The sequence below is a fragment of the Gopherus flavomarginatus genome, chromosome 11 (assembly GCF_025201925.1).
Source record: "Gopherus flavomarginatus isolate rGopFla2 chromosome 11, rGopFla2.mat.asm, whole genome shotgun sequence".
Taxonomy (NCBI): Eukaryota; Metazoa; Chordata; order Testudines; family Testudinidae; genus Gopherus; species Gopherus flavomarginatus.
In genome coordinates this window covers 36680729-36752817 of record NC_066627.1, presented here as the reverse complement: position 1 = coordinate 36752817, position 72089 = coordinate 36680729, and the positions used below count along the sequence as shown (strand labels likewise).

Below are 72089 nucleotides of genomic sequence, written 5' to 3'. Positions count from 1 at the left end.
AGTACAAATAATAAAGACGGGTGGGCATTATTAGTTCTGTTTAAATGGGAAAACTAAGGCCAAGAGGGCTTAAACTGACTCATCCCGGATCAGGCAGGCAATTAGCAACTGAGGAGTGGGGAATTGAACCAAAGTCTCCTGGACCCTGTCCTGTGTGTTAACCACTGGAGTTCAACATTGCCCCTCCTTGTCTTCTGCAATCTCAGAAATGAAAGTGTCAGTGCAAGTGAAATTAAAGTGTTAGTTAGAAATGAAAGTGAAATGACAGTGTCTGTCTGTCAGGCCAGGGCAGCAAGACCGATAAGTGCCCTGTCCCCCCAAATGCTTCAGTAAAGAAGTAAAAGGATTCAGGTGGTACAAATCTCTGCAATAGGGTCTATCCCTCTACCTGCCCCCTCCCCCTACTGAAGGACAATTAAATCCTTGTAATTTCTAATAGGGATTTGAAGGACCCTGAAGCCCAATCCCCCATGAGGACAGAATAGGTGGGTTAGGCTGCAGTAACAATGTAGCTATGCAGGTGTAACTATGTAGCCATGCAGAAAGAGATAAAATGCTCTACAAAATGAGGTCTGGCGCTGGTGGTTCCTGCAGCACTCAATGACCCATTTCTCTCACCCTAATTACAGCACAGTCTCTCTGTGGGCTGGATTGTGACAGGCCCTTATGCAGGAGATGGTGGGGATAGCAGAAGGATCCTCTCCAGCCTTGTACTTTCCACATGAAAGCCTCCCAGAACTGCAGTCCCTATGCTAGGGTTACACAGGGAATGCACTCTGGGCTCAGAGGACTTCTGTGTAGATAGGAATTCAAGTGTTGATACCCTGGGTTGGCTGGATGTCAGGAAAGCAGGGCCGGCTCCAGGCCCCAGTACAGCAAGTGCGTGCTTGGGGCGGCATGCCGAGGGGGGCGCTCTTCTGGTTGCTGGGAGGGTGGCAAGCGGCTCTGGTGGACCTCCTGCAGGCGTGTCTGCGGAGGGTCCACTGGTCCTGTGGCTCCGGTGGAGCATCCGCAGGCACACCTGTGGGAGGTCCACTGGAGCTGCAGGACCAGCCGACCCTCCGCAGCCACGTCTGTGGGAGATCCACCGGAGCCGCGGGACCGGAGAGCGGCAGACCGCCCCCCACAGCGTGCCGCCGTGCTTGGGGCGGTGAAATGGCTAGAGCCAGCCCTGCAGGAAAGTTGACACTGTGTTGTCAATTCTTGCCAGATATTTTGTTTTTCATGAAGCCCCAGCTCCTGGAGTCATTGTGATTACAAGAATCATTTTCTTTTAGAGTCACTAGCCCTCATGGTTGCAGAGAAAAGCTTGAAAATGTGAACCCTAAAGGCTCAAACCCAGCTGGAGATGAACTGAGTACAAAGTTTCTAGGCTGTGGATCAAAAAGTTTGTCCCAAGTGGGTACAGAATAATTTAAATTCCAAATTTTTCAAACAGCTTTTGTGTTGAGTTACTTAGTCCCCCACACATAAGGAATAATCAGATATCAGAAGTGGCTCACTTATTTCCTGCTTTCAGGATCCATGCTCGGCCAGTGAGATTTGATTCTGCAATGCTTCTCTTGCTTTTCTCATTAGCTGAATATGTTGTCACTCAGTATGCTGCTGGGGAGCTGTATGGCCAGATGTCTTGGACACAAAAGATTGAGCCTGCTCCTTTAGTTTGAATTCAGTTTGGATGAATTATTAATGAAAGCAGATGTTTGATTCTTTTTCCTTAACCGTACTCCAGACTCTGTTTTGTTCACTCCAAACAGCAGGAGGGCTGCCTGGTCCAGCCACAAAATTGTGGCCTGGATTTTTCCTGAGGTTCAGGGCTTCTCCGATCCAAGGGTGGGTCTTGTTTTATGCAGAGAGGGAGTCACAAGAGTAAGATATGAATCTGGGTTTCGATTCTAGCTCCCACAAAACTTCTTGGGAATTCATAGCTGGGGTCTTGTTTCAGGCCAACCTCCACTCTTAGCACAAGACTAGAATTCTGGTCTGAAATGATCATTAGTCAGGCAAGAAGTCTGAGGAGTCCTGGGATTGGGGAAGGAAACCAGGGGCTGAGAATAGGAGTAATAATGAGGAGAGGGAAGGAAGCTAGAGGATGAGGTACAGAATCAGCAATAAGAACAGGAGTACTTGTGGCACTTTAGAGACTAAAAAATTTATTTCAGCATTCTGCACGCCGTTCTCACCAGCTCTCCTCTCCAGTCAACGTAGGTCACTGTTTTTATTTTTAACTGTGTCATTGATTCATTGAAAAGGCATGATTATGAAATGTTGGAATCTTCCACCAGGAAGTGGAACCTCCTGCAGTGAGTGACTGTCTGAAATCCTAGACAGGGAAGGGGTTAATGCTTGTGCAGCTTACAGCTGGGAATTGCCAGTAACCAGGAAACAACACAGAATGTAGAAACCATGGGACCAGCTGGAGCCTGCTGGAATTCCATTCATTTGGGCAAAAGTGCCTGTGGTCTCTGGCTCTGACGTCACTCCTTTGTGCATCACAGAGGAATGCCTCAGCCTTGTCTCTTTTTCTATTTTTTTTTCCTTTCTCCTTTCAGTCAGCTCAGTGACGAACTCAGTGCTGTGAGCGCTGAAAAGCGGTGAGCAGTGTTTCCTGTGCCACATGCTCTGTGATAACATGAGAGGACACTATGTTTCTAAAGCTAAACTCTCTCTTTATTAAGAACTATTTACAAGGGTGCAGCACCTGCAGCTAGCATTCTAGCCATGTGCACACAGACTGCCTTTCTGGTGCTTTTTCCAAACTCTTGGCAACCTATGCTGCTCTCTTTGAGTTCCATGCAAATCGCTACAAGCTGGGGCAGTTTGCACACACACACAGGGCTTGGTGCACTTCTCCATTGCATCGGCGTCAATGGTAAGGAAATCCACTGAAGCTGATTGCGTTACACCAGTCTAAGACTTTCAGTATGAGGGGATACCCAAGACCAGGAAGTGAAATATTTCTGTTGTTGCCCTGAAGTAGCACAAGGTACCTCTGAAGAGGTAACCCACTGTGCTGAACTCACATGAGGAAGCATGGTCCTGGGGTTAACATACTGGATTGTGATTCTGAAGAGCTGGATTCAATGCCCAGCCCGGTCACAAGCTTCCTGTGTTATCTACTTACCTCTGTTGTCTCTTTTGCTCTTTACACAACAGAACAATGAGAAGAAACCACATGGGCACAGTTGGTCCTAAATAATGTTGGTCACTAAATATGTACAACATGCAAGGTCTGGCTACATACATATTATGGCTCTGACTGGTTTCTGGCAGCTTCTAAAACACAGGGACAGCAGTAGAGGTCTCACAAGCTATTTACAGTGATACTACCCTATTCCTATATCCTACATTCTGTCCATCCGTTTTCTCCTGCTGTAAAATGGGGATAATAATACTTACATTCTTCTGCCTTTAGTCTGTCTTGTCTGTTTATATAATAAGAAATACTGCCTCTTGCTCTATGTGTATGTGTACAGTACCTAGCACATTAGGCCCTGACCTCAACAGAAGTCTCTAGGTGCAACTATGACACAAAAAAATAATGAAAATGGCTATTTCCCCCTGTTTTTGGTACATCTACAGAGTTCCCCAGTTAAGTCTTAAGCATACTTTTAATTGAATGAGGAACAGTGTGACAATTTGAGGACTCTTTTTGTACAGTGTATGAATTCTGGTTGATATGAAGTTGTCATGAAAATTGTTGAATAGGAGAATGCTCTGTGTGTATGTGGAATCCACCATTTGTTGACATAGGTAAGAGCACCTTGTCTCTTCCAGACTAGATACAAAGGAGAGTCATTAACCTTAATGACTATGTCCTGGATGGAACAATTGCTATGCTAAGGACTTGGAGGTTGTGTGGAGCTGCGAGAAGCTTGTCTTCAAGGGGTTGGTGAAATGTAGAATGAAAAAATGCCAGCAAGGGAATAAAAGAATCAAGTGTTGACAGGGTGAAATGTATACTTGAGAGACTCATAGGAAGAGAATGCTTTGGGGATGAGAGAGCAAGAGATGGACAGACTTTCATAGGGGAGAGTGTGATTTAACTGCAGGACCAATCCAGGTCAGAGAAGGCTAGCTGGGTTAGAGAAGGCTCCATGTTTCAGAAAAGAAGTCTTGGGCTGCAAGAGATGGATCCAGGGCACCCTGGAGGATTCTGTCTATGCCCAAAGAACTCTCCAGGGTGGTGAGGAAACTAGATCTGTGTATCTCTTGTGCTTCTAAGTAAAAAACAAATGATGTTTTACAGTCCTGCACTGAATCTGTTTGCGTGTCTGTTGGCTTTCACTATTGCATGCCCCTGAAGAGGTGAACTGTAAACCAGAAGGCTCACACTTTCAGTGGGTTTCTGGGGAACGTGAAGAGTGGCTGGTGAGGCTTGGTGGAGATAGCACTAGTTTCAGGGCTGAAGCCGTTGGATGCGGGGTGCGTCTCCCCTGCCAAGAGGGGTGTTGGATACAAGGTCTGCACCTGGACTGCACGCCTACAGGCCCAAAGCCAGGCACAGTGCCTAAACTTTTCCCAGCCCAGCCCAACAAGAAGAATACGAGGAATTCAGCTATTTGATCCCTCACATCAGTCTGGTGAGTGAGCTCAACTATAGCTAGGACAATCGGTGCCTAATCTGATGTAACTGAAAACTTCTATAATTTCTTGTTCTAAATGGGTTGTGTGTGTGGGTTTTTTTTTTTTTTTTTTTAAATTCTCTCCATAAGTTTCATGGGATATGCACAGCCGCCAAGAGTAGAGTTGCCACCTTTCTAATGGCTGGTAACCAGATCCCCAAGGCCCCACCCCTGCTCTGCCTCCTTCTCCACTCCACCCTCCTGAGATTACAAAAAAAATTACATCTGGGCTTGTCAAATGGCACAGAGACGCACAAGCCGAAAACTGGATGGGTGGCAACCCTAGCCAAGAGTCCCCCCAATCCCACCTCCAAACTAATGGGGTAATGCATTGTTATTAGTATTCACTGGTTATTAACTGATTCTCAGATACATGGGCATGAGGTATGGTTGAGTAAACTGTGTCTCTAACCCCAGTCAGTCATGGTAAAATGCTGCTGTGCGGATGGAACCATCACGGGAAGCAGCTGTAGCCTGCAACAGTGTCAGAAATGAATGAATGGAAAATGGCTTTTGCAGAATTTTGCATTGCCTGTCACTGAGCTAATTTGGGAATAGCCAGAATATTAGATGTCTGCAGTAGTACTCTGCCTTGATATGCAAATGTTAGCCAGAGACGTAATCTATAAGGTGGTTTTTATGCAGATTTTTCTATAATTATTTAATCTCAATTTTTCAGAGTGCCTTTCTAATTAGTTCAAAGATTCTCCCTTTCTTTATTTATGTATACACATGCATATACACCCACACACAAGCTTTATCTATATAGAAATAAACCATGCATATGCCCATAGCCTCATTAGCAGACCCTAGGAAGGTTTCCATGCCTATGAAATCCCCAGTAGTGTGTGCACATAGAAATGTGGATACGTCTAGCCATGTGATAGTGAAAATCAGAGTGTTATGGCTGGGTGACCTGACAGCAAATGTGAAAAACTGAGACAGGGGGTGGGGGGTAATAGGAGCCTATATAAGAAAAAGACCCAAAAATCGGGACTGTCCCTATAAAATCGGGACATCCTACCTTGATCACTCTACCTTACGGACACCTACAGAGCTGCTGGGACAGCACAGTAATAGTCTGTGAAATGTGTAGTTGATCTATTCCATGTTTGCCCCTTCAATATGGTTTAATGTGGTACAACCAGCAGATCACAAAGCCTACTGAGGACAGCAGGAAAGGGAAGGCAAATACCAGCACAGCTTGGAATGTATAACAATGCTATCATGAATACTGTGGCACATAGGCCGGATTTTCAGCAAAGCCCAGCTCAGCACTCAGCATATATTCAACGTGCTGAGCTCTTGTGAAACTCTGTCCTTTAGTGGCAAAGTCCTAAGCAAGCTAACAGTGTTAAACTAATAAAACCATTAGACACCTTAGAACAACGGGATTAAGAAACAACATTTTTCAACCTAAGTGCTTAAGATCCTAAAGAAGTGGCCTGATTTTTAGGGATTTGAAGCACTCACATCCGTCATTGAGTTGACTGGGAGCTGCTGGGTGATTGGCCACTTATTTAGGTACCTGCCATTAAGTACACAGAGCCTGAAGATGTTGGTCTTGGTTTTTAAGGTTTGTAAGCGAGTGGCTCCTCATTTCGCTGGGCCTCTTTCTGGAGCAGGAGGAGGTGGGTTTTGTCCCTGCTGATATCCTGAAATTCCAAATGGCCTTGGGGGTGCAGCCCAAGGACAGCAGTGACGTTCCTAAATGGCCATGAACTTCAGTCAGGAGGCAGTTGGTAGACTTTGTCTTTGCAAATCGCTTTGGGATCCTCATTGGCTGCCCCAGACCTTAGACCACAGCTCAACGGGTGCAAATTGGCAGAACTCCATTTGTGTCAATGGCATGGTACCAATTTACACCAGCTGAGGTTCTGGTCCTTGTTTTTGGGTGTCTGGCGTGAGAGGAAAAAATGAAAGCAACAGAAGAAAAGGGACCAAGTGCAGAAGGGACGGCAGCTGTCTGTGTTTGTACAGCACCTGCCACATTGGGGTCCTGGTCTGTGACTAGGGCTCCTAGGTGCTACTGCCAATAGAAATAATAAATAGTGCTGGGTTTGCCTCCCTAGTCACAGATTTTGCCATCTTGCATTGGACAGGGGTGTGCTACCCAAGGGAGAAGCATTGTCATCATAGGAGCTAGAACTGGGGAAAAGACTCATTACCTGTGCAACTTCAGGAACTGGGTCTCAGGCATAAGTACATCGTTTAGAAATCCAGAACATCTTCACAGCTGGTGTATGTTCTCAAATAGGCTATTTAAGGTGGATGGAACAGACACCTCCTACCTCTGCTGTCAGTTTAGCTTTAAAAAAAAAAAGTCTTCACGTTTATACACTGTTCCCTTCTGCCCTCTCCTTGGTGTGGTATGAAGGAAGCCACAGCCACTGAAGAATGTCTTTAACGTCAAGCAGGGGCGGATCAAAAGGCATCTCCACCCTCCTTCTCATGGTTTGGATGTGTCATCTGGACAATAAATATTGGCCACAACTAGTCCATGGGATTTTTTTTATTAACATTAGTTAAAGGCTGATTTGTCCTTTTCTCCCTTCAAGACCTTTCCCTGTTTATCTCTCTGTTCATAATCCACTCATACAGGAAAAGTGAGGATTATTCCAGCCCCTCAAGTCATCCAGAGTTCTGATGCTTTCCTGCCTTCTCTCCCATCCTCTCTCTCTCTCTCTTCTCCCCTCTTCTGTCAAAACTTTCCCCTATGACAAACGGCTTTCACAGCTACAGTCTTGATGTTCTGTTTTAAATTCCAGCACTAACTTAGACCAAAATTTTCCCCAGGGGCTACAGCTTACAGCTACTAAGTCATGTATGGCTAGCTCTGTGTATGAGATTTAGCATTTAAGGAATGTTTGTGGATATCCTCAAGAGTGCAGATGGCAAATGATTGAATGCATATTAATTCTGTGGAGCAACAGAACAAACTACTTACCGATTAGGGGTCGGTCCAGCAATCATTACGTGCACAGGACTCCCATCAAAGTCAATGGGAAGCCTGTAGGATCACGTGTTAACCTTTGTTTATTTTCAAACACAAACCTGTTGAGTTATTGCACCTGTTGTTAACACCCCAATCTGGTGTGGCAACAGAATATCCAATAAACCATTGGCTATAAATGTTCAAACTTGAGCGCCCAAAATTAAGCATCTAAATAAAAGTAGCTTAATTTTACAGTCAAGGAGGTGCTATAAGAACTCAGTTTGTGTTTGAAAATGAGTTGTGTTATACAAGTAAAAGCTTCTAGCAGTTCCCTCAACTGCTAGGAGAGGGCCTCATCCTCCCTGATTGAACTAACCTTGTTATCTCTAGACTGATTCTTGCCTGTATATTTATACCTGCCTCTGGAAATTTCCACCACGTGTGTCTGATGAAGTGGGTATTCACCCACGAAAGCTTATGCTCCAATACTTCCGTTAGTCTATAAGGTACCACAGGACTCTTTGTCGCTTTTAACCTCCTTGTCAGCTTCATCCCACTCTTCTATCTCACTTTCATGAAGTTTGTTGACTGGGTGTGAAGAAGGAAGTCCTTCACCATTTCAAGAATTTGTGGTAATGTTTTTTTTTCTAACTCTTACTTTAAAGCCCTCAAATTCATCTTCATCAGAAGACATTTCTGCAAACTTAGCACTAGGCCACAGTTTTATCCAAGCTCTCCTTCATGTTTCACTTTTAACAGAATTCCAGGCACAAGCCACTTTAAAAATTGCATCTTTTATGTTATAACGAGAATGAAAATTCTGTTCTGTGCTTTCATGTTTGATCAGTTTTCTCAGGGAATCTCTTTTGTAATAACATTTCATATTCTGGATGATGCCCTGGTCCACAGGTTGAATCAATGAAGTAATGTTGGCAGGCAGGAAGATGGTAAAAATATTACCAGACACTAACTCTGGTTCATGAGGGTGAGCTCTACAATTGCCTAGTAATAGAATAGCTTTTCTATCTTCAAGGAAGTCTGTTTGTCTAAAATGTTCTTTCACTGCAGGTAGAAAAACATGATGAAACCAATCATAATTTTTTTCTGTCCATCCGTGAATTACCTTGCACTTTGTGAACAACAGGTAAATGTGCAACACCTTTGAAAGCTCTAGGACGATTATATTTTCCAATCACCAAAAATTTTATTTTATGCGAGTCTGCAGCATTAGCACATGTAAGAACAGTTAGTCTGCCTTTATTCTGCTTCAAACCAGCAGCCCTAGATTCACTTGCAGCTGCTAGGGTAAAATTTGGCAAGCATGGCCAAAATAGACCAGTTTCATCAACATTATAAATTTGTTCAGGGGATAGATCATGTTCAGCCATTAAATTTCTAAAAAATTCACAATATATTTCTGCAGCTTCTTGGGGTCAGCTGATTTTTGTTCACCAGATGCATCTAGCTTTCTAATGCCATGACGAAGTTTAAAACACAAAAGCCATCCATCAATCAATTGCATTTGCTTATAAAAAATCTTTTTGCCTTTTCAATGAGCATTGGGCCAGAGATAGGGGCATCTTCTGATTGTTTCAATGAAAACTATTCATATAAAACACCATCTAGCTGCTCTGATTTAGGCATATGCAGAGTACGGCATTGTTCAACACTTTTATTTGACTCACAACTATCAAAAAATGTGAGCAATTGTCCTTTCTGAGCCTTGATGTCATATATCGTGAACGAGCCAACATTGTACTCTTGTGTCAAAACATTTCTATCCTCGCTCTTTTCAAGACATGTACAGATATCTATTTTCTGTTTTAATGTCAACACAACTCTCTTACATTTCTCTCCTTTGCTGTTCGCAGGTATTTTGGATATCATGACGGTAGGGTGGTGTTGATATTTTACGATAAACACAGGACAATACACTGAGTAATAAACCGACTGATCACAATGGTGGATACAAACAGAAAGAACAGCCTACTTGACCATAGTCCAACTGCTCTCCAAAATACTCGGGTCCTGAATAGCTTTGGCATGGATTCTGGTTAGCTTCAGCATCGGTCCCGGTTACTAGATTGACGATTTGTATTGGGAGATATCAGAAATGCTAGTTTCTAGAGCTTTCTGGTTGGCAAAGTGCCGAATAACACAGTTTTTACTGTATTATCACTTCAGATATCTGTGTACAGTTTGCATATTGCTCCTTTGCCTCATCTTGTCCATTCAGTAGGAAGTGCTTGTCACCTTGCCTCGTTATTTAATAATATTAATAATTTGTCTTACAGTAGGAGCTAGAGGCCCTGACCAAGATCAGAGTGGAAACAGAGGCACAGAGAAATGATGTGTTTAGCCCAAGGTCACCCAGCAGGTCAGGAGGGAGGCTTTTAAAATCCAAATCAATGAATATCTATCATATTATTCCTGACATCAGAATAATGTTAAAAAAAATCCTAACACAAACACTTACCATGACATTTCAGACAAGGCTACAAAGGCTATATGCAGGAGCTACTGGTGGTAATTGTGTGACCACGCATTTTGAAGTAAGTCCTAGAGGAATATAATGTAGCTGAATGATGACAGAAAACTCTGGCATATCACAGCTTCCCATCTACCTTCTCAAAGTCAAGAATGAATGGCCTGTTGTGATCATGCAGTCACACTGGGTTAGGGTTGTTCCCTGCATTTGCTCCAATTGTTTCTCCTTTGTTGTTTCTTAGGAGACTCTTAAAACGTTAAAACACAATAAGAAATAATAATAGTGAAAAAGAAAAACCAACCCTTTGTGTTATGTGGGAAATAACAGATCCACACAATGATCAGAGAGTATCCTGGGGAATAACATTTACAAATCTACAGCCCCTGAGTCCTATGGAGCAATCTGAGGTCTGGTCCACACTTAAAAATTTTGCTTTCATAGCTGTGTAGGTTTGGAGTCTGACAAATCCAAGCCCTCACTGACTTAGCCATTTTGGCAAAAGCTCTAGTGTAGATGCAGTTTATACTAGAAAAAAAGTGCTTTTGTAGAGCTTATTTAGTTCAGGGAACTGGTATAAGCTATACTTTACTGGTACATGTTGTGTCTCTACTAGGAGGGTTTGCTTGTGTAGCTATACTTTTAGTTGTACTGGCAAACCCTTTCTAGTGTAGACAAGGCCTGATCATGTTTGCAGCAATAGCTGTAACATGCACTGGTAAGAGCTGCTGTTGCTATTGCAAGTAATTTCTGAAAGAGTGTTTATATGCACGGGACACTGGGCAAGGTGTTATGATAGCTTCTTAACAGGGGCCGTTATAGTCCAGTAGTATGCTCATGTATAGGGTAATATCTAGGAACATAGACACTGCTACTTTCAGGAAATGCTTGATGGGAGAGGACAATATATATATGGAGGAAGGAATAAAGCCTGAATGTTGCACGGTCTTGGCTCTCCATTGAATACGAGGGTTTAAAGCTGTGTTGTTAAACGTTAGCTAACATGTTTTAAACGTTTAGTTTAGACAAGATATACAGCGTTTAGCATGTGCTAAGCCGGTCACATTAGGCCACGTCTACACTAAGAAAAAGGGTATTTTTTTAACATGGGTTAGCTGGCCAAGTAAGCCCTAAGAAGAGCTTAGAATTTAACCAGCTACATTTGTTAAAACTACAGTTTACCTTGTCTACACTAGGATTTTAACATGTTAGCCAACACCAGTTAAAAATGCACCTTTTTTTCCCTAGTAAAGACAAGACCTTAAAGGGGGGAGCCTAGGTTTTAATTTGACCAGTTTTGCATATATTGAAGCCTACATTACTGTGTTTCCACTGTTTTTTTTAAGACTTTGTGTACACTTGTGGCAGCATGTAGGGTACATGTAGCTACATGTGACAGTGGCAGTGAAAGGCAGGCTACATCCACACTTGCTGCGATGTGTAGCTACACGTGGCAGAGAAAGGCTCCAGCTGTGGGGAGACTACGCTACTGAAAATAGCAGTGTAAATGTGGCCTTGTAGGATATAGACCTAGGATTCAGGTGTGTAAGGCACTATACTCTATTTGCCTAAGCAGTGCCTCACTGCTTACACTGCTATTTATACCTGTGTTAACTGGGCATGCAGTGTCTGTGCCCTCCAAGACCCCTTAAATGTAGACTTATCCTAAATATGTTAGCTAATATGTGCTAACTCCACACCTTTAAATCCTAGCCTAGACGAAGCCTGGGAAGAAAAACAAGTTTCCAAATCTGCAAACAGGAGTAGTCCCACTGAAGTCTGTGGGAAAAGGGCTTGATTCTGTAAAGTGCTGCTGGCCTCCAATGCACTGGTTGATGAGGGCACTCGGCACGTTATCAGCCTAAATCCTGAAGCCACACTGGATTCTATTCAGTCCGTTCTTTGGGAAAACTCCCTTTGGCTTTATTGGGAGTTTTACCTGAGTAAAAACAGTAAGGGCTTCAGGATTTCATAGAATATATGGGTTGGAAGAGACCTCAGGAGGTCATCTAGTTCAACTCCCTGTTCAAAGCAGGACTAATCCCAGGATAGATTTTCACCCCAGTTTCCTAAATGGCCCCCTCAAGGACTGAACTCACAACTCTAGGTTTAACAGGCCAATACTCAAAGCTCTGAGCTATCCCTCCCCAGTCAGAGCCTCTCCTAGACCAAATGGTGCCCCAGGTGAGGGGCATCTTCAGCATCCCCCACCTCCATTTTTTTCACTTTTGATTTCCTTATTTTTATTGCATTTGTAGCCCATTTCTCAACTTTGATGCCTGAGTTGCATGCGTGATTTGAAGGGGACGCATTCAAAGAAAAGCAAAGTCTTAAGGCTCTGTTCATGTAGTGGACTTAACCTTAAGGGTGAAACCACCAAATCTGTCCCTGTGTGTGTTCTAAAATGAGTTGGAACCCCAGCCTCCAGATACCAGGGTATCATGTCTGTGTTATTGTAACCACACTCATTCTCTGATTTCTAAATCCCAGTCTGAGCATTGTTATTATTACTGGCCATTTCATTTATTTTTTAATTTTCTCTAGTTTTGCTTTTAATTCCCCCTTGAATTTATGTGGCTCTAATGAACTTTGGAAGCCTGTTGGCTTGGGCCTGGGAGAGCCAAGAGTACTTGGATAGAAGTCTTCCTTGTGGAGCTGAGATGACAGACAGACTGTGCTATTCATGAGAGCCTCAAAGCGGGAAAACAATAGTTAAACATTGTGCTTGCTGTTTGATTGCTGGCTTCAAGCCCACAAGGTGGGGACACTGCACTGACTGTTGTGATTTCACTTATTTTTACATGCATGGAATTTAAGAGACAAAATAAAATGTGAAGATCTTCTCTAGATGTGTTTTGTGTTTACCACGGATATCCAGAAATACCACGGATGTGTCTGTGCCCACATCTACAGGTATTTCACATTTATTAATTTTCAGATATCGGAAAGTGTCAAAAATAGTTTATTGGCAAACAAAGCCTTCACTACTCCTCTTTTTAATCTGTGCCAGCTGGCTGTTTGCCACTAACTCTTTCCAAGTGCTCTGTGCCAAAGTCATCAGAGCCCAAGGAAAATGAGATACTTAAAGGAGAAAGCCAAACTCAGCATTCGGCTTGGAAATTATTTTTAGCTAAATATTACTTTATTTAGGTTATACCAAGATGATACAACCCCCCCATACACATCCACATCCTACAATAGTCCTTGCACACACCCTGATCCAGTGCATGCACAGTACAAGATATACCAGATACATAGCCAAAAACACACATTGTCCACAACACACACACACATACATACGTACGTACACAAGCATGTGGACACATGGTATTAGGGGTAGAGGAAATTTTCCAGGGCCCCATCACTCCCACAGAGCTCATTTCCTTATTTGCCTTGCTACCCAGCCTGCCTTCCTTGCTCTTTGGGGGGCATATGTGCAGGAATAGAGAGGCAGCATCAGAAAACAACTGTAGCAGGTGGATCTGAGCACTTCCTTCGGCCCACCCTGGTGTAACTCAATTAGATTTTCCTGAATTGAGGGGAACAATCTTTATTTGTTCAGTCTGAAGTTTCAATAGCAGCCTGTGTCTGAGGTACTGATATTATTGATATCTGTATGTATGTGTGAGAGAGCGCTTTGGTGTTCACGGTGTGACTATACTTGCTTAGCAAGAGGAATTCAAAGAAGAGTGACAAAATGGCAACATTTTAAAATGGTTTCTCTGCAAAAAGTGAGCAAATGCTTTACTGAAAAAAAAATGCCATAGAACATTGACTTGCCCCTTCAAGAGTTTCAAAGCTCTATTGTGTAAATCAGAGAGATTTTGGGCTTTCAATTATGGAGCCCCGATTGACAACCCACTTGTAAAGATTGTGCTTTGCTTTCCTCTGAAAGCAGAACCGAAATCCTTCTGCTCTTTGCTTTCATGACTGAGTTTAATTTGCAGACTTGGCGTGCAATGAAATGGTGAGCCCGTGCTCGCACGCGCACACACACATGCTCAGGGTTACTGAGAAGGATGGGTGAACCTCTCAGAGTTAAAAGATTTGCTGGCCTCTTCAATTCCTTGTATATTAACTAGCTTGGAAACCCTACGCCATATCTTTTTGCCCTCTGTGATTTAAATCCTTCTTTTCCCTGAGGGTGATTCAGTTTAAACATATGCACACGCACCAAATAAACAAACATATTACTGGAGCTAAGAGAAAGCATGTGTTATGGATTAGGGAGAGAAGCACACTTTGAAAGCTCAGCTGGCCCTGTACATGGTAACTATTCTGAGTTAATTTTTCCATGAGATTGCCATTGTTTTCATCTCTGCTATTTTCTCAAGTTGGTCTGTCTCTCTTTTTCTCTCTGCGTCACTCTTTGTTCCATTTTTCATTCTCTTTGTCATTAGATGTTTTTCTCCTAGGTGCCAGCTCCATGGCTGCTCCAGGGTGCTCAGCACCTGCAGTGCTGGATTATTCTTTTGTGGACCCCTGCCCCTGAACCATGGCCCCACCCCCACTCTGCTCTCGCTCTGCCCTGAGGCCCCACCCACCGCTTGCACGGCAGGGGGGAAGGGGGTGGAGAGGAGCCCCCACCAGCAAAGCCAAAAGTCAGCTCTTGTGGTATTTCTCCCTCCTAAGCCTTGTGTAGACTAGGGTTTGGAACTTAATATGTGTTAACACCCTAGAGTACATCTATATTTTGAGCTGGAGGTGTAAATCTCCACTACCTCGATCAGAGCTAGTTCGCTAATAATAGAAGTGTAGCTGTGGCAATGCGAGTGGTGGGAGGGGCTTGCTGCCCCAAGCATGTGCCTGGTGTCTTAGACAGGTACATACTATGGGTGTGTCCCCCGTTCTGCTGCCTGTGCTCTCTCACCCATACTCTGTTTTTAGCCTGATCAGAGCCAACGCAGGTATGTCTCCTCAAGCTGGAATTTACACCTCAAGGGCAAAGTGTAGACAAGGCAGTGGGCCTTTAACACATGTTGAACTGGTTGCATTAAAGCCAAGGGCTTGTCTACATTGCCCCACTGTTCTGATGATGGGGGTGTGAATAGCAGTACCAATGTGCTGCTTGATATACACCATGTGGATGCTACAGGCATGAATGAAAAGGTTCTTACTTCGCATTGATGTAGTCCTGTTTCAAGTCACGTTACCAAGAATGTGGAACCTTTGAGTTCACACTCGCAGCATCCATATGGGGGAGTTACAGCACAGCACTGCAATGCAAGCTGCCATTCAGACCCTCAGAGTCCATATTGAGGGGCAGTGTAGACATAGCCTGGGAAACACCTTCCAAGTCCCTAGATAAGCCTGTCGTTTCTCATACGTGGAATATTTACCGCACTCCATTTGACCTAAGCTCTCCTCTTCTATATAGGTTCTTATACCACCCCTATTACCACAGCACTTATGCACCTTTCAGTAGTACATTGAGAGATGTGACTAATATCTGTTGTGTGGTTCATTCTGTCTCTCTAATCCTCTTCCCAGGGAGAGAATTGGGTGTGCAATGTAGTGTTTTGGTCGCAGTTTTTTAGGTTTTCTTAAATGTACCCTCTGCTGTATGTTTACGATAGAGAAGGCAGGTTCAAGAAGCATGTGGCAGTGAGGTTTGTGATGGTCTTAACGTTCCTGTAGGAGTTCATTGCGCCGTCTCGGCCCAGCACCAGAGATAGCTCTGTCTCCTGCACAGATGAGTTTTACCTGAACTGGATATTTGAACCCATGATGTTTGGCTTGTTTAGTCTAACAATAAGAAGTTTGAGGGGAGATATGATCGCTCTCTATAAATACATCAGCGGGACAAATATCAGGGAGGGAGAGGCGTTATTTAAGTTAAGTGCCAGTGTGGACACAAGAACGAATGAATGTAAATTGGCCATCGACACGTTTAGGCTCGAAATTAGGCAAAGGTTTCTAACCATCAGAAGAGCGAAGTTCTGGAACAGCCTCCCAAGGGGAGCAATGGGGGCAAAAAACCTAACTGACTTTAAGACCGAGCTTGATAAGTTTATGGAGGAGATGGTATGATGGTATGTGGCCCATTAGCGATTGCCAGTAGCAAAAATCCCCAGCGGCTGGAGATGGGACACTAAATGGGGAGGGCTCTGAGTTACTACAGTGAATTATTTCCCCTGTGTGTCTGCCTGGTGGGTCTTGCCCATGTGTTCAGGGTCTAACTCTTCACAATATTTGGAGTTGGGAAGGAATTTTTCCCCTGGGGCAGATTGGCGGAGACCCTGGGGGTTTATCAACTTCCTCTGCAGCATGTGGCATAGGTCACTTGCAGGTTTGAACTAGTGTAAATGGTGAATCTCTGTAACTCAAAGTCTTTAAACCATGATTTGAGAACTTCAGAAACTCAGCCAGAAGTTGTGGGTCTATTACAGGAGTGGGTGGGTGAGGTTCTGTGGCCTGCAATGTGCAGGAGGTCAGACTAAATGATCACAATGGTCCCTTCTCGCCTTAAAGTCTATGACACTGGGGGGAAAAGAATTTACCCTTCCCTAGTGTGAATACCCTGGAGAGGACAGAGAGAGGTGGGCAAAGAGAAGCTGGGGGTGGGAATGAAGGAGAGCAAGAAGGTCATTGATTGATTTTATTTACCCTTTTCCGCATCCCAGGAGCTACGTTTTCTTTCCTCCTCCCCCGATCCCCAGCATGTTATAACTCTAGTGAAATCAAAGTGATTAGAAAAGCAAGGAATTGAATAGGGGCTAAATTCTGTGTGTGTGTGTGTGTGTGTGTGTGTGTGTGTGTGTGTGCTTACATACATCTACAATTCCTTCTGGGACTAACAGGAGATATGCATGTGTAACAAAGGGCAGAATTTGGCCCTTGGAGTGTAGCAACTGTTTGAATCAATTCAGCAGTCATTCTGGTATAATTGGCAGTAGCTCACACGCAGCCATACCCAGCGGAACCTGGTTAATTGCATGAGGAACGTTCCGCTGGACACAGGGTTACCCTTGACTTAAAAAAAAAAGAAGAAAAAAGCATCATGGAAATTTTTAATTTCCACTAAGAGTATCCCCAGAGCCAGGCAGGTGCAGTCTGTGGTGATTCTGAGTGGGGGCAGGATGTACCTGAAACCAGCTCCAGCTTTGCCCCCTTTAGAAGCTGGGACTCAACTTCCCTTCAAAATTCCGTGGCTGTGTTCAGCTATCCTGAGAAGAGGTGACTGAATAGGAGTGTGCTAGGGGGAGGCGAGAGGGCTGGGGGAGTGGCAGGGAAGAAGCCAGAGACACTCAGTAAGTGCTGAAACAGGCCAGAGGGGGAGAAGAAGAGTTGGAGAGGCCTCCAGGTTAAAATCCAAAGATTTCCAGTCAAAAGCCAGGAAGGCTATACACATAAATGTGTGGGTGGATAGAGCAGAGCAGCCCTGTGTTCAGAGGTCCTCCAATTCACTGCCCCATGTTAATACTGAACTTGTGCTTTTTAATCCACAGCTGGCTAGCAAGGGAGGTTTTCAGTGTAAACAACAGTGGGATCTGAATCTAGAAGCTGGAATGGAACCTCAAGCCACATGTCGGTACTGTACTTGTTCTCACCGAACGTCAGCTAGAGGCAGACCTTTTTGATCATGTTCTGCGCACTGTACTGTATTCTGATGATTCACTTCCTGCCTTTGCCCTTTTTGCTTGCTGCTGCTTCACGGAAGCACTGCTCCAAGACTGGATCCTGCAGCCCCAGCTGAAATGTTTATGTGCGCTGTGCTCTGTCCTGGCGCCTGCTTTAACGTGAAGGGCGGCTGCTGTGTGTCTAAACTGCTGTGTCATATTCAGTTATTAATGACCAAAGAGCCACATGATACAAAGTTCTGGGAAACTCAGGGCAGATTCCAGGAAAGGGGTCAACAAGTTCAGTAAACAGATTTTGTTAGAACTTGAACGGAGACCAAAAAAAAAGCTTCACTGGGATTCTTTTACTCTGTGAGCGTTACTGAGTCTCAAAAGGTCTATGAATGGCAGAAAGAGCGAAGCATTTCTCCCAGAGGATCATCTTTCCCCCCCCCATTGAATTTTATGTCATTGCTCATTTTCAAGGCTGTGCTTAATAATACTCCCCAGGAACTTTATTCATTTGTATTCTTCAGTTAGTTTTGCTGTTTGCTGCTGAGCAGCTGCAGTGTTCTATCCCAGAAGTGGCTGCATTTCAGTTGTGGTTCAGTGTATGGAGGGTCAAATTCTGCATTCAGTTACGTTGGTGTAAATTCAGAATGCTGGATTTACAGCGGTGTGTATTACACAATGCTGAGCACATTGTTGGCGTTTCACACATCATCATTAGTAACCTAATGTAGTGATAGAATCTGGCCCATATTTTGTATCTGAGCTTGCTTAATTTATAAAAGCCCTTGGGGATGTTTCAGAATACAAGATGCTATATACATTCAGGATGTTACTGTTAGAATAGATTGGAAATTCTGTGTGTATCGGTGCAGAAGAATCAGCGGGTTTTGTTACCAGCTGAGGGCCGTTTTGGTGTTCTGTATGAAAGGAGCTGGTTTAGTCTCAACAGACAGGGGGCCACATTGCAGTAGTAACTCATGGCAAGTGGCACTAAGCAGTAATGAGCCCAAGGACTGAATTGTCTGGTACTCAATAAAAAATATTATTTTCAGTAAATTGTTTCTCCTAAAGTAATTGATTTTACATTCACTCTTCTGCACTTGAGTGAAGACCCAGCTACAGCTCTCTCTCTCATTGATCGTGCTTTTCTGTGCTGTGGCTGGCTTTATTTCTTTTTACTCCAATACTCCCAGTTGCCTGGCACTAGATCCGATATAAAGTGATTGATCAATGTGCTGGTCCGTTGGTTTAGATGTGTTGAAAGAAAAGAGAAATTTGAACACATCTCTCTTTGAAACTGACCATTATGATACATATTAATGATACTTAGCTGGGTATGTGTCTTTATGCCCATTTTAAAAATGGAGAAACTAAGGCACAGTGGTTAACGGCCCAAGCCAACTCCCACAGAAGTCAAAGGAAAGACATCCACTGAGTCCTGGATCAGGTTTTAAGTGACTTGCCCAAGATCACATGGCATATCAGTGCCAGGGCCGGAAACAGAACCCAGGACCTCTGCCTCCTCATCAGCGGACCTAAACACTGGCCCATATTTACAGGCTATTATAGAAGCTCCATCTCCCCTTCTAACGTTGGTTAGCCTTTTACCATGGAATGCTGCACCATGTGATAATGTGTAACAGTCTTTACACATGGTTGGCACCTTCCACCTAACAGAGTCCAAAGTACTTCATGGATTTTATTGATTGCCCCAAGTGTTGTCATTCGTTCCACTAGATTGCAGCTACTTCTGGAGTGAAACACAGCAAATGGTCAACAGAACACAGCAGTCTTTCAGTGGGGGAAGTGAAGAACATTGCATCTGTTTGAAACTAGTAGGGGAATTTTAGAAAGGCAGAGTGGAATTACCCAGTCTGGAATCTGACTTCAGTACAGACATTAACTCTTGCAAAAGGAGCCACAGGATTTTTAAATGACCTCACTGGTCAGGAGTTCAGTTTTGCATCCCATCCTCAAGATGGCATTCCCAGCACCACAGTGCCTCCTATCGCCATGCATGGGGATTGACTCTCTGCTGACTCAAAGGGTCATCACATTAACACCATTCCCAGCAGCACCTAGGTATAATCCTAGTGCTCAGAACTCAGCTTTCTAAATGGCTGCTCCCAGGTTACCAGTGCAAACCTTTCCAAGGACCTCTGTTCAGCATAGCCAGCCTACTGAACACTCCTTGGCAAAGGCAACATTCTTTAGCAGTTCTGTGGTAGCGAGTATCAGTAGTTCTAGGGTGACCAGACAGCAAGTGTGAAAAATCAGGACAGGGGATGGGAGGTAATAGGAGTCTATATAAGAAAAAGACCCAAAAATCAGGACTGTCCCTATAAAATCGGGACATCTGGTCACCCTAAATAGTTCTGGTCTAATGCAGATTCATTGCAGATACTCTTCAGGTTTTGTAGTTCATGCCAGTATGGAAGATTCTTTAGTCTTTGTTTCATGTCAGAACTGCATATAGGCAAAGAGCCTTCATCTCCACCTCACATTTACATACCACACAGGTTGCCTCTAAGTGCTTGTCTGTACCAAAACTTAGTGCACAGCAAGCTGGGATGTAAATCTACTCCACACTATTGTGCCCTGCAAGCAGTATCCATCGGGACGCTGCTGCCCTGCGCTAGAAGTTCTCTAGTGCATATTAATGCACTAGATCAAAGGTAGGCCTGGAAGTGTTCGGTTTCTATGATAAATGCCAATGAACATCGATTTCTCCATACTGACACAAACCACCTAATAATATTTCCATCGGTGAAAACTGAAATTTACAGATGGGCAAAGTTTAAAAAAATAAAATTAAAAAAAGGCTGCTTGAGAACTTGAAATGAGAGTTTGATTTAAGGTATATTTTGACATGCGCTGTTCACGGCTTGTGTTTTAATGGTTATAAAGCTTTTACTTTTTGACTCTGAACACCTGTCATTGAATAATTATTCTCTGACACCCCGCCCCCCATTGTCTGACCTCCGGATAGTTTCCTGCAGCTGTGAAAATTAAAAAAAATAGAAATTATTAAAACAAAAAAAATTGTAATTCTGTCAAGCCTAGTCACTGCACACTAGGGTACTTTCAGTGGATAGCAGCAGGGTCCACACGGACAGGTAGAATGCAGCAGGCTAGTGCAGGGTAGATTTATACCCCAGCTTGACACAAAATAAATGTTCCTTTAGATAGACCATTTGTAACAATTGCCAAATTGGCTCATGAAACATACAAGCTTCCCTGAACTATTCAATTTTCTCTCTCATACAAAGGAAACAGACACATTCAGTCAGCACAGTCCTTGTTTAGAAGAAGGGAACAACAAAAACAGAAAGAATAGAAATAAATGCCTTATAAGTGGAACTGGACAAAAAAAATTTGGCAAACAGTAAATTTGGTGAAAAATGATTTTTTCAGGCCACCAAAACTATTCACAAATTTGGGTTAAATTTGGTGAAAAGACGAGGGAAAAAAACCAGATCTCCGGCCCCCCCCAAAATAACTAAATATTTTGAATTTTGGTTTCAAAACATCTAGTTTTAAAACCAAACAAATGAAAAAGCTGAAAAAAAATCCAAAAAATTACCCCAAACTAAAAAATCTGAAAAAAATAATATTAATTTGGAGTTGAACTAAATTTCTCTTGAAACTAATTTTCTTTTTTCAGTTTTGTGTTGCAATGAGAAAAACAGGAAAAAATAACAGGTTTCAGAGTCGCAGCCGTGTTAGTCTGTATCCGCAAAAAGAACAGGAGTACTTGTGGCACCTTAGAGACTAATAAATTTGTTAGTCTCTAAGGTGCCACAAGTACTCCTGTTCTTTTTGAGGAAAAAAAACAGTTTCAGTTTGAACTGAAATGAATTTTATTTTTATTTTTTGGTTTGGTCCACAGAAAGCTATTTGCTCACACCTCTTTACTTATGAAAATAGTGTCTGTCTGTCCGTCCGTCTGTCCACTGTGGTAGGCTGCGCTGCACTGAACTGAGCACAAAATGACTCCCCAGCTTAGCAGACAGCAGAGTCTTCCGACATTTAAAGGTGCAGTACACTGTAAACAAAAGCATAAATTAAGGAACTATCTAAATACATCACACTCTTCCCCTCCAGAACTTGAATTAAACTTTAACCAAACCTTTCTGGTGTTTGGGGGGAAAAAAAGACTAGTAGGTTCCGAGTTTCAGCTGGCTCTTTAAGGGGAAGTGCCAAGATATCATGAGAGGCTGCTCCTGCTGGAATTCCTGGCTTGTTTGAAACAAGAAACAGCAGAGGTCCAGTGAGAGAGACCCTCATCTCTCAAGACCGCCAGCAAATGCGAAGGGGCTGGAGATAGAACTAACTGGAAAATGGGGGAGGGGAAAGGGTGTTCCATGACAAATTTTCAAACAAAAACACCAAAATTTGTGACTGAAAACTAGTTTTTGGCCAACCCAGTTTTCAGTTAAATCTCAAAATTTCTGGTGAAAAGCACATACTTTTCATAAACAAACAACCCCCCTTGTTTTTCTATTTAAAAAAAAATAAATCCAGTTCTCGGGAAAATGAAGATTATGGAATGAATTTCCGTGATTTGGGGCTATAGTGAAAAAAATATGCAGAAGTGATCCAAGCAACTGCGTCCTGTTTATATCTTGTGGTCTTATGAGTAACCAAGTGGAAAAAAACTAGAATGAAAAGATAGCAGTTATGATGAAATTAAATTAAATAAGCCAGTGACTCATTACAGGGCAATAAAAACAAAAACAAGATATTTTAGGGCTGAATAATGACAGCAAAATTAAGAGAAATAACAAATCAGAAATGGCTAGATTAGTATTGCGGTGTAAATAACTTCAATGGGATGATTAAAATGAGGGAACTGAACATGGCGATATTCAATGAAAGGTGGTTGAATTCAGAATGTGGTGTTCACAACATATCTGCCGTGCTCTGGGAAAAACACTGACTTCAGTGGGACCCTAATTTGACACTAGATCCTTTGTAGGATCAGATTCTGCTCCTATATAAGTCAACACAGTTATACACCAGAGTAACTGATGGTGGTATTTATCTTACAGTAATTCAGTGTTTTGTCCAAACAGGATTAAATCCTACATATTACACTGGTTCTGGACCACAACCCCTGTAGATTCATCTGTGCCCTGAATCCTAACTTTTTAACACAAAAACCTTACTGAGCTTTAAAGAGATGTTTGCAAACCTCCCCTGCTTTAGTGTTTTGTTACAAATTCGGCGTTCACCCCATGGGCAGGGATAGTAGATTAAGGCTCACAAATCTTTTGAGCAAACCAGAGACCAGTTTTGTATGACCCATCTGGGGCAATTTGTGGTTGTGCATTAAGATCATGTGAAATGTGACATGAAACTCATGGGCTTTGACTGAGTTGTGCTTGAGATTTTTTTTATCTCCTTTGCATTCAAGGGCTTGTCTACATGCGGACATTTCAGGAAAGTTAATCTGAATTAACTAAAGATGTGAATTTAAAGTGGGTTAGTTAAACTGCATTAAGCTGTTGTGTGAATGCTCTCATTCAGAATTAAAGTGGCCTTAATTCGGTGTTTCTTAATCCACTTTTGAGCTAAGGACTTCTCTATTTGAACAAATAGTTTGTGGCAAGCTGGGGTATGAATCTACCTTCCTCCCCCCTGGCCCCCAGCCTCTTTGAAACAGCACAAGATCGAAGCACGTTCTTCTTCTTCTTGTTAGTCTATGCGCAACATGCCTCAGGTGGCACGTGACCAGGATTCATCACCAAATTTGGTCTGCTGGTTAGAAACTGGAAAAGCACATTAGCAGATTCCACACACAGATAGTTAGTCCGTGGCAGACTAGTGTGGGGTAGATTCATACCCCAGGTTGCTGTGAACTAAATGTTCACGTAGACAAACCCTATACAGTAAGTTCTCACTTAAAGTCGTCCTGGTTAACGTTGTTTTGTTATTACGTTTCTGATCAATTAGAGAACATGCTTGTTTAAAGTTATGCAATGCTCCCCTATAACATTGTTTGACAGCCTGCTTTGTCCACTGCTTGCAGAAAGAGCAGCCCATTGGAGCTAGCTGGTGGGGGCTTTGAACCTAGGTGAACTGGCAGCCCTGCCATCAGCTCCCTTCTCCCCTAAATTCCCTGTGCGACAGCAGCCCAGCAGGCAATCAATTGCTGGCAGTTCAGCTGTCCCTCCCCCCCACAGCCATGTGCTATTCCTGGGAGCATCCTGCTTGCTGTGCAGGGCAGGGGAAGAGGGAGACTAATGTCAGAGTGCCCCTCTCCCCCCACCAGCTCCTGCCCCCCACTTACCCCATCGCCATAGAGTGTGGGGGACACAACAGGGCTCAGGACAGAGGGAGCTTGTTCCTAGCAACTGCTGTCTCAACTTGCTGATCTACTTAAAAAGGCAATGTACTGAAAGTGCGGTCAGCGTACTTAAAGGGGCAATGCACATCTCGCTCTCTCTCACACAGGGTGTGTGTCTCTGTCTCTGTCTGTCATGCTGTTTCCGCTCCCTCCATTTGTGCTGCCTTGTAGAGTGTGAGGCTACATTAACAACCGTGTGTTAACCCATGAGGGCTCAGCTGTTCTAGTTCATCATTTAGCAGTAAGGCATTCCCTGGGAAATAGCCCACCCTCTGACTTCACCACCTCAACCAGCTTCACAATCAGCATTGCTGTGCACAGTATTAAATTGTTTGTTTAAAACTTATACTGTGTGTGTGTGTGTGTGTGTGTGTGTGTGTGTGTGTGTGTGTGTATATATATATATATATAAATAGTCTTTTGTCTGGTGAAAAAATTTCCCTGGAACCTAATGGGGAAATTGGATTCGCTTAATGTCGTTTTGCTTAAAGTCACATTTTTCAAGAACATAACTACAACGTTAAGAGAGGACTTACTGTACTGAACCGAACTAAGGCCATTTTAAGACTGAATGAGAGTATCCACATGGTGTAATGCAGTTTAAATAATCCACTTTACAGTCACACCTTTAGTTAATTAAGATTAATTTTCCTGAATGTCCCTGTGTAGACAAGCCCCAGACTCAAGGGAGTTGGGAACACAAGCCCAACCAGAATGTCTCAGAATTATTTGCACAAGCGCCTCTTCAGAGAAAATGCCATTTTCCTCACATTGTGCTTTGAAGCAGCTGTGGATTTCACTTATTTTTTTTCTATTGCGATTGTTGAAAGTTTCCCTCCATACTTTCCAAAATAACAAACCCCAATCAACCCAGAACAGCATTCTTGCAGTGAAGCAGGTATAATTTAAGCACTTTGAACCTTTCGGATACCCAGTGTTGTCTGGGTTACAGAATTATTTCCAGCATGGTATGAAGCTGTTACCATCTGCTGGTTGTTGGGCAGACTATATGCAATGAGGTGGTGGTCTCCGTTCTAAAGATAGGCCCAACCAAGTTTAAATATAAGTGGGTGGGAATAGGATTTTGAAATTCCCATTCACATGGAATCTATTAAACAACAATCAATCTGCTTAATTTTGTTGAGAGGTGCAATTGTTGTCTCTGTAATTGATGCAAAATACATCTAACAAGCAAAGTGATAGGTAATGAGCTCCTGCACCACTGTTCTTTAGCTGTGCATTAAGTCATAACTATAATGAATGTGATCACCCACTCATCACAGCATGCATCTATGACACTTGGGAATCTCTGTTGAGGAGAAGACTGATATTGGAATAGCATTTAGGTTGTTGCAAGTTACGACTGAGCTATGTTGGCAGGGCTATGTGGGAAAGCTCACATTGTTCCTGGCTGTAATACACATGATTGTAGGCAGGGCTCATACTCTCTCATTCCTACGTGCGATATACAATTCCTTCTTTCCTGTTCCTTCCACTTTATTCCTTCACATGGGTTTGGTGTTACTGCTTGTGACTAAGGTCAGGTCTACACTTCAGACCTATATCAGTATAACTACATCATTCCAGGGTATGAAAAATCTACACCCCTGAGCGACGTAGTTATACTGATTTAACCCCCACCTCCTGTGTAGACAGAGCCAAGTCGAGGGGAGAGCTGCTCCTGTCAGCATAATTACTGCTTCTTCCTACTCTGTTCCATTCCCTTGCTCCTCCCCTCTCTCCCCAGAGCCTCCTGCCTGTTTGCAGTGAAACAGCTGATTGCGGCAGGCAGGAGGCGCTGGGGGGGCGGTAATGGGGGAGCTGCTGGTGGGAACTCAGCACCTAACATTTTCCCTGTGGGTGCTCCAGCCCTGGATCACCCATGGAGTCAGCACCTATGCTGACAAGAGAAGCTCTCTCAGTGCAGGAGCATCTTCGCTAAAGTGCTCCAGCAGCGTAGCTGTCACAGTGCACAAAGACAAGCCCTAAGAAAACAAAAGTTTTGAAGAATTTATTGCATGGTGGAAACATACCATATAAATAAGCTACCTAGACTTGAAAAGCAAAACTTCCAGGGTAGATTTTCTTTTGAGGCCTCCCAGCCTGCACCCTTTTAAATACTGAGATGGACTCAAGCTTCAAAATTCATATCAGAATATAAAGATCACAAAGTCTGGGGATTCTTGGATAGGAAGTTTTAGTTAATCCCTGGATAAAATTAATCTCGTTCTCTCTCGAGCCACATGTTTCCAACATATCTTCCAGGGTAGCTCATGACAGATCAGAAGATAAGGGTCAGGCCTTTATAATGTGAACGCCTCTACGGTTTGAACCAGAGATGAACACAATGTGAACGGGCTCTTTGAACAATTTTCCAGGTGTTGGTGAGAGGCTCTCTACTCCTGCTGCTTCCATGCATAAAAGAGACTGGCCTGATCTGCTCTCAAAGCTTTAGAAATGGTGAGGAATTGCATGCTATTTTGTTCTGCGTTAGCACTGCTGTCCAGGATCTCAAAGCACCATAGAAACATGAACAAACTAACCCTCCTAGCGCCTCTGAAGTAGCAATGTTATCCCCATTTATGAAGATGGGGAAAGTGAGGCGCAGAGCAGTTAAGTGACTTCCTCTTGGTCACAGAGAGACCCTGTAGCAGAATAAGGAACAGAATCCAAATCTCCTGCTTGCCAGTCCTGTTTAGCCTTGGGACCATCCCTCCTCTGACAGATACTGATTTCTAGCGTGTGCGTATTGTTTTTCTGCACAGATAGTAAATCCTTCCGCAGAGTAAACAGCCTGAAAAGGGAACAGCTGCAGATGTCTCTTTGACAAGCTCCTTGCCTGGCACAGTCTGTGTGGAAGATTTCTACATGTCAGATATGTTACACTGTTCCAAGCCTAGATTGTGTGCTGTTGTTTACAGCTCAGTCCCCTGGAAGTCAAAGCACTTCACAGAACTAGTCTTTCAATTTCTGGAGAGATATGACATACAAATGTGTTTAACTTTCTCACAGTCAGGTTTCTAAGGGTATGTCTACACTACAAAATTAGGTCAATTTAATAGAAGTCGATTTTTTAGAAATTGATTTGATTCAGTCGATTGTGTGTGTCCCCACTCAGGGTTGGTGCAAGGAAGTTTCGTGCCCTAGGCGAAACTTCCACCTTGCACCCCCCACCCAGCTAACCCCGCCCCCCCACGGCAGCTAACTCAGCCCCCTACCCGGGGAACCCGCCCGCAGCAGCTACCCCCCCTACCGCGACAGCTAACCCCTCTCTCCCCCATCCCCTCACGGCACCTAACCCCACCCAGGGAGACTCCCCCTGTCTGCCCATGGCAGCTAACCCTACCTGGGGAGACTCCCCCCCCCCAGACACGGCAGCTAACCCTACCCGGGGAGACTCCCCTCCCCCAGCCACAGCAGCTAACCCTGCCTGGGGAGACTTCCCACCTCTCCCCACCACCCCCCGCCACAGCAGCTAACCCTGCCTGGGGAGACTGCCCTCCGCAGAAGCTAACCCTGCCTGGGTAGCTCGCCCCAGCTCACCTCGGCTTCGCCTCCTCCACTGAGCACGTTGGTGCTGCTCTAATTCTCCTCCCCGCCCAGGCTTGTGGCGCTGACTGGAGGAGACTTAGAGCTGGGCTGTGTGTTCAGCGGTGGAGGCAGAATGGAGGTAAGCTGGGGCGGGGAGCTGTTGCCCTCTGCTCCCCCTCCCATTACTGCGGGCAGCCCTCCCCGCGCGACCCCCCCCTCAGCTCACCTCCACTCCACCTCCTCTCCTGAGGGGACTTTCAGGTGCCCCCAACCACTAGGCGCCCTAGGTGGCCGCCTAGTTTCCCTAAATGGTTGCACCGGCCCTGTCCCCACTAAGCACATTAAGTCAATGGTGTGTGTCCACAGTACCAAAGCTAGTGTTGACTTTTGGATCGTTGCACTGTGGTAGCTATCCTATAGTTCCCGCAGTCTCCACCACCCATTGGAATTCTGGATTGAGCTTCCAGTGCCTGATGGGGCAAAAACATTGTCGCAGGTGGTTCTGGGTACATATCATCAGGCCCCCTTCCCTCCGTCCCTCCATGAAAGCAATGGCAAAAAATCATTTCTTGCCTGAGTTACCCATGCAGACAACATACCATGGCAAGCATGGAGCCTGCTCAGCTCACTGTCATTGTATGTCTCCTGAGTGCTGCTGGCAGAGGCTACACAGCAGCATCCCCTTGCCTTGCGGATGGCAGACGGTGCAATACAACTGCTAGTTGTCATCCTGCGGGTGCTCCTGGCTGACCTCCGTTAGGTCGGTTGGGGGTGCCTGGACAAAAATGGGAATGACTCCAAGTCATTCTCTTCTTTAAGTTTTGTATAATGGAGATTCATTCCTGCCTGGAATATCATGCCATCTGGAGGCTTCTGCCTCATGCTGCTCTCCCAGTCGGCAGCACAGTGCGGTCACACCTACCCCAGTCTACTTGTCCCCATGGCTCATGAAGCCTGGACGTTAATCAAGAGCTGTTCAACTATAGGCTGAGCAAGTGCATAATGGTGGTAGAATGTGCCTTTGGACTTTTAAAAGCTTCCTGGTGCAGTTTACTGACTTGGTTAGACCTCAGCAAAACCAATATTTCCATCAAAAAGAACAGGAGTACTTGTGGTACCTTAGAGACTAAAAAATTTATTTGAGCATAAGCTTTCGTGGGCTACAGCCCACTTCATCTGATGCATAGAATGGAACATATAGTAAGAAGATATTTACACATACAGAGAACATGAAAAGGTGGAAGTACCCATACCAACTGTGAGAGGCTAATTAATTAAGACAAGCTATTATCAGCAAGAGAGAAAAACTTTTGAAGTGATAATCAAGATGGCCCATTTTGGATAGTTGACATGAAGGTGTGAGGATACTTTAACATGGGGAAATAGATTCAATTTGTGCAGGGGTCCCCAACGCGGAGCCTGCAGGCGCCATGGTGCCCGAGGGGCCACCTAAATGCACCCGCATCCTGGCCGGCAGTCGAGCGTCCGGCAGAATTCGGCAGCATTTCAGCGGTGATGCCTCTCAATGACGCCGCTTGCCGCCGACAAGCAACGTCATTGAGAGGTGTCGCTGCCAAGATGCTGCTGAAATTCGGTGGCATTTCGGCGGATGCTCGACTGCCACTACGGTCCTTCATCTGGCGCCCGCCAGACAAAAAGGTTGGGGTCACTGCATAGTGTAATGACCAAGCCATTCCCAGTCTCTGTTCAAACCTACGTTAATGGTATCTAATTTGCATATTAATTCAAGTTCAGCAGCTTCTCGTTGGAGTCTGTTTTTGAGGCTTTTCTGTTGCAAAATTGCCACCTTAATGTCTGTCACTGAGTGATTAGAGAGGTTGAAGTGTTCTACTAGTTTTTGAATGTTATGATTCCTGATGTCAGATTTGTGTCCGTTTATTTTTTTGGCATAAAGACTGTCCAGTTTGGCCAATGTACATGGCAAAGGGGCATTGCATTCTATGCATCCGATGAAGTGGGCTGTAGCCCACGAAAGCTTATGCTCAAATAAATTTGTTAGGCTCTAAGGTGCCACAAGTGCTCCTGTTCTTTTTGCTGATACAAACTAACAGTGCTGCTACTCTGAAACCTGCCAATATTCCCATCTTTATTACTGCTTGCTGTGTGCTCCACAATATCTGTGAGAGTAAGGGGGAGCCATTTGTGGCGGGGTGGGAGGTTGAGGCAAATCTTCTGGCCACTGATTACGCACAGTCAGACACCAGGGCGGTTAGAAGAGCACAGCAGGGCGCACTGTGCATAAGAGAAGCTTTGAAAACCAGTTTCATGACTGGCCAGGCTATGGTGTGAAAGTTCTGTTTGTTTCTCCTTGATGAAAACCCGCCCTCTTGGTTCACTCTACTTCCGTATAAGTCAACCGCCCTCCCCTCTCCCCTTTGATCTCCTCTTGCAGAGGCAATAAAGTCATTGTTATTTCAAATTCATGCATTCTTTATTAATTCATCACACAAATGGGGGGATAACTGCAAAGGTAGCCTGAGGAGCGGGGGAGAAAGGAAGCACAGGGACGGGGTAGTTGTAGAGACACCCCCTAGAATGGCATGCAGCTCATCATAGAAGCGGCATGTCTGGCGATCTGACCTGGAGTGGCCGTTTGCCTCTCTGGTTCTTTGGTAGGCTTCATGTGGCACTGCTGCGGGTCCCTGTTATAACCTCTGTCCTTCATGTCCTTGGACATTTTTTTATATTCTGGCATTTTGTCTTTTGGAATGGAGTTCGGATAGCGCGGATTCGTCTCCTCTTACAGGGATCAGATCCTGTACCTCTTGTTCAGCCCATGCTGGAGCTCTTTTACGATTCTGGGACTCCATGGTCACCTGTGCTGATCAGCTCGCTACACTGGGCAAACAGGAAATGAAATTCAAAAGTTCACGGGGCTTTTCCTGTCTACCTGGCCAGTGGATCTGAGTTGAGAGTGCTGTCCAGAGCGGTCACAAAGGAGCACTCTGGGATAGCCACCGGAGGCCAATACCATCGAATTGCATCCACACTATCCCAAATTTGACCCAGCAGGGTTGATTTCAGCACTAATCCCCTTATTGGGGAAGAGTATAGAAATCCATTTTAAGAGCCCTTTAAGTCGACAAAAGTGGTTTCGTCGTGTGGACAGGTGCAGGGTTAAATCGATCTAATGCTGCTAAATTTGACCTAAGCTCATAGCGTAGACCAGGGCTTAGGCTATCCACTATGTGGCTGTTCTCTGCTACCATTTGTATGTATTGAGCAATCATCCACGGCCAGGTGGCTAATGCTGGGCTGGATGAGTCTCCCCTTCTCTTACTGAGCCATCCATTTCAAAGCTCACAGGATTTCAACCATGTTCCTCACAGGACAACATTCAAAGCCCTTTCACCGCTAGGCTGGACTCTGCTTAAATGATACCATGTGATGGTAGTCCACCTCCAGCCTTTCTGTATTGTATCAATGGACTTTCTTTTAGAGAAGAAGCTGTCTCATCAGCCAAGTTAGATTGTATTAATCCTTGCCTCTGGCAATCACAGTTCTCATGGCCAGCTGAGGAATATCACAATGTTCATTCAGATGACATGAATAGGTTTGTACTCAGTGTGCCTCTTTTTCACTCCTGCTCCAAAAGGCCAGTTTGCATGGTCCACACTGTTCCTGTGGTTCTGATGACGATGCCATGAGCTTTTTACATGTGTTGTGAAGTGCTGACCATCCACCTGGATCAGTAGGCCATCCCCACATAGGGTGACCAGATAGCAAGTGTGAAAAATCAGGACAAGGTGGCAAATAATAGGATCCTGTAAAGACAAAGCCACTAATATTGGGACAGTCCCGATAATAATGGGATGTCTGGTCATCCTACCTCCACAGCAGATGCCAACAGCCAAGCTGACAAGCCAGGTCACTGTCTATCCTTCAGAGGGGTCCTTCAGAGGGGTCGCCTCTGTAGCAAAATGTGCCACATCTTTCTAAATGATAACCCAGGGGATGTAGCTCCTTAGAGTCAGGTGGAATGCAAGGCCCTAGGCCTGCTTTGGGTTGTGTTCAAGGTTGTTGTTGTCATTTATTTAGAGCTTATTTATTTGGTGATGTACTTGGTGCCATACAAGACACACACAATGGAGCCAGTCCCCTCTCTGAAGAGATTACAATCTAAAAGATGGAACAGAGGAAAAACGATGAACTGAGGAATCCAAAGCAGAGGTGTTTACCGGGAGGCTGTTGGGAACACACATCAAAGCACTGAGGTGCAAGCTAGCAGCTGCAGCACTCCTAGCATGCAGTAGGCTAGTATAAACAGATTATCAGGGCCAGCCTCTTCCCTGGTTGTTCCAAAGTCCTGGCTGGGAAGCTGGAAGGGCTGTCACCAGGACTTGGCACAAGGCACAGCGGATAGGATTGCAGGCTGTCACAAGATGGAGAGCATCTGACAGAAGAGAAAGAATGTTCTAATAGGACTTCCAGTCTCTGACTTCTGTGATCCTAAGGGAAACAAACTGTCCTGCATCAGGCAGAACATGTCATGTTTGGAGTATGAGTAGTCTCTGAATGGAATGCAGAGGGCAAGCACGAGGGAGACAAAAATACCCATCAGGCTGGGAGATGAAACAGTGGCACCAGTGTGGATGAAGCAGGGGGATGCCTGGGTCTCGAGGAACTGAGGGGAAGATGCCTGTGACCTGGGTGAACTGACAGAGAATCTCCTCAGACAGGTGAACTGAGGACACTGGGCAACAGAGTGAAATATCTCCTGCTGTGATTCCATTGTGACTAGGGAGCAGCTGGGAATGCAAGACTGTGAGGGGAGAAGAGAACATCTTAGGCCTAGGCTAAGCTAGAAAAGGTTTGCTGGCATAGCTGTACTGGGACATACAGCTTGGCAAACCCATAGTGTGGATGAGGCTTATACCAAGAAAAAATATGCTTCTGTGAGTATAGCTAATATCAGTTCCCTGAGCAAAATAAATGACATTGGCAAAAGCACTTTTATTCTGATATAACTGCGTCTACACTAGGGCTTTTATCAGCATAGAAAGGTCATAAAAATCATAACCCTAAAGGACATTACTGCCAAAAGGTTTAAGTGTAGACCTGGCCTTAGAGTGAGAGCAAATATTCCTGAGCCCTGCAGGATGCAGGGGTGTCAGAGAAACCCCCAATGAACTCCCAGGGCTGGTCTACACTGGGTGGGGGGGATCGATCTAAGATACGCAATTTCAGCTACGTGAATAGCTACGTGAATTGTCCGGGGCTCCCCCTGTCAACTTCGCTACTGCCGTTCGCGTTGGTGGAGTTCCGGAGCGCGTTCAGGGATCAATATATCGCGTCTAGATGAGACGTGCTATATCAGTCCCCGAGAAATCGATTGCTACCCGCCAATATGGCCGGTAGTGAAGACATACCCTCGGTCATTTCTCAATGGCCCATGGGGAGCCAGAGTAGTTTGTGACAGAACTAACTTTTGTTTCCTGCAAGGAGGGAGGGGTAGAAGCTGCAGGCGCACATCAAGTGGTCTTTAAGTAGCTAGCCCCTGCCAAGGGAAGATAAGGGGAAATGAATTAGCTACTCTGGAACCAACTCCATTTCTTGTCAAATCGCCTCGGCTTTGTGCCTAGTTAAAGCGCATCCTTGCTTTGAACGCCTTGTTTCCATTCCATGTCGATTTTCCGGTGTAAAACTAATTTGCTGAGGCTTTGCTAATGTATCTTCCAGAGGAGCTTCTATACATCTTATCTCTATTTACTTGGAAACATCAGAACCAAGCTTCCCCCATCCCTCCAAATTATTTTCAGCGTCATTCCCTATGCATCCCAGAAAGTCACTTCCTATATGGTGAAACATCTTAGTGAGAGTTCAACAAAAACTAAGGGATAATGTCTTCTGCTCATGTTGCACAATTAGATCACAGGCACTGCCAGCTGGTAACCCTGGGTGCATTTCCAAAGGTATGGCAATCAGTATGCTGCAATGTCTCTAGCACGATAAAGCAGCACAAGAATACAGATTCATCAGAAGCTTCCCCGTAACATTAGTGCCAACTGAGCTCACACCTGTGTGGCTTAAACAGATTCACCTCTGAGCTTTACTGATTGTATCTGAGCTGCCTGGGTGTCCATGCAGCACCAATTAAACCCCCAAGTCCTAGCGAGCATGGGGCTTATCTGGGGTGGATTCTCTGGGGTCAAGCTCTTCTTTGGTTCTTCCAAGCCCCGATCAGGAATCTGGAGAAGGCATGGCAACCCCTTTCTCAGCTGAGGCAGCTGCAAGTTTTGCAAACTGGTAGGACAAACCTTGCTGCAGCTGGCTGCTTGTCTGTGTTTAATTTGAGATAATGTTCAAGATCCAGATCATCAGGTGGATTTAATCTATGCCAGTGTCTGGCCACTGTAAAGACGTGTCCCTTTAAGGCTGCTCTATCAATTCCTTATCATTACAAGAGTGTGTTACAAGGATTGCCCACAAGCCCCAGTTAGGATTGGGACTCCTTTGTACAGGGTGCTGAACATATGCTTGGTAAGAAACAATCCCTCCCCTAGTCTAGATAACAGCTCTAAACTGACTACTACTGATAACATCCGTCACCCTGGAGCTGGAGCCCGAATAGGAACTGATCTGAAGTCTGCTTTTTGTTTAATCTCTTCACAAAAGCAGAAGTGGCCTTTGTTTTGATGCCCTGAATAACTGCAATGGGAAGAAAAGGATCTGCTGGTGAAGCCCCATCTAATGATATGCTGTAGGCAGGACTATTGTACAGAGACCCCAGATCCAACTACCTCAAGGCTTGAGGTCTCTGAAGCTTGTCACTGTGGCTAGCTGTCAAACCCCTAACCCATGATCGTACAACTAAAGCGCTGCCCAGCTCTCCTCAGGTTTGCCCACTTTGCTTATGAATCCTTCATATTTCACTCCCTCCATTCCTTCCCTCCTTAAGGCCCCATCCATGCTGGGCTGTCTCCACAGCTTGCTGTGTTTGGCTGAAGGAGGTTACTTGAGAGCTAAAGGGATGATCAAGGGGCTGAGTAAGCAGGCTCCCTAGGATAATAATGTGGGTAATCTTCTCCTCCAGGGCTGAGCGCAATGGTCCCTTGTCAGGTGAAGTGCTCCCTCCCAGGATTTGAGCATAATGCTGCTCCTAGATAAGGATGCAGGGTCCTCCTACCCCAGGGATTGAATGTTCTGTCTGCAACATAGTGGTGACAGAGAGCCCCTGTCCCGTAAGGATGGAGGATGCTCCCCTCCCCTCCAAAGTTTACTGCCTCTCCCTTTTCCCTACCCCTTTGCCTCAATCATTTACTGTACTTGTAGATACTTAGTCACCAACAGCCTATCCCATTAGTCACCTGTCCAGATGTGATCAGACGCATTATGCCCAACACCGCAAAAATTCCTTCTGTTTCATTCTCTCTTTGAAAGCAGCACATGGTTGGTTTTATTACAGGCTTCCCTGATCGTCCTGTTAAATCTAATTTAATTAAAAATTAATTTGTAATCACGAGCTCTTGGCTGATGTTAAAAGAGAACGTGAAGGCTCTGGAAGCACAGCTGACTCCCCAGGAGTCTCAATGCAACATGGTGCTGATGCCACCCTTTGAAAGTAGGACTTGGACTGCAACAAGCAAGTGGCTAATGGGCAAGGATTTGTCTTTCTTGCTGCTGCTGTCCTGTGGTGCTGCTCCCAGTCTTGGCCAATAGGGGCCACTGCAGATGCTGGCAAAGGGAGGTTAAGGAGAAGTTAAAGTGTGGAATATTAACAGGCAAAGATTGAAACATGAGCATGAAATGCCACTTGCAATTGAATCATTCACTTTTCTCAGCCTATCATTAATACACACACAAAATCAAAGCAAAAATGAGAAGTACAACAAAAAGGAGTAAGGATTGCAAAGAGATCGGCAAACATTAGTTAAGCCACACATCGTCTTTGTGAAGGTGTTACCCTTCTTTTCCAGATGGAGAGATTGAGGCAAAGGGAGGTGAACTGGCTTCCCCAATGATAAAATGGTGAGTTACTGGCAGGACCGAGGAATCCTGACTGCCATTCCCCCTGCTGTAAGCACTAGACACACTCCTACTCAGGAACAGAATCCAAGTGTACTGTTTGTTTCCAATTTCCTTCTCTAGCAGACCACACGGCTCATCAGCTGAGCTGTTTTCTCTTTCATTGTTTTAATGATCAGTGAAGTGGCCACCCTCTAGCCAAACAGTAATATCGATACTTGAATTATTATGTGTTTGGTTTACCATGGTACCCAGAGGTCCCAATCGAGAAGAGTTTACACTATAAATAGATAAGACAAAGAGCAGGAGGGGAAACAGACATGACATAGTTTGCCCGGAATCATACAGCAGCTCACCAGCAAAGTCAGGAGCAGATCCAGATCTCCTGAGCCAGTACTCAGTCCACTAGATAACACTGTTCCCTTCCTTAGTGCATCAGGACAAATTTATTTATCCACAAGTTATAATGACAAATTACAAATTTAAGATTTTTTTTACAAGCTTCATATTTGAGCCATTTAGACTAGGTAGGCTGCTGTATGGTGTCCCAGCACAGTATAGCAGAGAGCCATATGCTGCACTATTAGATGAAGTCACTTGTCCCATCAGCACTTGGATGGAAAGTCAAAATATTTCCCCTTTTTGGGATAGTGGAGGAAGAAGGGGCTGAAAAAACACTCCTTTACATCAGAATTCTGACAGTCTAAGGCCATATCTACAATCCTGAATGATGTTGCTCTAAGTTCCATCGGCATACAGCCGCCACAATTATTACATTGCTTGTGCGTGTCGTGTGCATAGTTGGCTCCTTGTGTCGGCAGTGCACATCCTCATCTGGAGCACTTGTATCGATGGAGAGTGCAGTGCACCATGGATCAGTATTCTGCTGTGCAACGTGCCACGTTCCAGTGTAGGGTCTCTTGGAAAGTTCTTGCAATACCTGGTGGGGCCAAAAGGAGCAGGGCCAGCTCTGGCTTTTTTGCCGCCCCAAGCGGAAAAAAAACAGGGTGCAAACTTTCAGTGCCACTTACTTGGCGGCTCGCAGCTGCCTTCTCCGACTGCGCTGGTGAGCCTCTGGGCACGTGACGGCTGCAGTCTGGCTAGTGGGACTCCCTGCGCTGCAGACATGCCCTAGGTAGCAGAGTGTGCACCCTGGCTAGCAGAGGGGAGGAAACGAGGGAGAAGAGAGAGAAGGGGGGCGGCCAGGGCTTCCTTCAGCCGGGGTGATCGCCACTCAGCCCCTCCCACCGCGCAGCCTGCCGGGAGGGCTCCGCGCCACTCCCGGCAGGCTGAATTGAAAGTTGTTGGTCGGCGGGGAGAGAAGGACGCAGTCTGCCAGGCTTGCTGCAGACTTGGCACTGGCTGGGGCAGACAGAGTGCGCAGCCTGCTCCCAGCAGGGCGCTCCCATCCTTCGTGCAGCCCCCCCCTACAGTGGCGCACTGAAAGTCTTTGGCGAAACAAAAGAAAAAACAAACAAACAACCAAAAAACACCAGGACGCAGGGCAGCTGGAGCAGCGAAAAGAAAAGAAAAGAAAAGAAAAGAAAAGAAAAGAAAAGAAAAGAAAAGAAAAGGCAGATGTGCCATCCTAGGATTGGATGGAATGCACCCCCTTAGAATCTGCCACCCCAAGCACGAGCTTGCTCAGCTGATGCCTGGAGCCGGCCCTGAAAATGAGTCACACTGGGGTGACTGGGAGCATGGGGTGAACTTCTCATAATGCAGTCTTCTCCAGCCCATAATTTCATCAGCATCCCATAATTTTCATGACTTTTTTTCAAAATTCCACAAACCCGTGTGTTCTTCCTTGCTGTCAGCCCTCTCTGACAGAAGCATGGAATCTGCGCAACTCTGCACTATTGTCATGAGTACTGCAAGCACAGAGTGCATGATCCTGCAGTATTTGCAGAGCTACTAGAGGAGCTGCAGGGAACATGATGATTCCTTGGAGGCTAGATTGCTGAGGGACAGAGAAAGAAACAATTAAAGGTTATTGGTGGCTTTCACAGAGCAGCTGGAGATGGTGGAGCACTGGCTCTGGGCCTGAGAAACAAGCACTGATTGGTGAGATGGCATTGTCATACAGGTTTGGAATAATGAGAAGCAGCTGCAGAACATTTGGATGCACAAGATCACATTCCTGGATCTGTGTGCAGAGTTTGCCCCAGACCTATAGTGCAGGGACATCAAAATTAGAGCCATACTGACAGTTGAGAAGTAAGGGGCAATTGCACAGTAGAAACTTGCAACACCAAATTGCTACTGGTCAGTCGGGAATCAATTTGGAGTCGGGAAATCCATTTCAAGGACTGTTGTCATGCAAGTGTGCAGGACCATTAATCACCTCCTGCTATTCAGGACTGTGACTCTGGGCAATGTGCAGGACATTGTGGATGGTTTTTCAGCAATGGGCTTCCCAAACTGCGGTAGAGCAACAGATGGCACACAAATCCCTATTTTTGCACCAGACCACCTTGCCATAGAGTACATCAACAGAAAGGGCTATTTTTCTCTGGTTATACAAGTGCTGGTAGATCACTGGGGATGCTTTACTGACATCAATGTGGCTGGCCAGGGAAGCATCTTTAAGAACATAGGACTGTTCAGAAAGCTGCAAGCAGGGACTTTGTTTCCTGACCAGTGGATTATCTTTGGGAATGTTGAAATGCCAATAATGATTCTGGGCAATCCAGCCTGCCCCTTATTCCCCTGATTTATGAAGCCGTACTCCAGCCACCTTGACAGCATCAAGGGGCATTTCAACTACAGGCTCAGAAGGTGCAGAATGACAGTTGAATGTGCCTTGGTCGTTTGAAGAGACACTGGTATTGTTTCCTTACAAGATTAGGCCTCAGTGAGAAAAATATCCCAATGATTATAACTGCCTGCTGTGTCCTGCATAATATCAATGAAGCAAAGGGGGAAAAGTTTCCTTTGAGGTGAGGGCGGGAATGGAGTGGCTGTCTGCTGAATTTGAACAGCCAAGTATGAGGGCTATTAGAATAGCTCAGCAGGGCCGCCCAGAGGGGGAGTCAAGAGGTGCAATTTGCCCCAGGCCCCGGGCTCCGCAGGGGCTCCCACGAGAGTTTTTCAGGGCCCCTGGAGCGGGGTCCTTCACTCGCTCGAGGGTCCCAGAAAACTCTTGCGGGGCTGGGTCCCGGAGCTTCTTCCGCTCCCGGTCTTCGCTGGTGGGGGAGTACTTCCGCTCCGGGGCGGAAGGACCCCCCGCCAGCGAATTACTGCTGAAGCAGGACCTGCCGCCGAAGTGCAACCTGGTCTTCGGCGGTAATTCGGCGGCGGGGGGCCCTTCCATTCAGGGACCCGCTGCTGAAGTGCCCTGAAGACCCGCGGCGGGGGCCCCCCACCACCAAGTTACCGCCGAAGAGCGGGCTGCACTTCGGCGGCGGGTCCCACTTCTGCGGTAATTCGCCGGCGGGGGGCCCCCGTCGCAGGTCTTCGGGGCACTTCAGCGGCTGGTCCCAGAACGGAAGGGCCCCCCGCCGCCGAACAGGGCTGGCTTTAGACATATCGCCGCGTGGGGGGCCCCCTGCCACTTGCTGGTCCCACGGCTCCGGTGGACCTCCCGCAGGCGTGCCTGCGGAGAGTCCGCTGGTCCTGCGGCTCCGGTGGACCTCCCACAGGCGTGCCTGCGGATGCTCCACCGGAGCCGCGGGACCAGCGGACCCTCCGCAGGCACGCCTGCGGGAGGTCCACTGGAGCTGCCTCCCGCTGACGGCCCCAGGCCCCCGGAATCCTCTGGGCGGCCCTGTAGCTCAGCGCAGAGGTATGTGGCTCAGGGAGGCTTTTAAAGAACATTTTAATAGTGAGCTTCAGTAGTAGGTGTTTCTGTAGTGTGCTCTACCTAGCCTTGCTGTTTTAGGGCCTAGTTTGAATCTTGTAGTGATTGCTGTGTGTGTAGGAATATAACATTGTCAATGCACCAATGAATATTATCTGAGTGATGTGATGGGTGCTGTGACATAGTGAAGTAACAGGAAATGAGCAGGTCTAACAGCCCCCAAGCACCAGCCAGCATATGTTATGAAGTAGTAAATTAAGGGAACAGAACTTAAGAAGGGGAAAGAATACACACTTCCATTTCAGGTACACATACACTGAACAGTGAAAGCAGCTGTTAGTGTATGTGAAGCTCTGATTGTCTTTAATCCCCTCCCTCCTCCGGGTGGAGTGGTAAGAGAGTGCACTGACCCCTGATGCCACATGGAATGTTGAGGGACGTATAGGGACGTCCTGATATTGAGTTCCCTATGGGCTACAGCTTGAGGCAAGCACAGGTTTGCTGAACCTGCAGGTCTGCAGCATCTCTGTTTCATGTCTGAGAGACACAAGCATCTCCTGCTGCACATCCCTCTCCTTGGGTGAAAATCAGGAGGGGGTGGGGGGTAACAGGAGCCTATATAAGAAAAAGACCCAAAAATTGGGACTGTCTCTATAATATTAGGACATCTGGTCACCCTACCTGCGCCTTTCTCCTCTCCCCTCTCTCCTTCTCTATGCTGTCTGCAAGGGTGATCCTCTGGGTCCTGTGCTCATTCTCTGAGGGAGCACTGGCTTGTAGGATCTCATGGAACATGTCATCCCATGTCCTCTTCTTTTTCCTCCTTATCTGGCTCAAGTGTTCTGTGGCTGTGGAGGGGGAGACCCTGAAGGCCACAGTGCCAGCAGCTGATGATACAACACACAGAGGTACCCGTGTCAGCGTATACATGACAGAAATCAAAGCTTAAGATACTGAACTCACTCCACTTGATCCATCCACGTTGTAAGCACTACATTCTCACTTCTGCTTGGGATTGATACTGCATGGTGCTAGTCACAGCACCAGTCATGGTGAATATGGCTCTCTGGGAGGTTCGGAAAATGAGGAGGAATAGTTCGCTTGCATGATTCTAGTAATATATGTCAATGGAACTGAATACTGGAACTGTTTTCCACAGGGAACAGTGATTTGAGCTGACATCTCACTCCTGAGGGTAGCAGGGGCAGAGAGAGCACTGTGGCTGCTGGCATTCCGATGCCGCCAGGGCCTGTACACTGCTAGTAATCTCTGAGTGGCATGGGAAAGTGTCCTCCACAGATGGCTTGCAGATCTTTGTAAGACTAGCAGGTCTACAGCTCAGCAGCAGATTGATTGTTGACCTCCTTGGCCTTCTGGTGTGCCTCCTTGCCTTTCCTGCAGCATTGCTGCTGGTCTCTGTTGTAGCCCTTCTCCTGTATCCCCCAAGCAATCTGTTCATAGATGTCTATGTTTCTATGGCTGGATCAGAGCTGTGCCTGCACAGCCTCTTCTCTCCACAGACCCAGAAGATCCAATATCTCCTGTCTACTCCATGCAGGAGCATGTCTGGAGTGTGTAGCTGGGCAGTTGCACTTAACAGTGGAGAGTGACTAGGTGTGCTCACCAAGCCAGGCAACCAGGAAAAAGAATTTCAAAAATTCACAGGGCTTTAAAGGGGAGGGATGGCTTCCTGTCAACTAACCCTAGGCAACAGAGTTCACAACCGTGACCAGAGAGGCCAGGGTGGGGCATTGTGGGACAGCTCCTGGAGGTCAGTAACAGTCATTGAAAACAATGCAGTGTCCACGCTGTCACTGCATTGGCCTAACAACAACTATGACTCTCTGCCGCTCGGGGAGGCGGTGTTTTTAAGTCGGCATAGCGGGGCACTTATGTTGGTGGGAGCCAAATGTAAATGAAGACACATCCATAGCTAGGTTGACATAAGTATGGATGTGAACAGCTGTGCTGCTGCAGCACTTCAGTGCAGACACTACCTACGCCAATGGCGGGGTTCTCCTGTCGCCATAGATAATCAACCTCCCCAAGAGGAGGTAGCTAGGGTGATAGAGGAATTCTTCCATCGACATACCACAGTCTACATGGGGACATAGGTTGACTTAACACCACCACTGAGGGGTGTGGATTTTTCACACCTCTGACCAACATAGATAAACCGATCTAATGTTCTAGTGTAGCCCAGGCCTCAGTCTTGGCATTTCAAAGAACTAATCTGCTATTATGCTCTGATTTTAACAGAAGTGTTATTCATATAACCTTGGCGTGCTTTCCTTTATGGTGTTTCGCATGTTAGAGAAACAGTAATGAACTCTGTTATTCAATATTATTCCTTCAGCTCCCATCACATGGCTACCAGCCAGCACAGTATCTCTATTGTTGGGCTGTGTCATGCTCACACAAGTGCCATGTCCCTACAGGGCTCCGATGTGGGAAAGCAAGGAGAGATTGTTCTTTGTCCTGTCAGAGGCTGGTTGAGTGGTGGCATAATATATTTATACAAAGGACAATGAGGATTGTAAACCTGTCAGATGGAGACAGAATTAAGAGCAAAGAATCTACTTTCTTGAAAACAATGGCAATAAAGACCCATTCTCACCTCCTATATAGAAGGATCCTCCCTACAATAAAATATTGAGGCAGCATCAGAATCAAGCCCACAAATCCTGCCTCCACCAGTGGCAGCCCACACATCACATGTATGCACTCTTGTGTGAGGCCCCCTCCCTGGGCAAGAGTCAAGAAGTTTTTGCCCAGCAACACTCTGTTCCTGGAGTTAGCTCTGCAGTGAGGTAATCAGCAGGTTTCTACACGGGCAATCCCAGTGCTTTGAACTGTACCAAACTTCCTTTTATCCAATACGCCTTTGAGTCGTTCAGACTAATACAGTGGTCCCCAACTTTTTTGGCTGGCGGGTGGTGTGGCGGTGGAGCACCCACCAAAATGCCGCTGAATTTCGGCGGCATTTCGGCGGTGAAGCCTCTCGATGAAGTTGCTTGCCGTCAACAAGCGACGTCATTGAGAGGCGTCCCCGATGAAATTTGGGGCCCAGCTCTTCCAGCCAGGGGCAGCTCTAACCTTTTTGTGGCCCCAAGCACGGCAGGCAAGTTGCCTTCAGCGGCTTGCCTGCGGGAGGTCTGCTGGTCCCGCTGCTTTGGCGTACCTGCTGCCAAATTGCCGCCGAATCCGCAGGACCGGGGACCTCCCGCAGGCAAGCCACCGAAGGTTGCCTGACTGCCGCCCTCACAGGGACCAGCAGGGTGCCCTCCACAGCTTGCCGCCCCAGGCACGCACTTGGAGCTGCTTCCAGCAAGCTGCTGCATGACCATAGGTAACTCAGTCTGATTTTGTGCCTCTGTTTCCCCTGCCTTTACTTGTTTAATCTGTTTAGATTGTGAGCCCTTTAGAGCAGGAACTCTTTCTGGTTGTATAGCACTTGGCCCAACAGAGCAGGAATTAGATTGGGGCTTCTAGGTGCTACTATAAAATGGTGATATGGAGAAAATCAGCACATATGTAGCTGGTTACTCTAGAACATTTATGATATATATATGCCCTGATCCTGCAAACAGGTACTCCTGTTCTTAACTTTATGCATGGGAGAAGTCCTTGAAAACCAACAGGACTTCTCCCACAGGTAGACTATGCACATACACTACTGTAGGATTGGAGCCTACTTAGTACCAATGGTTTTGAAGTAATAAATATTTGAGGTGCTGAGTTTACAAACATGGGGGAGGGATAGCTTGGTGGTTTGAGTATTGGCCTCTTAAACCCAAGGTTGTAAGCTCAATCCTTGAGGAGGCCATTTAGGGAACTGGGGTAAAATTTTGTCTGGGGATTGGTCCTGCTTTGAGCAGGGGGTGGGACTAGATGACCTTCTAAGGTCCCCTCCAACCCTGATATTCTATGAAATATTTATGCATATGGTTAACTTGACCTCTATGAATAATCCCATTGACATAGCATGCTGAAGATTAAGCATGTGCTTAAATCTTTGTAGGATCAGGGCCCCAGACTGTAAGCCCTCTGGGGCACTTGCCCTGCACATTGCCTACCACAATGGGGGCTTTGATCATTGATTGGAGCCCCAAGTGCTACTGGAATACAAAGAATAATGAGTAGGAGTCAGTGAAGAATCTTCTTGCCTTTGCTCCCAAAGCCTGTTTCAAATCTCCTGCCAAGCCTTAGAGCTCAAACCCCATACATAGAGAGAGACAAATGGGTTTTTCCCACCGGCTTCATCAGACTACAGCTATTCTGTGGTTCCATTTTATAAACTCTCCACAGAAACCAATTATTGCTGGTGGAGAGCTAAACACCTTAGGCATATGTGAAAACTTGGCTTACTTCTGGTTCTGTATGCAGACTGGATTGAAGGTTTGCAAAATCCAGACCAGAGATAGTTTTGATGGATCCCCTCCCTCCCCTCACCCCTTCCTCAGTTTCCAGGGGTGGCAGAGAAATCGAGTAAATGGTTCTGTTTCTGCTCATCTGAATAAATTAAAACTTTCCATTTTCTTCATTAAAGAAATGGCAAGTGTGTTGTTCTGTACCTTTTCCCTGCTTCTGTCACCTCCAGAAAAGCTCTTACCCAATACCAGGCACTATTTGAGGAAGCAGAGATTAAGTAAGAGGCAGCAGCTGGGGACATATGATGCTGCATTTAGAAACTGCCTCTCTAGTTGACAGCAACTCCCGTAAATGACCCCCATGTACGAGGGGAACATCAGATCCCTCCCTCTCTGAAGTTCCCTTGCAAAAGCTTGCACCATTCACTTTTTGTGTCTACAATGCTGCTTCTTGCGCAACAGCAGAGGAATGGAGAGGAGGAAGGAACAGGCTGGGCAGTGAGATCTGGGGGCGGGGTGGACTAAGGTATCCAAGTAAGTGACAGGAGACTCTCTTTGCAGCTTGTGCAACCAATGTGTGTGCCAAGAGATCACAGTGCCCGGGCTCAGGATGGAAGCAGCTTTCCTGTTAGCTACATGCCATGAGAAGGAAAGGAGAAGTGAAGACATTGAGGAGAAGGCAACGCCCAGCCCAGGCTGCACAGGCCCTGCCCTTTCCCCTCATTGGATGCACCTGCTGCATTGCGTGTCTCTGTCACAAAGAGCTTGCAGTCATCTACCACAGGGCTAATGACTGGTGTCTATGTCTCAAGTGAGGCAGTCTCAAGATGCATTCTTGAGTGCCTTACCCAGCAGCCCAGGAGCAATTCCAGAGGCCAGTTTCTCAACCCAGGTGCAGCTATTATTTTTTTAAATGAGTCTAATAAAGTAATAATTAAGTTCATGTTGAACAATGGCAGGAGATAAAGAGGCAGGCAGAGCCCCCTCTAAATCTTTATTCCCATTGCATCAAAGATGGCCTGAATTTAGTGCAAGGGAAAGATCTTGATCCATTGCCCGCTGTGATATTTCCATTGACTTCAGTGGGCACTAGATCAGGTCCTTAATCTTTGATCTCTGCTGTCAGCAAGGAAGCCAGTTATTGCCAGCTGAGCTGGTGGATGTAGTGATGTGTGATACTCATCCCCTAGGGAATGGATGGAGATCAGCCAACGCTTGTCATATGTGCCACTGAACAGCCGTCATGGGGTAAAACTTGTTGTCTACCAAATGCAGGCATGTTTCTGGAAATCTGCCTGTATGCCTGCAATTGGATGTGCAAAATGTCCATCCAATTTTCACACAGAATTTGTGCTCATTGCTGCAGTTGTGGTTGTGAATGGATAAATAAATGCATTTGGGTATTCAGTGACTCGATATACAGTCATCGTCATATTTTTGGCACATACTTTTAAGCACCCTAAGCACTATGAATATCAGGCCCAAAATGTGCCATCCCTTCACTAGTTTATGATGTACCACATTGAGGTTTAAAGTGGACTTGCTCAACATTTTGGGGATAGGACTAGGGTGACCAGATGTCCCAATTTTATAGGGACAGTCCCAATATTTGAGGCTTTTCCTTATATAGGCACCTATTACCCCCCACCTCCCTCCCGATTTTTCACACTTGCTATCTGGTCAGCCTAGATAGGACCGCAGGGCTGACATCGAGACGAAAAATGACAAACCTCATTGTCACTTTTCTAGATGTTTCCTCAAGTCTTTTAAATACAGCAATTCTCCTCCATTTAGTGGGCACTTATGAGCCTCCTTGGGTATCTAATTGTCATTGACAGATGTGATCTCCAGGCCTGAAGGAGCACCCCTGTCATTCATGGAGCAGACTGGGATGTCTTGCTTGAGCTGAGTGTGTGTGCGTGTGTGTGTGTTTTCTGAAAGGGGCATGGCCTGAAATCAACTCATCAGCTGCTGAGCAAATGCCTGCAACATAGGGTACCTTCAACTCCCTTTAAGTGGCTGGATGTTGAGAGCACTCAGCCCCTCACAGGAGTACTCAGATGTTGCAGGTTTGAGCTCCAAAAAAGCTGATTCCATTGCTGTGGCTGGACAATCTATAACATTCCCTCTTAGCCCATGGCTGCACAGGCACATTATTATGATTTATTAATTTGTGTTACCATAGTGCAGTGGCTCTCAAAGTTTTGTATTGGTAATCCCTTTCACATAACAAGCCTCTGAGTGCAACCCCCCCTCGCTTTATAAATTAAAAACACTTTTTATATATTTAACACCATTATAAATGCTGGAGGCAAAGTGGAGTTTGGGGTGGAGGTTGACAGCTTGCAACCTCCATGTAATAAGCTCGCGACCCCGAGTTTGAGAACCCTGGCAAAGTGCCTGTTTTCACAATACATGAAGTGCAGGCTGTTTCTGAATGTGTCGGCACCAGCATTGCGATGTGACTGAGTCAAACATACAGACCCAGTGGCTGGATTTTTTGCAGAAGTCTTGGCTAATTTTTAGACCATTAGTAACATGTAGCCGTAGAAGATAAGATGATGAACAGGGCAATCAAACCTCATGCTGCAGGGTGCAAAGAGTTCATCTGCCCATCTTAAGACAGAATTCTTTTCCCTATGTGCAGGTTGAACAATGACAGAGGTGCATTATTGAGGGGGCATTTGAAGTGGCAGGTGTGGGTCACTGCAGGAAGCAAGATATCAGACTTGACAGACCCATGGTTTGACCCAGATGAGAATGGCAAATACTTTGTTCCGGTATTTTATAAAAGGAAATTATATAATTATCCTGCAAACAGCAGCCTCACCACTCGTTTACACAAATTTCCACCAAGAGTATCAAGGGGGAAATCATAGTCTAGTAGTTTATAGCACAAGACTAACAGCCAGCATTCTATTCCCAGCTCTCTGTGCCTCAGTTTCACCATTTGTACGCAGCATGCCAACATTTTTATGGCTGACTTAGAACAACGCTTCCTCAGCTCTCATCCCCTAACGCCCCTACTCTACTTGTGCTACATTGATGACATCTTCATCACCTGGACCCATGGGAAAGAGGCCCTTGAGGAATTCCACTAGGATTTCAACAATTTCCACCCCACCATCAACCTCAGCCTGGACCAGTCCACACAAGAGATCCACTTCCTAGACACTACAGTGCTAATGGCAATGGTCACATAAACACCACCCCATACCAGAAACCAACTGACTGCTATACTTACCTACATGCCTCCAGCTTTCATCCAGACTGCATCACACGATCTATTGTCTACTGCCAAGCTCTAAGATACAACCGCATTTGCTCCAATCCCTCAGACAGAGACAAGCACCTACAAGATCTCTATCAAGTATTCTTAAAACTCTCGTGAAGTGAAGAAACAGATTGACAGAGCCAGAAGGGTACCCAGAAGTCACTTACTACAGGACAGACCCAACAAAGAAAATAACAGAACGCCACTAGCCATCATCTTCAGCCTCCAACTAAAACCTCTCCAGAGCATCATCAAGGATCTACAACCTATCCTGAAGGATGATCCCTCACTCTCTCAGACCTTTGGAGACAGGCCAGTCGTCGCTTACAGACAGCTCCCCAGCCTGAAGCAAATACTCACCAGCAACTAAACACCACACAACAAAAACACTGACCCAGGAACCTATCCCTGCAACAAACCCCGTTGCCAACTCTGTCCGCATATCTATTCAAGGGACACCATCATAGAACCTAACCACATCAGCCACACCATCAGGGGCTTTTTCACCTGCACATTTACCAATGTGATATATGCCATCATGTGCCACCAGTGCCCCTCTGCCATGTACATTGGCCAAATCAGACAGTCTCTGTGCAAAAGAATAAATGGACACAAATCAGACATCAAGAATTATAACAGGGGTTGGCTACCTTTCAGAAGTGGTGTGCCGAGTATTCATTTATTCACTCTAGTTTAAGGTTTTGCATGCCAGTAATGCATTTTAACGGTTTTAGAAGGTCTCTTTCTATAAGTCTATAATATATAACTAAACTGTTGTTGTATGTAAAGTAAATAAGGTTTTAAAAGTGTTTAAGAAGCTTCATTTAAAATTAAATTAAAATGCAGAGCCCCCTGGACCGGTGGCCAGGACCCAGGCAGTGCAAGTGCCACTGAAAATCAGCTCGCATGCTGTTTTTGGCACGCAGGCCATAGGTTGCCTACCGTTGATCTAAATGGACGGTCCCTATAGATTTTGCCCTTTCTGGCTTCCATCTCTCCCTGCAATATTGATCCATGCAAACACCCCAGATACTTTTCAAGTTCAGAAGACGGTAGCATGTGCATTTAAGAGGAAAAGCAGCGACTGTACCAGCAACAGGGCGGCGGGGAAAGGGGGACACTGCTACCACAAAAAGGAGCATTAGGAGGTTCTTTCAAATGAACCTGTGCACCGAATACTCTTATTGACACAGTGCCCAGCTTCTCCTTTTCGGTGATGCCAGTGGCTCAGAGAAGCAGCTCAGCTGCAACTCCTGACATGAAACTGACACAGCAGGGACTGGAGCTCTCAGAAGCAGTCCTGAAGACCCGGGTCCCTGCTGCCCAAAAAACTCATATGGCTGCTTCTAGGGACCACTGCACTCCCCACTGCCTTCCCCTTTGAGATGCAGATCCACTGTGATGCAAGACCTACCCAGATCACTCTGCAGTTTGCACATTTTAAACCTGAACTCTACTGGGGGCTGAAAGCTGCCCAGACGAGGGGCCACTCTCGCCCAAGCTGAAGTGCCACTGTGTGAGGATGCACAGGCACATCAAGAGCCTCCCTGTCTCCACCTGCTCTTTCCAGAGGCTGCAAAACCCTTCCAGCCCCACCGCTGCCCGGCTGGTTCAGGGGCGCTGGGGGCACAGCCCCCTCCTGGGCTGATGCAGTGCCAGAGAAGGGGAAAGGAGAGTGGGAGCATGAGGCGGCAGCGGGGCCATGCAAAGACGGGGGCCAGCTGCGACTCGCGGTGCCTTGCACCAGTCCAGGCTCCTCTTTTAATGTCCAGGGGCCAGGAGAGAGTCGCACAAGCCACTCATGCAGCATCTGGGAGCCCTAATGCACCTGCTTCCTAGATCCCAGTCTCCCCAGTGCTCCCTGAGCCCTGTGGGCAGGGGCTTTGGAACTCACATCCAAGATCACCGAGATGCCTTTCCGGTGCCCCATGGGAAAGAATCCCTGGCTGGTGGCTGCTTACCCTTCCTGGAGGAACTCCCTGTTGGAGAGCAGCAGGCTGAGTGAGGCCGGTAGCCGGGACCCCAGACCAGCAGTGGGCTGAGCCGCTCAGCCCGCAGCTGCTCTGGGGTCCTGGTCACCGGCACCACTCAGCCCACTGCTGGCCTGGGGTCCCGGCCACTGGCCCTGCTCTGCTCGCTGCTGGCCTGGGGTTTCTTTCACCCAGGCCAGCAGCAGGCTCAGCGGGACCAGCAGCCAGGATCTCAGCTGGCAGCAGCGTGCTATTAAAAATTGGCTTGCGTGCCACCTTTGGCATGCATGCCATAGTTTGCCAACGCCTGAATTATAACGTTAAAAAACCAGTCGGAGAACATTTCAGTCTCCCTGGACACTCAATAACAGACTTAAAAGTGGCAATTCTTCAACAAAAAACTTCAAAAACAGACTCCAGTGAGAAACTGCGGAACTGGAATTAATTTGAAAACTGGACACAAACAAATTAGGTCTGAATAAAAGACTGGGAGTGGACGGGTCACTACAAAAAGTACTTTCCCCATACTAATTTCCTCCTACTGTTACTCACTCCTTGTCAACTGTTTGAAATGGGCCCTGATTACATTGGCCTCATTACCACTACAAATGTGATTTTTCCTCCCTTGGTATTCTACTGTTGAGAATAGCCCGCTTCCACTTTAATTGAATTGTCTCATTAGCACTGACCCCCGCTACTTGGTAAGGCAACTCTCATCTTTTCATGTACTGTGTATTTATACCTACCTACTGTATTTTCCACTCTGTGCTAGGGCTGCCCAGAGGATTGAGGGGGCCTGGGGCAAAGTAATTTCGGGGGGCCCTTCCATAAAAAAAAAAGTTGTAATACTATAGAATACTATGTTCTTGTGGTGGCCCCTGTGGGGTCCAGGGCCTGGGGCAAATTGCCCCACTTGCCCCTCCCCGCCCCCGGGCGGCCCTGCTCCATGCATCTGATGAAGTGGGTTTTAGCCCACGAAAGCTTATGCCCAAATACATTTGTTAGTCTCTAAGGTGCCGCAGGTACTCCTTGTTGTTTATACTGTTCTTGTTAGTTTTGCAGAGGTGTTTTGAAGCATAATTAAGATTTGTGATTTTCAGATGGGAGGCACTAGAGAAGGACAAAGGTGGTAGTAGTATTATGAACATGATTGCTTAATAGTAGGATGTACATGGATCAACCATAACAGTTAAAAGAGGGGAGCTTTTCCTCAGCGGTCTTTGGAGGATCAGGCTATCTGATGAAACAGGTGGTCTTCTCATTTTGGCCTCCTTAAACATAACATTGGGAGTCAGTTTCAGAGTCAGGCAAAACTAAACAATCATGGATACAAGTGAAAAGTACAGAAAGCTCTTTGCTATATTTCCTATTCAGTCTTTAGGCATTTGCCTCTTAATATGTGTGTGCTTATTAGCTGGCGATGGGAATTAACATGCATGATTGTGAGATATTTCCCTAGAGAGTAAAAATGATGTCATCTACCTTTGAAATAATCGTACCAGACAGAAGGTGAAGCTGTATTTTGCAAAATTAGGCCCTATTTAGTAAATGTTGTGGGTCAGTATTTTTAAAGCAGCCACCATCCAGACTCTACATTTGTGTCTACAATTTTTTGTACATGCAAAGCCCACATTTGCGCGCACAATCCAGGCCCATATTTTCAGCATAGTGCATACACAAGGGTTTAGACATTTGTTTACACTGCTCCCAGTTTTGCTTGCAATCTAGTAATAGCCCACCAAAGTGACTTGGGTTGGAGGAGCAGGGGCCTGCTGGGAGCAGGACTTCAGGACGACACCATGTCTGGGAGACTGTGGTCCAAAGCCATTTTTGCTGGCTATAAGCGTGGCCTCCGAAACCAGAGAGAGCACGCTGCCCTTCTGAAAATTGACGGAGTTTATGCCCGTGATGAGACTGAATGCAAATTACTAGTCATGCAAGTGCACACCATTACTCGATTTGTACATGACACTGCAGTAATTGCATATGCAAATCAGATGCACAAATACATGCATATAGTTCTGAAAACTTGGGCCTACATTTTTATGTGCAAGCGAATATAAAATGTGAGGTTTGCCCACATAAAGATGCATGTGAACATTTGAAAATGTGCCTCTTTACAGTTGCTGTGTATGATTGCCTTCAGTCTAGGAGTCAATATACGTCAGTCTGATTTGAGAAGCACTCCTTGAAAATCAGGACTAATTTTTCCATTGCTCATTAACCATGCTAGGGTTAGGTGAACAATCCACAATAAACAATTTGTTAGGTGCTTTAACCCTTTTCCTCTTTACAAACGGAGCTGGATTGTGGAATCTCACAGTGCTCCTATGCAGGCTCTGCCACCTGTCAAACTACTCACCCAATTTTTCACTAATTAGTTCCCATAGCCGGGTGGTTACCCCGCTCCGGCCCTGAAGGGCTTAAAACAGCCCTAGGAGAGGGCTCTGGCAGGGGAAAAGCTGGGCTGATTGGGAAAGTAGCCACACCTGTAGCCAGTGCAATCAGGGCCCAGCTGGCCCTTATAATAAGGGCGGTGAGCCAAAAGGAAAAGACATTTTCCCTTCAGCTTCAGAGGGTGAAGGACTTAGCTGCCTGGGAGCTGAGGGTGCAGGCAACAGAGCAGGGCTGGGGAAAGGTGAGAGGAGCTGGGGAGCTCCTGCCTGGCAACTGTGCAGACTCTGTGCAAGGCTAAACCAGGTATGAGGGTTGCAGAGGCTGCAGCCCAGGGGTTAGGCAAAGGCAGCAGGTCTAAACCCGCCTTTGCCAATGATGAATGGCTTGTACACTACAGTCTGCCCCAGTGAGCGGGGGCCTAGATGGTGACTGGCAGTAACCATAGACTGAGGTGAGGTGGGGATAGAGGGTTGGGGGTTCCCCTGGGAGGGGAGACTCAGATTTGCAGGGGTACTGCCAGAGGACAGCACCCCCAAGATAGAGGGGCACTGGAGTCTGGGAGGGACACAAGGCCAGTGGCAGGTGAGACACCAGCTGCAAAGGGTGCTCCAAAGGCTGGAAACACTAATTCCCTGGATGACCAGCAGGAGGCACTGTGCCAGTGAGTTGTCACATTGCTACAGTTCCCTATTCAGGATGACTCAATGAATGGATTTCGGCCTCTCTGGATCACCTGTGAACCCATCATCTTGAGTACCCTTAATATTGGATATTCAATAATTCAGCAGTGTGACTGGTCATCTATAGCGTATTGTATTGTTTCAGGTTCACTGATTTGATGATCTAACCTTAAATGATTTCCACTTCTGCACAAAAAGAATTTTTTGTTTCATCCATTTGTTTTGTGTTGAAACAAATCTCAGGCTCAAAATTTCCTTTCCACTATCAAAACTTTGTTTGTGGAAAAACAAATACAAAGTGCAGCAAGCACACTCAAAGCAAAGCCACAAGGAGAAGTTGTGCAAAATATTGGAATAAAGTTTCTGTGACACCTCCGAGCTCTAAGCCATTCCAGGGCTGGATGTGAGTGACGCACTCAATGAGAGCAGCAGGTTGCTGTTGAAGGTATTTACTGTACAAGGCCATACATGCCAGATCAGCGGGGATATTACAAGTGTTAAGACACTGTTTTGTTTTTGAAAGTCGGGACTCAAAGCAGCTGGGAAAAGCTATGCAGCACTGACTGCCAGCTTGCAATGTAGGTCAATTGAATGCAAAAGTGAAAGCAAATGTAGATCTTCAGGTTCCCACACCAAAAAGTGATTCAGGTGGGGGGATGGTGAGGTTCAGTCTGCATGAGTGTGGAAACCAAGACTCATGTGTCACTAGCATTTTGGGGCAGAAATGAAAATCTAGCTTGGTGGTGCATGTGAGTGGCTTTTGCATCTGAGCCAGTGCTTGAGTGGCTGGGTATATGTATGAGTGTGTGAAAGTAATGACTGTGCATATATATGTATGAGAGTTACTTGTGAGCAAATGTGTGGTGAGAGTGGCTGTGGTGTGTATGTTTGTTTGCAAATGGCTGTTTGTGTGTCTATGACGATATGAGGTATGCAAGCCAAAGGCGACACGTGTCAGGGAAGGGGGCAGGTGGGGTCACATTAGGGTGACCAGGCAGCAAATGTGAAACGGGGGTGGGGGGTAATAGGAGCTTGTATAAGAAAAAGACCCAAAAATCGGGACTGTCCCTATAAAATGGGGACATCTGGTCACCCTAGGTCACATGCATCCCCAGATTGCTCAATCACATGGTGCAGCAGGGAGCTGCTTTGAGCAGGGAGAAGCAGAGGCATAAGGAACAGCTGGAAGCTGCAGGGAGGGGCTGCTGCTTTCTGGGAGGCAGAGACTGCAGGGAGGGGGGGTGTGACACGTGAGCTGTTCCAGGGTTGTCCATCCCCCGCCTCCATATCAGCATGCACAGGTCGTCTCCGATGCGAGCAGCTGCGCGTATGTGCATTTGGAGGGGGTATCTATGTTGGTCTGTGTGCTTGAACTACTGAACTCCACAGAGAGTTTTGCACTCTGATTTGGGGTTAATCTCTGAAATTAGAAGCAGTGCTACCTACACAATACCAGGACAGAAGAGCTGTGGTAGAGCGTGGGCCCTCATACTTTGCTGTGCTGTCTGTGGTGTAACAGAGCCGTCCTATCCAAGAGCCAGTGGAAGGACAGCAACAACAGGGCTTGTAAGGCTGCAGATTTTCAAAACTTGGATCTCCTCCCTGGGCTGCCTCTTTCCTTGTGGTTACTCTGGTGATCCATGCTTCCCTCTCCCGCCACTCCAATGTTCAGCCTGGTGGGGGAAAGAGCTCTAGTCCACTGCTGACCTTCGGCTCCATTCTCAGGGTGGTGGGCGCATTTCTGGGGCAGGGGGAGACAGACTCCAATGACATCTCTTCCCTTCCACTCCCCAACCAGTGCCAGTGAGTCTGAGCTGCCTGGTTTGTTCCTGGGCTGGCCTTCCTGGGTCTGATGAAGGTGGGATATTTCCCTGCACATCTCTCACTGGAAACGGTGTGGCAGCAGCTCGAAAAAACTAAAGCTTCCAGAGTTGGCCAGGCCCCGGGATCAGATTACAGGGAGTTACTCGTACAGCTTTAATTATGTGATGCAGTTTCAGTTACTAACAGACTTAATTGCAGTAACAGTAAGGAGCTTGAACAGTCAGAGTCATGTGTTTCTGGTTACAAGAAGCTGAGTAGTGCTCCGGCGAGGGAAATCCCCTCAAAAGACCACTGCGCGGTTCTGCGCACTGCACTGCGGCTGGGCTTTTCCTGTGTGTGAACGAGCTTGTCATTGGCGTCCGCAGAGTAGGCTCAGTGCTGACACGCTGCCTGGGGTGGAGCTGCACGGCAGTAAAGCCAGTTCTGCAATGTTTCTCTGCTCTCACCAAACAACTTCTGACATAGGCGCAGCGCCTGCTTTAACTCCTTCACTGCTGCCCAGTTACTGCACAGGCCCAGCAGAGCTCATGTGGTGACTTTAGCTGAAATCCTCCATAGGCCACAAGTAAACTTGAGAGTAGTGGGTTTGTCCTTGTCTCTGCTCCCTCCCCCTCCACTCCGTGGATGCAAACAACTGGCCTGCACATCCTGGGATTGGCACACAAGGGGGTGCTGCAGTGTAGACCTGGACTGGCAGGGCTCTGCTGGTGGAGTCCTGGACTGGAACAGCAAGGAGAGGGGTAGGTCAAGACTGCCATTGTCAAAGCTGTGTGGCGGCCTGGGCTGAGGATCCACAGCTGGGGCTGGGGAGGGGCTGAAATAGCAGGACACTGAGGTAGCTAAGCTGTGCATGAGGAGCCCAGGACTGGGAGAGCAAGGGCTGCTGTAGGGCTGGATTGAATTGCATTGAGTGGAAGTTCGCACTACTCCTGAGCACGCTGTGCTCGCCTGCCCCACAAAAATTCAGTGGGCATCCCAGTTTCTGAGGATTGAAGTTACCTGAAAAATTAATTTGGAAAAAAGTCTCTTCTCCTGTGGCTGAGTGTAATTCCCGCAGTGCTCCTGGGGCCATGGCAGCGGAGGAATGGGGTGTCTGAAATCTCAGGTCACCCCAGGACACCCTGAATGTCAAAGCGTTCTTGCCATTAAGCCAGGGAAGTAGATCTTATTACAGACTGCTTGTAGGCCTGTGTAAAGTGCTATTAAAAATTCCTGAGGGGGAGACTAGAGAATCTTTATTAAGAAGCTCAGTTCAACTGCATGGGCAGGAAGGAACGAACTCCAGTTCAGTCCAGTTCTATATGTTCTCCACACACACAACTTTCCTAGCGGGGTCACAAGGGGCAATGTGCTAAACCAGTGACATAAACAGGAGGCATTACCCCAGCAGAGCAAGCTGTCATTGGCTGATCAGTGATTCCAGCAGATTCAGGCAGGAGGTTGATACCTAGCGAATTCTGATGGAGGATTTCTCCCTTTCAGAATACTTAAAAGCTATCAGAGCATATTATGGACTCAGTCATGGTTTGCCAAAGTTTTTTTTTAAATAAGTTGACTTTGAATTCCACAACATGATTTAAAATATGTGAATCTCCTAGACTGATCCTCAGCTGGCTTCCGTGTTGAAGCCCACGGATTACACCAGCTGAAGAGCTGGCCTTTGTGTTAGATTATATTACACTAGTGTCACTTCAAAATATTCCAGCAATTTTTAAAAAAACCTTATTAAACAATTGGAGGGGCTGGATTGTGCACCGAGCCGGGCCTACAGTTTTCAGCATCTCAGGCAAGAGTGGAACATGTGACCAGCAATTGCCATATAGGACTGGACCGCATATCGAAAAGTGGCCAATACTAGATGCTTCTGGGAAATGTTCAAGAAACCCCATAATGGGACTTACCTGCCTATAAGGGAAGTTTCTTCCTAGCTCTCGAGCTGTGCCCTGAAGCAGAAGAGTTTAAAGCTCTTATACATTTTAAATCCTCTCTACTGTCATCAGGGATGTACCCATTACTTGTATATATTTGTCCAATCCTTGAATACTATCAAGCTCTGGGCCTCAATACTATCTCCTGGGAGATAGATCAGGCCAGTCTGAGCGTTACAGTCCATAATGGGTTCTCAAAGCCACAGGCTGTTGCTTGCATTACTTGGACTCAAGGCAAGCCCCAATCAAGACTGACTGATGATGGGTTATGGAGCTTTTCCCTTCTGCTGTAGTTCGATGGTTCCAGTCTGATCAACGTCAATAGGGACAAATAGTGTCTAGCATCAAGCAACAGTTTAGTGACTAGCGTGACTGAGTTTGTGGTCTCAGTCCAGTTGCTCGCAGAGATGGATGCAAATATATTACTTGCCTGTGGTTGGTAGCTAACTCTGAAACCACAAACTGTGGGGAGGGGAAGGTGTGAGTCCATTACAAGGAAAGTGGGTGTAATTCTCTCCCAACTCCCACCACCCATCAGATGCCTGTGAGGTGCATGTGATATCTAAATGGACAGCTGAGACCAGTGTCATACAGTCCCCATGATTCAACCACTTCCTAATGCTGAGGTTGTGTAAGCGAAATCTTACGTAGCAGTGAGTGGCAATAATCCACTGCAGCAGTGACTCAAAGAAGAAATTGACTTGGACGTGACCGAGGAAACAGAACCTGAGCCCCCCTGGGATTACTGAATGCCGCTCTGCAGAGTCACTCAGCTAATGACTAAGACCTCATGGATTTTTACCAAAGACAAGGCCTAATCTTGGTGTGTGTGGGGGCGAGGGGGGAAGCTACATTGGTGCATCTGAGCCTTATCCATACAAGCAGGTTTTGATGTTGCCTGTGTCGTTGCAATCCCTTAGCACACATGAAACACACACAACACACAAAAGTCCATGCAATAGTGCAACAATGTGCACACAGCCTTTGTGCTTATTCTTTAGTGAGCAAGGCTAAGAGCCACGTGCTCTGCCACCCTGTCCCCTCTGCACTGTTGCAGTGCCAGCGTACACAGCAAGAGCTGTGATCTCAGCTGCAACAGCGCAATTAGTCCTTTAAGTGGGGTGCGCATAGGTCTGACTGCAGCCGAGCTTGCTTGGCCTCTCTCCTGGCCTGCAACCATGAAAGGTCATGAGGCAGTACAGCTAATGGAAAGGAGAAGGAGGGAAGTTCCTCGGCATGGCTACACACCTATGGCGTTTCCCTTTGCATGCCTGAACCTCATGCCTCATGGTGGAGTGGGGAGCTAAGGGTCAATGGCCTTTTGCACTCACCACTACAGGAGCAGGAACAGTCCCATTGTGCTTGGTCGGGTTTACATAGCCACTTGGGATGGTGCTGAGAGTGCAGGGAGTTTATTGGGCAGGAGGAACAAAACTGCCAAGAACCTGGTCTTGGGGGTACTGCTGTGAATCAAGAGAGATGCTGCTGACTTCCTCATCGTAGCCCAGAATTTGCCCCTTCTTTTGGAACCAGACACTCATGGGCACTGTGTGGCATTTTATTTTCAATCAGACAAAGGGAGGCATAAGAAGGAAAAGCAGCCACAGCAAGGGGCAGGAATGATCCCAAGCCCTTGTAACCACAATCACAGCTAGAGCTGGGAGAATGGTACATACCCACCATTGCTCAGCCAGATGCAACCCATGTGTATATCACAAACCCACTAGTGGTATCACCCAGCAAGACATCCTATTGTTTTATTCAGACAATAATATGTTTAAGGAACCTTTCAGCATCCTTTTTCAGGTGGTGATGTCCATTCCTTTGGGCACCATGCTAGCACAGCGTAGCCAGAGCCATGACCTACCCACCCCCTCATGCACCAATAGTGCTGGGAGACTTCCCTGGAGGGAACCCAATCTGTGCCTGTTACACAGATGTTGTATCTGGAACAGTTAAGCTTGTTCCCTCCAGCATCCCTGGAGGAATTATCACTGCTCATTATGCAGGGAAAACACCTCCAGCTGCCACTGCTTGGGGAATGTGGTACCTCCTCCTTCCCTGAGCATGGCTCCAGCTCCTGGAGCCATCACTGAGCCTCTAGTATTTACTGCTCTGCTGCAAATGCCATTCTGGGCTATCTCCTACTCTAAATACTACCAAATACCTGGGGACACATTCTTCTGTCTCCTATTTTAAGATACCTATCAATATCTTGGGCCCGAATGCAGGCCAGCAAGTGCAGATGCAATGAGCACCAGGGTGCACAGTTGCTCATGTACATGGCTAATTAGGCACATGGTGTGTGCTGTTACCCGCTTTCTGAACATGTCTGTTTGAAAATCTTTCTCCTGGGAAGTGTAAATACTGAGCTTTCAGCAGCATCAGAAGAGTCTGGATGAAGCTTTATGAAACTTAGGGCTTTCACTGCCTTTTTCTGGTTCATGCAAATGTTTCCATTCGCTATGGTCCTTATGGTTTCCCACCACCACACCTCCGGTCCTGTTGCCTCCAGCCACCTAAGATTTGCTTTAAGTTCAATTTTCTGGTGAATTCAAAATTTCAAAGCAAACCTAATGGAAACTTGAGACTGGCACGCAAACCACAAGATGGTATTTCCCTCAGGTCAGATTGGGAGTAAGTTTGGGGGGTTTTTGTTTTTATTTTTGCTGCCTTCTGCAGTGTGTGGGTGTGGGTCACTTGCCAGGATTATCTGGGGATATCTCACTGAATCATTTCCCTGCCATTGTGGAAGTCTCAGGCACTGGTGCACCTCAGTCCCTCCTATTCCCTCTGCCTGTGGCACATAATAGTCTAGTCTCCTGTGGCTTGTAATATTTTGGTGTCATGTCTATGTGTATGGGTGCTGAGACGTGCTGGTGCCCTGTGATACAGAGGAGGTCAGACTAGAGCAGTGGTTCTCAAACTGTGGATTGGGACCCTAAAGTGGGTCACGACCCCATTTTAATGAGATCACCAGGGCTGGCATTAGATTTGCTGGGGCCAGGGACTTCGGCTTCAGCCCTGGGCAGTGGGGCTTGGTCTTCAGCTTCAGCTCCCCTGCCTGCGGCTGAAGCCCTTGGAATTCAGCTTTGCCCACCGTCCTCTGGCCCGGGGCAGCAGCTCTTGGGCTGGCTCAGGTTTCGGTCCCCCATCCTGGGGGCGTGTAGTAATTTTTGTCGTCAGACGAGGGTCCTGGTGCAATGAAGTTTGAGAACCCGTGGACTAGATGATCTGGTGGTCCCTTCTGACCTTAAACTGTATGACTTCTATGATGGAGATGTTTCCTCAAAAAACCCATCCTGTCCCAGGTGTCCAGACTCTGAACCATGGTCTTGTCAAGAACAAGTCGAATCTCAGCCCATTCACAGCCCTGAAATTTGATTCCGTAGCAAGACCCCAAAAGCGGGTGAGTTTTATGTGGTTTGGAGCTTTGCTGCAAACATTTAACCTTGCTCCCACCCTGGTGAGTCCCACGTTTATATTTTGGGGGCATGCCAGAGGTGACACCACAAAACACCACTAAATATGAAACCCTCCTGCCCCCTCTCCCGTGCCATTGTGTTGTTTTGTGTGAAGAGACAGCTGACTTTTTCTTGTTCTGTTTTTTTTTCTTTCTTCTGTTTAGCTTAAAAATATGTTGTTGTCATTTTCACAAGGCATGACCCAGCCTGAGGCCCTCTCACTTCTTTGTTTTGCTCTGGACTGGAGCCATGATTTCCCCTTTCCAGCACTGCTCTGCTCTCCCAGTCTTGGCTTCGGGCGTCTCAGATGAGAGGAGGTTGCTGACTGGATTTGTTTGTGCAGCTCACCCTCTTGAAAGCTGTTTGTTTTAGCTCTGGAGACACCGATAACAGATTTGTCCCCATCTTCCTTCTTTGCTGCCCTGTCAACACCCCGGATTGTGACTTTTAGGCCCACCGGCCAATACACTGCTCTACCCCGAAACAGCACCAAATTTCTTGCTTGTTGATGTTTCTTTTTTAACTTGTTTTTCAGGTAGTTCCTACCCTTCATACTCTGGCATTGCCCAGACTGTTAGACAAACAAATACTTGGAAGGGAGGGAAAGGAAGAAACCTCAACCCAGCCTGGGAACTTGCCCTCACAGTTTGCGTGCACATCATTTGTGGGCAGAGAGGGGGTATGATTTTCTGAACTGCCTAAGAGAGTTAGGTACCTGTCCCATTGACTCTCCATAGGAGTTGCGCACCTCACCTCTTTGGGCCTTTTGGATCAGGCCACTCCCAGTTTGACCATGTACCTTTCTTGTCGCCCACAGATAGGGCTTTTTGAGAAAACCTGGCCCTTTGCCACCCCCAGAAATGGCAGGAAAATGGGGACTTTCAATCTTAGGGTTAACTTTGCTTTTGAAAACCTGGCAGAATGTCATGGCAGTGTCCAGCTTTGCAAAATTGATCCTGTCTTGCAGCTCTGCACAGAGCACCAGGGGGACAAAGTGTGCTGCACTTTGTCTAATGCCTGCGGTTTCCTCCGCCTTTTTGTGTAGAACAGGTGAAATTGACTGGGATTCTTTTACTGGTGCTTTATTGTTGCTGAAATTATGGGACGCTGGTGAAATTCCAGCTCTTTTGAGAGAAGTCATGTAGTAAGCAACAGAATATGGTAAACTCGCTATAGGTTTTTTGAAGCTTCTTCTAGAATTGAATAGGAAATTATGCCTGGGATTTCCAGAAGAGCCTAAAGCTATGTCCACACTACAATTAGAGGTGTGATTGCAACTCAGGTAGGCATACCTGTGCTAGCTTTAATTTAGCTAGAAGTAGCAATGATGATGAAGCAGCATGGACCCCAGTGTGGGCCATACAAGATGAGACAAAGCAGGAATGTTCTTAATGTTTTCTCTGAATACTGTGTGGGTGCCTCAGTTTCCTCTATGATACTACCCCCCGATACTAGTTTCCCCTATGCCTTTCTTAAGTATCTAGGTGGTGGGATAAGGGTGTGTGATTGTTGCAGAACCCTCCAGGGCCAGTGTGATGCTATCTGCACAGAGAATGGCCGACACCCTGTCTCCTGGCAACTGATGGCCTGGGCTCCTCCTCTGCAAAGGTGCCAACTGAAGGTGTTGGGAACAAAGACCAAGTGGCCTCCTAGCCCCAGGAAAGAGACAAAGGCCAGAGGATGGGCTGGAGGGGGCTTCAGTTTAGAACTGGCTGGGGAAATGGAAGGAGGCCCAGATCTGGGTTCTGGCTCCCTAGCCCCCTCTCCCCCCTACAAGGTGGACCTGACTGAGGGGTCCTGTTCTCTGTACCTACAAGCTCTGTTTTAGACCATGTTCCTGTCATCTAATAAACCTTCTGTTTTACTGGCTGGCTGAGAGTCACGTTGCCATGCAGGGCCCTCTGGTTTCCCCAGGAGCCCTGCCTGTGCGGACTCGCTGTGGGAAGTGCATGGTATGGAAGGGGATGCTGAATGCTCCGAGGTCAGGCCCAGGAAGGTTGAAGCGGTGTAAGGTTCTTGCCCTGGAGACAGTATGCTCACAGAGAGGATGCCTGTAACCCCAGATTCCTGACTGGCTTTGTATGGAGTAGTTCCAGAGCATTGCCCTGTGACTCTGTGACACAAGCCCACCTGGAACCCTGGGTATGTACTTGTGTTGCTAGCCCACACTATATCCCATGCTACCACCTCTTCACTGCTATTTTTAAGCCATGCTAGCTAGATCAAAGATAGCCTGGGTATTGCCAGGATCATGACTGGGTCACAGTCTGGCAGCCCCTGCCAGGATTAGCTGTGTCCAGTGTGTTGCTGGGAGACTGAGCCTGATGCAATTGGCTTCCTCATAGGTAAATACCTACCTGAGTTGCAGTCACACCATTGTGGTGATGACATACCCTGGGTGAGTTAGGCCTCCGCATCCCACTGAAATACAATTGAAGTAGGGCATTGAACTCCCCTACACTTAGGGTGACCAGAGGGCAAGTGTGAAAAATTGGGGTGGGGGTGGGGAGTAATAGGCGCCTATATAAGACAAAGCCCCAAATATCGGGACTGTCCCTATAAAATTGGGACATCTGGTCACCCTACCTAGACTCCTTTGCAAATAGAAGCCTATATCCCTTTAGAAAAGATATCTTCCTCTACTAAATTCTATAGGTCTTTAGGGCCATTTCTATAGAGCCTTCCTGGTTTCATCCCTGTTACATTTTGTAGCAGCGGTCTATAAGAGACTGAAGATATTCATAAATGCCAGATGGCTTGGTAGTATGGGTACTTGTATGTGGAGGCCCTGGACCCTTGATTTAAAATCAGATGGAATCTGGAGTCCAAGAAGCATCCCCCATGTTAGGATGTGATGGCATGAGCTCGCTTCCTAGTCACTGACCATTGAACTGTGAGCATTTGAATAGCTACCAGAACTGCTTGAAATGAGAGAAGGGGAGATTATAATATATTCCCCTCCTCCCACTCCACCTGAAATGGCAGAAGACTTTAGCTGGCTTTACAGACACAGCTTTCCAGAGTCTCTGGCAGCTTGTTCCAGTGTGCCCATGTTGGAAAGGCTGCTAGGAGGGAGTTTGTGGTATAACAACCTTCTCTGCACCTGGACCCTGCCAGCATTTGGCACAGCCCGCAGAGTGGGCAGTGCTAGCTGGTGAGGGGACATGACTGATTCAGCACGTCCTCAACAGTCCCCCACTAGAGGGGCTCCTATGGAACCTCTTGCCACAACCTAAAACTGCTTCCTCCCACTAGGAACACCAAGGAAGCGGGGAGAGGCAGGTAGTGGCAACATGCCATGTCTCCCACTGTCCTTTGCAGTGAGTCCCCCTGAGAAAAATCCTTTTTTACACAATGCGTAATTAAACTGTGGAACTCATTGCCAAGGGAGGCTGCTGAGGCCAAGTATTCAGCAAGATTCAAGAGGGATTGGATATCTATAGGGATAACAAGAATATCTAGAATTAATAGTTAATTGCTAACTAAAAGGTTTGGGAAGAGAGCTAAAATCTCAGGCTTCCAGTCTTAAACTAATTTCCTTCTATAAGAAATCAGGATAATATGTTCATGGGTGGGCAGATTATCTCACATCTGCCTGCTGTGGGATTCTTGTACCTTCCTCTGAAGTATCTGGTGCTGGTCACTGTTGGAGACAGGAGGCTGGACTAGATGGACCTTGGGTTTGAATCAGTGTGGCAATTCATCTGTGCCTATGAGACCTAGAGGTCTGGGATGGGGCATGGAGCCATGAATCATTTCCTGTTCATTGACACTGCTGTGATTTCACTTCTGCATGTGGATATTTAGTAGCAATTTGGTTGGTCTCCACCCAACAGATCAGGGCCAGCTTTAGGAAGTGCAGGGCCCAATTTGAATAGCCAGTGGTGGTCCGGGTCTTTGGCAGCACTTAAGCAGCAGGTCCTTCACTTGCTCCGAGTCTTCTGTGGCACTGAAGGACCCGCTGCCAAAATGCTGCTGAAGACCCTGAGTGAGTGAAGGACGTGCCACCGAAGACCCGGACTGCTGCTGAGTGAGTAAAAATTAAAAAGTTAGGTGCTCCTCTTTAGGGCGTGGGGCCCTGTTAGGCATGGGGCCCGATTCGAGGGAATCAGCCTAAAGCTGGCCCTGCAACAGATCATACTGCTTGCTCACTCAGGCTAACACTGGCCTTGACAGAGTTGTAGAGTGGATTGGAAAGAAGGGAGGTTGGCTGCTCAGATAGATACTGGGGTCTTTAAATGAGTTGGAATGAAAGCTGAAACCGGGCAGACACAGAAATGCAGTACTGGACATACCTGTGGGAAATGGCTGAGAAGATTTAAACAAAAAAAAAAAAACCACTGGAAACCTCTTGTGCTGAGAGAGACTGAGTTTCTTTTCAAAGCAGTTTTTCATGTTAGCGGAAAGTTCTGTATCAACAAATAGAGCAGGGAGGGGCTTTTTGCTGGGCTATACAGATGGGTAACATCTGGCCCCTGGACAGAATCTGAGCAATGGCTCATTGGTTGGATTTTTATCCTACGAGGGAAGAGCACTCGTCTTAGGGCCACCTTTAGCCAAAGATCTGTTCTGTTTAAACCTGGTAGTGAAATGCTCTCCACCATGGCAGGGAACTTGCAGAAGTAGACGGTAGCAAAGTTTACCAAGCCATCCAGTAGGAACTTGAAATGCTGTTACCTTCATACCCTGTCCTGCTGATGACACAAGTGCATTCTCTGGGTAACTGCCTACCCAGATTCATTTGAGCCACAGGCACATACCTACAGGCACTGCAGACATTAGCTAACTCCTGGGTCATCGAACTCATAACCTTCAGCTCTAGTATGACAAACATCTCTGTCTGGTAAGTGAAAGGAGCAGCTAGTTCAGCCTGGAAAGGGAACCTGCATTCACAGCTGAGTAGCTCTGAATAATCCACCCAGCCCCAGTGAAGGAAAGGGTTGTACCCCCATGCATGAGCCATGGAGGGAAGTAACGTACCCCCCAAGGGGCTGTGGTGCCCCAGTGTGGTAGAAAGCAGGGGTACAGATGAGGCTATCAGACCCCAGCCCAAGATTGAGCTACAAGGACAGCAAGCACTGCCAGCTGTTTTATGGCACGGGGGCTCAAAGGATGCTGCTCAGGGGAGCCAAGCAGAGGTGGGACACAATCTTTTTGGCATCTGGTTTAGGTATGGTGAATAGTATTTCTCAGGCAGCTGTGCTGAGAGAGGTGAGGCTGGCTCTTCCAGAAAGATCGTAATTCTTGTATTGCTACGAAGACCCACAAGATCTAGGGTGACTTAGGGCCTAAATAAACAAATTTGTGCTAACAAGGCTCAAACTAGGCACTAAAAATAGTGGCCCAGGTGTTGCAGTTCTAGCAGCAAGTCAGGCTAGACACCTGAACTCAGGCCTAGGGAGTCAGGTGGGTTTGAGCTCGGGTCACTAGCCTGAGCCTCCACCAGAGCCGCAGTGTCCACACAGGTATTTTTAGTGTGCTATCTTGACCTCCACGAGCATGAGTCTGTGTACCTGGACTGGAAGGCTTGCTCCCAGCTGTAGTGTAGACATACCCTTATGGGCTGTGTTTAAATCAGCATTGCTGTCCTTTGACCCTGGGGCCTGTTAGTCCCTAGTATAAACCAGAGCAGTCCTATGGGGTCATTCCAGCAGCCGGAAATGAGCTTGGTGTAGGAAAACACCAACCACGTTTCCCTCCCCTGCTGTGGTCTGAGAGAGCCCTGGTCTGCTGACTCCATGGGCATGTTGTGAGGTTCCCATGGTTCTCAGGCTTTTGCCTATGTGGAGAACCTGTGAGGATGGCATTTGATCTCAGTGCTGCAGGGTGGGGAGGGGCGGCTTCTTTATTGACCCTCTTCTTAGTTAATGTAAGCTGTGGTTTTATAAATTCCTGTACATGTGCTCAGACTGTGGGCAGACCACAGTGTTAGGAAAACAAATCCTGGAGGCTGATTTCTTTGCTTTCCCATCCTCTCTACCTAAGTCTGGACAGACATCCAGCATGCGGCCCTGGAGGAGCAGCGGGTGGAGGGGGAAGCATGGCCTCCCTGCACCTTGTGGAAGAGATCACTTTTTCAGTAAAATCAAGGGAAAATCTGAGCTTTGCTGGGCACAGGCAAGGATAAAGCACTTTATTCAGCACGTTTCTCTTTGATAGAACCTGCTCTCCATCCTCCACCAACTGCAGGCAGAAATCGACTGCTCTGAATGCTGTTTTCTGACATACTCACTTGATTTGTAACCTGATTTGTGGGGGTTTAAGACAATGGGTTATTTAAGAAGTTCGTAGGTGAGACTGGAGGGGTAGCCACAGATCTCAAACCTGTGGACCAGTACATAGAGCAAGTTAATCTATTGAACAATATTTTACACTTACAGGGCACCTTTCATCCAAAGATCTTCATGTGCTTTATAGAGAGCAAAGCATTTTACAGATGGGGAAAGCGAGGCACGAAGTCAGTAAGTGACTTGCCCAGGAAGGCAGAGATGGTGTTGTGGCAAGAACCCACAACTTCTGACTTCCATCTTGCACAGGAACTTCTAAGCAATGTTGTCTCCCAAATAATGATGCAAACAGGGGTGGCTCCAGGCCCCAGCACGCCAAGCGTGTGCTTGGGGCGGCATGCCGCGGGGGGCGCTCTGCCGGTCGTTGGGAAGCAGCCTTCGGCGGCATGCCAGCGGAGGGTCCGCTGGTCCCGCAGATCCGGTGGCGGGAGGTCCACTGGAGTCGAGGGACCAGCAACCGGCAGAGTGCCCCCCGCGGCTTGGGGCGGCGAAATGTCTAGAGCCACCCCTGGATGCAAACCCCCAGAAATATATAGAAAAGAGTAGATCCATTCCCTGGCTGGAATGTTACTGAAAGATGAGAACCAAGGAACAGTTAAAGGTCATTTTAGCTGGGTAAGGGGAATTTCCCAGACTCTCCCCTGTAAATAGATGAGTTTAAGTGCAGTGTGCAGTACGTGTATCATCTGGAGTTTATCGCTTTCTCCTTCCCTCTCCTCCCAAATCCTTAGATTAGTTGGTCTAATTTGCATGAGTCTGTTCCTCATGCTCAGAGCATTCATCAGCAGTTCTGGTCTCTTTGTCTCTTGTTAGCTTTGCATGTGGTTAGTGTGCTGATTCCTTGTAACCTGCAGCCACGCACCTTTATTTGACACCACAAAGTGTAACACTTGGGGAGTCTGGGGACAGAGAGTCCATGATACAAGAGGGGGTGGGGATGGTATACACTTAGCATATGGTGAACAGCTCCTCACCTCCTTGCCTCTCCTGCCAATAACGTTTGTGGTTTCATTGTTTCATTCTGGCAAAACTCCAAGGGTGTAAAATAAACACAGGCCAGGGAGCTGGCAGATGGCATGGATGGTCAAGGACAGAGGTTGGCTGTGTCTTTATTTTGTCTGCTGAAAGATGACGATTTTGTCCCTCTTTTCCAAGCCAACCACCACTAAGCTAACCCACTCTCCAACTCCTGATTGCATCATGCGTCCAGGAAAGCTGATGTTTAAAGTATCCTGTTGCCAGGGGGCATTTGACAGGAAGTTGTCCATCGTGAAATTCAGTATTGCCATAGGCAGGGGCAGCTCTAGGCACCAGCAAAGCAAGCAGCTGCTTGGGGCAGCCCATTTGCAGGGGCGGCAGCTGGCAGGGATCGTGCCTAGAAGCTGAGAACCAACAGGGGGCCCTGAGAGCGGTAGTTCCTTGGTTAGCTCCCTGCCTGTAGAGCCAGTCCGGGAGCAGGAAAAGAACTACATTTCCCAGCATTCCTTTTGCCGCTATCAACAGGAAAGGGTTGGGGAGGGAGTATGGTAGCTGAAACCTCATGCTGCAGCTTGCTGTGAATGCACTGCTAGAGCGGGGTGGCACCAGGGGCGGCTCCAGGCACCAGCACACCAAGCGCATGCTTGGGGCAGCAAGCCACAGAGGGCGCTCTGCCAGTTGCTGCGAGGGCAGCAGGCAGCTTGCCTTCGGTGGCATGCCTGAGGAAGGTCTGCTGGTCCCACGGCTTCGGCGGACCTCCTGCAGACTCGCCGCCGAATCCACAGGACCAGGGACCTCCTGCTGGCAAGCCACCGAAGGCAGCCTGCCTGCTGTGCTTGGGGCGGCAAAATACCTAGAGCTGTCCCTGGCCGTAGGCATTTTCAGCTGCTTTTATGACCTGCTTTAATAGATGAACTTCAGGGAAAGGGTGCAACCCCAAACAGGCTAATCTGACAGCTGTATGTTTGTGGAGTGCCCAGGACAATGGGGCCTAACCTGGTTGGGCCCTAACCTGGTTGAGGCCTTTAGCCACTACTGTAATATAGAAATGTCAAATAATACTTATAATAATAGCACCTGCTAATAGGATACAAAAGTGTTTGTGCATGGAGGGGCCTGATTTTTTCAAATGCTCCCATTCCGAATGAGAGAGGTACTGACAGCATAACCTGCTACAGTGCGGTCAGAGGAGATCTCCCAGTGATAACTTTTTATCCCAAGTGAACAGTGCATCTCAGGCCCTGTAGGTGTTTTTGTCCTAAAACGATGGTTCTCATTCTTTTCCATACTGGGAACCCTTTCTCCATATTAAACCCCCCGAGGGTTCCCCTCCTACCTAGCCAGGCTCTCCTTCCAGTTAGCAATATGAAAAGGACACACTGGTCGTTACTGAGAACCCTGTTCTAATGTGTTCTCTATGACTAGCTGAGCAAGCCCCCTCCCTCCCCGCCCCCGCACTTATCTCTGAATTCTCTAGGTGCAGGGATACAATAAGGGGTCCCGTTCTAAATGCGATAGTAGGTTCCTGGATCCTTCCCTTAAGTCTTTGGACCCAGAGAACTCCTGATCCTAGTGTCTCCAGCAGCACCTTGATCCTCGTTTTCTGGACAAGTAGGGGTGGATGATCATCATTCAAACCCTTGATGTGTGACAGTGGCAGTTTCAGGAGCCTCAGCCTGAACACACTGAGTTGTAGGAGTTTTTCCATGCTGCCCTGAGACTGGCCAGTCCCTGAGCATTATGAGCCCAAACCAATGCTCCATGAGAGTTGATCTGTGGATTTCAGTGGGTGTCAGGTCAGGCCCTAAACAATGGGAATCTGCTGTTTATTTTGAATCTCACTACAGAACTCTCTGTTTCAGTGCAGCTCAGGAAGGTGGGATCGTAGATGCATATTTCTGAAGTCTTTTTGCTGAATACAGGGCTGCTATTGCATCAAAAATGAACTCATTAGAGGAGTAACTGGGGTGTAATTCCATGAGTCTGTTATATAGGAGGTAGGACTGGATGACCTCATAGGTTCCTTCCGGCCTTAAAATCACCAAATCTGTGAAAATCTACAGCAGAGAAAAAAAGATACATGGTACATGGATACAAATGAAGGGCCCTCTTCCGTGGCATGCTCAGCGACTGGCAGGATTGGGCCCCACCATAAAAAACAAAGGGTGTTCATTTTTAAGTATTGAATAAACTGAAACAATTCTGGGCTGCGCTGTATCTTGGGAATTGGGATTGCAATTTTCCAGCAGGAATAAGCAATTAAAAAAGACTAGACAAGGGACTTGTGGGAAAAATGAGCACCAATACCCCTTTTTTGGATTTTTTTTTCTTTATTTCTCTAAGAGCCTAGTTATTTGTGCAGACGGCTAGTGCGGCCATTTGATCCTCTGGACTCGGTGGCGGTTTTGCTCCCTTTCTGCAGCGTCACTCCTTTGTATGTACGCACATGACTGCTTGTGCGTTTTCAAAGATTACTCTCCCTTTTCAAATAGAAAGCAGTGACTGAATAAACATGGAGCATTGTCTTCAAGAAGGGCCCAGGGCGCCGTGCATGTTTCTTGTAAAAGTTAAAGCTATTGTGGTCTTTTCTGCAGGTAGAAGATAACTTACTCTGAGGTTTCAAAACCTCCTTTATGGGGTTAGGCCAGAGAGAAAATAGAAAAATTGGTCAGTCACATGCTCTTTCTTTTTTGATTACCCTTGTCTTGTGAGTGCTTTGCATGGAAACCTCACTGAACAGGGATCAAGTCCCTCTAGTGAGTGGCGTGGAACCCTGCGTTAAGATTGTATTTGCTTGTGTCTGTTCTGTAAAGCCATCCCTTGAAACTTGAGTGCCTAAGGCTAGGCACCTAAGTCTACATAGAGGCACCCTAAAGAAGTGGCCTGATTTGCAGCTGGGGAACCATTGAAAGACTTGCCAGAAACAGACAGGAATGGAGGAGCTTCATCACTGCCCTAAACGCCAGAGGCATAATAGGAACACGATGATGAAGATCTTATATAGAGAGTGGTGGGAGCTGAGCACATCTGAATAGTAGGCTCCCTGCTTACCTAGGACACTTGTGAACCTAGCAGCAAAGTTTTCAATGCCAGAGGCTGAGCGGCTGGTCTGCTCTTGTTGCCAGGTTCTCAATAGAGCGACGTTCTCCTTAGATAACTGTCCAGGTGACAGCAAGACCTGTAGGGAAAGCTGAGTATGACTAAGAAGTCCTTCCCACTGGGTGGAGGGAAGGGGCTTTCAAGGAATTATTCTGGGCTGTTTTTCTTTGTAATAACTAGTGTGAGGATATTAGTAATACATTGCTTCGTGGAGTGAAGTAAGTCTGTGCCTGCCAAAAAGCCATGTGGTGAGTGGCTTGCTACTCTGTAGCCAAATGCTATAGTGTGCAATGGTACTTTACTGAGACTATAGATAAATCCCCCAAAAGACTGGCTTGACAACTAAAGAGCAGGTACTCCATCTGTCTCCCTTCTCAGGTGCAAGTAATGACAGGTGAATGACACACACAGCCATTCAAAGCAGAGCTGGTTGGATATTTTTGGACAGAACCTTGTTCTGTTGGAGAATGTCGATTTGCCAGTGTTGAAACGTTCTGCGAGAACATGTCAATGCTGAGGAAATTCCCATGAAAGCCAGGCAGATTTCTGATGGAGCACCACCTGCAAAGCAGGAACCAGCCTCATTCTCTGCCAGCTCACCCGGTTGGTTTCTTGCAGGCTGACAGGGAGCCAAGAGCTTGGAAGTCTTAGGAGCCCTACTCCCAGGCTTGCAGATCCTCGGCAGACTCCTAGGGCTCCCAAACCCTTGGCTCTGGAACAGCCTGCTAGGTGGACTGGCTCCTAGGACTGTCAAGGTCCCCAGATCTAGGGCAGCCCACCAGGCAAGCCCTGGCTCCCAAGCTTCTCATAAGAATGGCCACACTGGGTCAAACCAAAGGTCCACCTAGCCCAGTATTCTGTCATCAGACAGTGGCCAATGCCGAGTGCTTCAGAGGGAATGAACAGAACAGGGCACTTATTGTGTGATCCATCCCGCATCATCCAGTCCCAGCTTCTGGCGGGCTAAGGTTTAGGGACACCCACAGCATGGGGATGGATCCATGACCATCTTGGCTAATAGCCATTGATGGACCTACCCTCCATGAAATTATCTAATTCTTTTTTGCACCCAGTTATATTTTTGGCTTTACAACATCCTCTAGCAAGGAGTTCCACAGGTTGATTTTGCACTGTGTGAAGAAATACTCTGCAACTCACTTGACAGGTTTCCCAGGACCCCCTGCTCCCCTTAACTCCTGGATCCTTTGGGAGTCAGGCAACTATTTCCCCAGCTGACTGGTTCCCCTTGGATTTGGGTGGCTGGTTCCCAGCTATCCAGCTCTGCCTGGGAGGCTTTCCTGGTGGGCAGATGGGTGAGCTGCCCAGCTCCCTGGCTACTGGCCAGGTGGCTGAGCAGCCATTCTGTGAAAAATTCAGAGAATGATTTCCTGCCCACTAGATCATGGAATTTTTCATAGAATGGAAAATCCGGTTCCAGCTCAGCTCTAGTTCCAAGTAAACCATGTTGATCCTTTCAAGAGTGCAAACTTGACCAGTGGGATATGTCACCAAAATAACCCAGATGACAGAGGAGTGTCTTCCAGGTTGCAGTGACCTTATGATGTAATGTGGCACCCAGAAAAGGCATCATTTGGAAAAGGCAGCTTTCCCACAAGCTGGAAACATCTCAGAGTTTCTCTGTATCATAAACCACAATGAGAGGGCAACAGTGCTAGCACAGATGAAGTTCCCATAATTCACACCACCTTGGCTGATTCATCTGGAGCGGAACAACTTCTGTGAAAGACTCTAATAAGGAAGCCAGGTTTCAGGGAAATGCAAGCTATTGTCACCTCATACGTGTCAGTTCCAGGTTCGTGGACATTTCCTGATGGAGACCCCTGGAGACCAAAGTCCTCTGCTTATTTGCTGAGTAGGCATAGCATAGGCAGCAGGAGTATAAGCTTTCCCACAAGCCCCTCACAATATGCTGCAAGAGCCAGGTGGTGGAAAGCTCCGGGAACCACGACCAATGCATCAATGAGCCCATGTCTGAGATCTTTTTAACAGCTAATAAGGCTATTGACAGCTGAAACTCTCAGGTGCTAGAGAGCTTTCAGAGTGGGAGCTGGGTGGCTCTAGCTTTTACTAAGCAAACGCTTTTAGTAACTTGTCTTAATAGGAAAGTCCGGTGGTGGCTGTTGAACTCTGGAATGTGCTGTATGGAGGCATTGGGAGATTAGCATGTGTGGCTAATCAAATAAATCTGCTTCACTTTGCACTGGGGCTCAATCTGCCCTAGATTCACAACCAGAATTCTCATTGCCCTGATAGGGAGCTGCATGTGTGGACTGACCCTTGGTTTGCTGAGTTTCCCTGCAGGGCGGATTCTGCCAGGACAACACTCTACTTCTCAGGAACAGAGCTGTAAAAAGCATTCTGATGACACTGACTTGCAAATAACAGAGGCGTTTGCTAGGGCTGAATTCTCCCCCCATTATTGGAAATGGGAGCTGAGGACCCAATAACTCCAAAATTCACAGTGGTTGGGAAATCCTGTCTTTGTATTTGTGGTTGGTTTTTGTTTTGTCAGCAGT

At 46.8% G+C, this 72089-nt stretch overlaps 2 long non-coding RNA genes across 2 annotated transcripts; one reads left to right on the top strand and one right to left on the bottom strand.

Moving 5' to 3' along the window:
- Positions 1-16575: 16575 nt before the first annotated feature.
- On the top strand, positions 16576-44310 carry LOC127031387 (uncharacterized). The gene is made up of 3 exons (XR_007768537.1): positions 16576-17221; positions 17494-17576; positions 44213-44310. It is a non-coding gene; the product is annotated as an uncharacterized LOC127031387 (long non-coding RNA).
- Positions 21459-36721, bottom strand: LOC127031390 (uncharacterized). Its single transcript, XR_007768540.1, has 3 exons — positions 36514-36721; positions 28096-28271; positions 21459-21661 (listed from the first exon to the last, which is right to left on the bottom strand). It is a non-coding gene; the product is annotated as an uncharacterized LOC127031390 (long non-coding RNA).
- Positions 44311-72089: the final 27779 nt, after the last annotated feature.